This window comes from Falco cherrug, chromosome 4, assembly GCF_023634085.1.
Source record: "Falco cherrug isolate bFalChe1 chromosome 4, bFalChe1.pri, whole genome shotgun sequence".
Lineage (NCBI taxonomy): Eukaryota > Metazoa > Chordata > Aves > Falconiformes > Falconidae > Falco > Falco cherrug.
In genome coordinates this window covers 77,239,035-77,299,982 of record NC_073700.1, presented here as the reverse complement: position 1 = coordinate 77,299,982, position 60,948 = coordinate 77,239,035, and the positions used below count along the sequence as shown (strand labels likewise).

The 60,948-nt window shown below is 41.0% G+C and overlaps 1 protein-coding gene across 1 annotated transcript; it reads right to left on the bottom strand.

Annotated features, from left to right (window-relative positions):
* Positions 1-275: 275 nt before the first annotated feature.
* Positions 276-40,489, bottom strand: COL1A2 (collagen type I alpha 2 chain). The gene is made up of 52 exons (XM_005432123.4): positions 40,274-40,489; positions 38,275-38,285; positions 37,633-37,650; positions 36,917-36,952; positions 35,180-35,263; positions 33,762-33,818; positions 31,605-31,649; positions 31,447-31,500; positions 31,096-31,149; positions 30,655-30,708; positions 30,078-30,131; positions 29,746-29,799; positions 28,355-28,399; positions 28,063-28,116; positions 27,912-27,956; positions 25,914-25,967; positions 24,512-24,610; positions 24,384-24,428; positions 24,178-24,276; positions 23,576-23,629; positions 23,368-23,475; positions 22,443-22,496; positions 22,183-22,281; positions 21,260-21,313; positions 20,774-20,872; positions 19,929-19,982; positions 19,230-19,283; positions 19,054-19,107; positions 18,900-18,953; positions 18,041-18,085; positions 16,004-16,102; positions 15,206-15,313; positions 13,807-13,860; positions 13,191-13,244; positions 12,566-12,619; positions 12,403-12,456; positions 12,192-12,299; positions 11,152-11,205; positions 11,006-11,059; positions 9,197-9,358; positions 7,678-7,785; positions 7,161-7,268; positions 5,716-5,769; positions 5,504-5,611; positions 5,273-5,326; positions 4,818-4,925; positions 4,110-4,163; positions 3,871-3,978; positions 3,209-3,455; positions 2,595-2,785; positions 1,256-1,498; positions 276-691 (listed from the first exon to the last, which is right to left on the bottom strand). Exons 1-52 carry the CDS (start codon positions 40,341-40,343, stop codon positions 545-547), a joined length of 4,092 nt encoding a protein of 1,363 aa, XP_005432180.1. The 5' UTR covers positions 40,344-40,489; the 3' UTR covers positions 276-544.
* Between the last annotated feature and the right edge of the window lie 20,459 nt (positions 40,490-60,948).

Below are 60,948 nucleotides of genomic sequence, written 5' to 3'. Positions count from 1 at the left end.
GGTCATTCTAAGTTTTGAGACAGATTTCAAAGAAACAGAGAAGTGATTTAAATGCTACTAGCACCATCGAAGTTCAAGTATTGGAGATATACTCTGTAATAAAGCAATTAGCACCACTGTATTTTGAGTGGAACTGAAAGTACCTCAGATCACATGGCAAAGTACCTACAAAAGATGTGGATCACACTTGATTTAGTGTATGAGGTAGTTTAAACCTTTGGAAGTTGTGGTTTTAAACTTCCTCTGTGGAAGATATTCAAAGACCACAAGTGGTGCAAACTTTCATGATTTTTTATTTTGTTTTTTTTTCTTTACAAAGGTTGACATTTCCCAAAGCAAGGTGTTAAATCTTGAAAGACTTCCAAGTCCTTTTGGGGCTGTATTAAATTTCATTGCACAATGCTCCAATCAATTCTTCTCCTTCTCTTTCGCCCAGAGTTTAAGCAAGTAGATGAACAGAAGAAATGGAAGGAGTCAGCTTTCATTATAAAAAGAAATGACAAGAGAATAATTTGGGAGAGGCTTTAAGTTAATTTTAGTTCATTCATTTGAAACAGACTGGGCCAATGTCCAAAGCGAATTCTTGGTTAGCGCCGCCAATATCCAAAGGTGCAATGTCAAGGATGGGCAAGCGAGATGGCTTATTTGTTCTGTATTCAATGATCGTTTTGCCCCATTCATTGTTCTTTCTCTGCAAGAAAAGATTCATTACAATTATCGCATTGTTCATAGTATTGAGAATTGTTTCACCTGAACAAATAATTTCTGAAGGAATTTCATACTAATTTTGCTGCCATTGTTTGCAAATCAGATACACATATCCAGCTATTTAGATTCCTGATACAGAGAAAATATTTACTTTAATCTTCTGAAGTCTTATGTGTGATGCTCTACATAAACCATCATATTATTCACACTGATGTTAAATCCTCAGTTTTTCAGGACTTAAAGATCCTGGCCTTCCTACAGCTTTGTAATATTTTCTCATCAACCTTCAGCTTACATGGAATTTGGATTTGGTCCCTCTGAAAAGCTTTTCCTTTTTTGCAACACTGCAGGGTACAAGGTAGAATTTGTTTGTAAACTAGTCCTTCCCACTTGCTAAAGATCTGGTATAGCTGGTTTTGTAGGCTATTTATCTTCACTGGGTGAAATTTTGCTGGTCTAAATAATTCTGAATCAAAGCACAACTCTGTCCCTAATCATGTGCCTAAGCATGGGCAATCATGGTGCCCATGGTTTCTGCGTTACTTACAGAGCATCCATCCTCAAGAACACTGAAAGTGAATCTGCTGTTGCCTTCAGCTCGTAGTTCAACATCGTTGGATCCCTGCAGTATAACAGCCTTTTTAAGGTTGCCGGTTTCCTCATCCAAATAGGCAATGCTGTTCTTGCAGTGGTAGGTGATGTTCTGGGAGGCATGGTTGGCCAGCAGACGCATGAAGGCAAGCTGGGTGGCCATATCCTTTGAGGTCACTCCTTCATGATTGTATTCAAACTGAAAAACAGAAAGGAACCCACTCAGTTGTATTGCTGGGGAAAGGTGGATGCTTGTAATGGAAGTATGTGATACTTGCTCTAGGAACATTAAAGAAAAATAATCACACAAGTCTGCGATCACTTGTCTTGCAACTCCAGAGCTAAAGAGCATCAAATAAAACTAGTAGGGGGTAGATTGAAAACCAGACATGAGTGGATATAGTTAAATTGTAAAACTCTGTTCCAAGATAGGGTGTTAACAGTTTAGGTGGATTCAAAGACAAGATCACACAAGTTCAAGATAGAGAAAACTATTGTTTCCATAGATGAATTGAAACAATACCTGTCTCAAGAAAACCCTGAACTTTTTTTGAGTGTGACAGAATAGTGTCTGTGGATATTACAAATGCTTACTTCATTCTTACGCTCTTTTACAGCATCTACTTTTAGCCACTGTATGTGGCTAAGAAACAGGACCCTAGACTGTTCTGACCCAGTGTGATCAATCTTATCTTCTTTTATTAAAGATCTTGGACACTGTAATTTCATTGTAAGATCAATTCAATTTCATTTAAGAATTATGTAACTAGATCTCCTTAGCTGTACAAAACTTCATTTATTTACAGTTGGCTGGTACAGTGTCTAATGTGCAAGGAGACATAGTTCTTGTTTTTACTTACACTGGCAATTCTGAACATTACATCTGTGATGGGTAACAAATATCTTTCTGGGAACAGTGTTACATGTAAAAAAATCTCAATTAAAAGAATAAGCAAAGATGTTTTTCTTAACTTTTTCAGACAGTTTCTAGATTGTCTTTATGCTAACGTACCATATTCTAGCCCATGCTTCCCTTAGCAATAGCGTTTAGTCGTGCTGAATTGATCACTTGCAGACACCAAGAAAAGTTAGAACACTAAGAAATCCTTTTAGCAAACTGTGATCCAAACCAGAACTGCAGCATTGTTCTCTTGAGATAAAAAGTAGTTCCCTTTTTCATACTTATTCTCTAAAAGAGTTTAATTTCTGTGTTTGTGTGCTGAGAGCTGGTGAAGTGGGAATTCTTCATACAGTACTGTAGGAAACAATCATCCTCCCATACATCACTTACTTACCTGGGTGCCACCATTGATAGTTTCACCAAACCATACGTGCTTCTTGTCCTTGGGATTCTTGTTCACATACCAGTTCTTGGCAGGAATATTGTCAGGGTTGGCACTGATGCAAGTCTCACCAGTGGCAAAGTCACAGTATACTCTAATGGCATCTGCAGAGCAGCCTTGGTTAGGATCAATCCAGTAGAAGCCTGCCATTGAGGAAAGAAATGCAAACAATAGTTCACTCAGCCTAACATTTGCATTCAGTTTATATTCACTTGTTTAATATAAAAACTCAGGGAGAGTTCGTAAGTATCACAACTAGGTACAATATTAAGGTGATAACAGGATAAATACATATTTTAGATTGTTAACATATAAGAAAGTGTATTTGAAAGGTAGGGTTAAATATTTTTGTATTATTTTGAAAAATTATTGCAATAATTGTTCAACAATAGCTATTAAAGAGCTTTTCAGAATGTCCATGTATCTACTTTCAGTGGAGGCAGAGAGAACATCTTCATTGGTCATTTAGTATTTTCACTGGGTGGCCAAAGATACCATTCAAAGAAAGCTCATACGCTGGAAGTACTCCCTGAGCCAGAAATGACAAATGTCTCACACTAACATACCGCTGCTCCATTCTGGGTGGCTGAGTCTTAGGTCACGGCAGGTGCGAGCTGGGTTCTTTTTGGAGCCTTCTGGGGTCAGCAGGGTCTCAATTTGGTTGTTCAATGTTTTCAAAGTGGCATCAACTTCATAATCCTTGGGTCTGAGAGAAGGCTGATCAGCCCGGTAGTATTCTGCATCATAGCCAACTTCATATCCACCACCATTGGGACCAGGGGGACCAGGGGGACCAGGAGGACCAGGAGGACCCTTAAGGTTTTCGAAAGTAAAAGACAAGAAGCATTTGTTAGACATATGATTCTCTCGGTTAAATGCTTCCACACATGCATAGTCTGCTTAAGTCCTAGTACCCTTAGCTTGAATCTGTGGCTGCACATACGGACTTGTCCTGTGGTGACTACTATGGGCTCAAGCAGAAGATGCACCGTGTAGGACTACCACATCTTCTTTGTGTGTTTGCTGTCTGGCTATAGGGAATGAACAAGGACTTCAAGTTTAGGCCTACTGGGCAAATGTTTAATGTTAAGTAACAACAGACATTTGGAAGTCTCTATGTTTTTTAATAAATAAACCCTCATCTTTTCACAAACTGCTAGGCTTTTGAAGTTACTTTCTTGTAACTATAAAATATATGTGTTAAATCAACAAAAAATGTTATACTCACAGCAGGGCCTTGGCTACCGTGAGAGCCACGCACACCAGCAGGGCCAATAGGTCCAGGGAGACCATTTCGACCATCTTTACCAGGAGGACCAGAAGGACCAGGTGGACCCTAAAAAGAAATTCAAACTGTTTAATGACAGTAGAAAATACTAGAAATAGTTTCATGTAAATGGGAGTGTACATATATATTGCACAAAGGAAATGGGAGAGTTACTTGAATATGCTATTAAATTCACATACCCTTGGGCCAGCAGGGCCATTGTTACCAGGAGGACCTTGATCACCATGTTGGCCCTGTTGGGAAAGATACACACATAGTCATTTAAAACATGCAGTGGCACACATTTGTATTTGCATAGTTCAAGAGGGAACTATAGTCATGGGCTCAGAGAATGGGAACCTAGCGCTAATGGCATTTATTAGTGCAGCTGGGGTATAAAATGCCTGTTCTGGGGGTGAAGAGAGAGAGCATAAAGAGGTATTTAAGGGCATAACCTATAAAAATCTGTATTATTTCTTCAGATTTTCGGAGAAGGCTTTAAAATAAAGTCATAGTTCCTAAAGGGCATAGAATTTAAGGGGGAGAAAAATCTATAAATTACTTCTGCTTCTCTATAATACAAAGGATTTAACATTTCTGGCCAGAATAAGAAATAATATCATAACAAAGGCAGAGCTTTTTGAATCTATTCCAGCCAAATGACGTCAAAGTTTCAGGGCAACCAATGGTACTCACAGTTCTAAAGCCAATTTATCAATGGCAATATCAAAACTTGCCAATTTATGTGAAAAGCGTTGACTGTTAGAGAATCTTATGGACTTTGAAAGATGATGCAGAGTGGAGTAAGTAGTATCAACCTGCTGAGTTATGCATATGTAATTCCACACTAGGGTGACCTTATTTCCTTTTTCTCTTCACAGTTAAAATCCTGGAAATCATTTACTTACAGCAAGACCAGGAAGACCCTGCAATCCATTGTGTCCCTTCAAGCCAGGCAGACCTCTATGCCCCTTATCACCAGGTTCACCCTTCTCACCACGTGGACCTTGTGGGCCCTAGGAAGGGATATAGGTGTCAGAGGAATAAAAGAGAAGGTTACAAGTATGTACAACCATCAAAGCAAAAATTAGGCACGAACACATTCTGCATTGTGCCATAGATTTCCCCTGATACATATATGTACATCCTGTTAACACACCCAGGAAGTGTGTCAATCCCAAAAGCTTCAGGATCAGCCCATTAAGAGAGAATGCTGATTGAGATTCTAGGTCTACAAATGTTTACAGCTCCCTGAGTGCTACTTTTTGGGCTCATATCTTGAGCATAGCCATGAGTCCTTATTAATAAAGCACGTTTTCTCTTCTTGCATCAGTGCAGTAATGTATTTAGAAGTGAGACTTACAGCAAGACCTCTTGGACCAAAAGCACCAGCAGGACCGACAGCACCAACAGGACCCTGAAATAGGAACAGAAGCAGCACGTCACTGCTGTATACTATACTGAATAAAGGTTCCGTGCTCAACACATTTCAGCAGAAAGCAAAATAATTATCCAGTGCACATACTGTAGAGGTTTGATGCATACAAATGTTAGTCCTGTGTCAATCAGAACACCTGAGGTCTTGTCAACTTACAGGATCACCACGGTTTCCAGGCTTTCCAGAGGGACCAACTTGGCCGTGAGGACCAGGAGCACCCAGGGCACCACTGGGACCAGGGCTACCAGGAGCACCACGCTCACCCTGGCAACAAAGGAATGCAAAAGAAGAGACAGTGTGTTACTTCTGTCTTACACATACTGGAATATTTCTTCCATGACTATGAAATAAAAGAAAAGAACAGTTACCTTGAAACCAGGAGCACCATCACGGCCTGGAGGACCATCGTTTCCAGGATTGCCCTGTTAAAATACCATGACAAAATGTTAAATTCCATCAACCTTCATCTCACATGGAACTGTTAGTCTAATTGCTCCCAATGAGAATAAGAAGATGCTAGGATGGGATAGCATGAAGGTAACAAATTGTTCCTTATAGATGCCACTCTCAAATCCCTTAAATATATTAATGTTCTCAGAAAAAGAGGATGGTCTTCAAATATTTTAGATTTTCCAAGTTCAGTATAGAAAATAACTACCGAGTTCTGCTATATTTCTCACAACGGTGGTCTTCATCTAGCTTGCACTCTCGTAAAACTGAGATCTACTTTTTAGATGAAAAATGCTAGGGGTGAGAAAAGAACTTGGAACAGTAGTCACAGCTAAATTACTTTGTTGTGGTACTTCAAGATTAAATGGCTTCCTTTGTGAATGTATAGCCACTGTATGGACAACCTTCTTCAAGATAAACTACTAACTTGGATGGTTAAATTTGATGGGTAAGTTTATTTGCTGCTCTGTGAAGAGCTGCGCACAGTGCCCTGGCCTCCAAGTAATCACCCATGAGGCAGGGCATTAGAGGGAGCAACTTGTTCCACTGGAGTGTTCCCACATTCCCCCTTCTGCACAGGACTCAGGTCCTGCATTGTGTCTTAACCTATGTCAATCTCTCCAGAAGTACCTGCCACACAGGCCAGAGTTTGTTCTGTCATGCTTTTTGCCTACAAACCTTAGGTTTTGTGGTGAGGGAATGCACATTGGGAAACATTAGGTAGCTCAGCCACAATGTTGAAGTGTATCTGTTCTGTTAGGACTCCAAAACAGCGTTGAGTGTTGCACAAGTCCAATAACTGAATTCCAGTATTTTATGTAATGTGCTTCATATGCCTTCTGAGTGGACCTTAAGTTAAAAAACACTTTTATCTTTAATATCATGAATCATTAGATCCTTTAAATAAAAGGGACTGCACAATTTTTATCCTTCCCTGAAAGACATGTATATTGCATCTCACACGATTAAGAAAATTTGCTGATAACAAGCTTTCCTGATAGCTCTTCTATAGCCAAAACCTTATCCCCTGGGATGTACTACTTTTCACAGCTCCAACAATGAAGTAATCTTTTCCCTACTCTGTCTTTCTTGGCAATTAAGTAAAAAGTCAAAAGATTCTGACAGTGACTCCAGAATCTAATTGCCAGATACAATCTGTGCCTTGAAGAATTTGTCACCTAGTTGGGGATGGGGAGGGAAATCCATGTCTATTAGAATCCTCCTGTAATTTTTCTTGAAGACACCAGAAGTTACAGGTTTGCTAGCAGAACAGTCTCCAGTTGCATCCATTTTTTCTGTGTATTTGTCTTTGGCTCAGAATAAAAGAAAAGCAATCTTCAAGAGGAAATAAGACATAGCTTACATCACGACCAGCTTCACCAGGAGCACCATTTGGACCAGGAGAACCCACAGGACCAGAGGGACCACGGGCACCAGGAGGACCAGAAACACCCAGGGGACCAGGTTCACCCTAATACAGGAACAGTGGTAACAAAATGTGACATTATAATACAACACAAACCAGTCTTGCAGAACTTCTGACATACAACTAAGAGAAACATTTCTGTGCAATCAATTCTGGAAATGAAAAAGAACCAGGACACAAGAAACATATCTAACTATACCATATATTATCTTAATTCTGTATTTTCTACCTCTTCTACCAGAAAACTCTGATGCCATTCTAAAATATGCTCATCTGCAGACAGAAGTTTGTCTGCAGCAAACAATAATTTCTTCTGCTGCTCTGTTAGGTCCAGATCCTCTGCAGCAGCAACAGCAGAATCTACTTCTCCTTTTCCCTGGTTTCCTGTAAGAGGAGACCTCAACTCTTTTTTTACATGTACCTGTTAAAAGCAGTTAACTAGTCATATACTCACTGTTGCTCCAGAGATGCCTGGAAGACCACGTTCTCCCCGAGAGCCAGGCAGACCAAGGATACCAGGGGCACCAAGAATACCCTGAGGACCTGGGCTACCAGGTGGACCCTATGATATGAAAGGAATATTATTTATATTAATAGAGAAAAATCAGTAAATATGGCCCTCCATATTTCTCATTTGTTTTGCTCTGTAACAGTATGAACTGCTTTCCAAGGATCTCAATGTGTGTCAGTGCTAGCTCCTGCATAGAAGAAGGCACAACCAAGCCACAAGACTTTAAACTCCAAAGCTATAGGCCTGTGAGAATGTAATGCTCGTTATAGTCCCCTCACTACTGTTTTCCAGTGAAAATGCTGTTTCTGACAACACTAGACACATGCTTTTTCCTTTCCCATTCACTAACAGTCAGTGATGCATGAAAACTGGAGAGTATCCGGTAAGAGAAGACGACTAGGTGAGGGGATTCCATAGTGAAGAGACTGATCATCTGAGACCGATCATGAGACAGTCTTAGAAGACATCTAGGTGGTATCTGACCTCTCCAAGCAACCCTTAAGAGTTCTCTACTGATCATTTGAAAAGTAAAAAGTTTGTTTAATTAAGTGACTTTTCCATTTTCTTGAAATTTGAGCATATATGGTGCTAAACTTGGCATTAGTAATCAACCTGACAGATTACCCTAAATTATTACCCTAACTTACAGTCACGCCTACTAGTTAAATGTTTTTCATAACTGAAATTAAATGAGAACATAACAATTAGAAAATGTATTGCTTTATACTGGACATTGAAGGGCAAATTTTCAATTATCACCTACAAAATTTTAACATACACGTCTGACAGTGACACTGAAGTTTTCCTTCTTAGCTGCAACTTCTGCAGATCACAGAAGAAATTTCTGTAATTTTTTTATTGAGAAACAATAGGGTGGTAATTCACACAGGTGTACTTCCATAAGACCAAAATGTGTCTGACTTTTAAAAAGTCAGTGATTTTGGATGTGGAAGCTTAAAGATCCTTAAAATTGATTTATTTATTTATGTCATTCTAAGCCAATCTAGGATCAGACAACTTTAACCTTGTGAACCCCGCAAATTAAGAGTTTCTGATGCAGTAAATGAATTGAGCTTGTTCTAAATGGATGTTCATGTGTTCCTCCTTTTTCCACCCATGATGCTCAATTTCAGAGCAGGAGACCCTGATTCCCTTTCTCAGGCTAAGCAGCAATTTCTTCTGTAGTTAGCCTTGTTGCTTTCATTTGATCTACTTGCAGAGACATATGCAACTCACCACAAGAGTAAAGAGAAAAACCTGACCCTGAGATCAGGTTCATTTTTTATGGCATGCTTGTCAAACATGTCTGCAGTTTCTTGGGTGTCAGTGGAGCTTCTACTTAAAAGCTTTACTAAACTTGTGGATAAAAGAGAAAAGCCCTTCACAAATCCCAAAAATATCTTAGAAGCCCTAACATTTACATGAAGAGAAACATTTTTAATGAGATGTGATAGTAACTTACAGCAGCACCAGCCTCTCCAGATGGACCTTTCTCACCAGCAAAACCAGGTGGGCCAGCAATACCTTGTTCACCAGTACGGCCAACTGGACCAACATCACCACGTAGACCTCTAGGACCATCTTTGCCAGCTGGGCCAGGAGGACCAGGGGGACCAGTGATGCCCTAGGATTGAGTATGAATATGATAACGTTACAATATAGACCCATTAACTGGGGAGAACAGAGGTAAGTATAATTTTATGTCCCTGTACTAAAATTGTGCTTTGCAATAAACAGGTTATCAACTATTCTAAAGCAGCGACTTGTACTGGTTTTGTTAGCAATGGATATCAGAAGAATGTTAGCTGGAATCAGAAGACTTACTGAACAGAGAGATTTATTTCTTTTACTCAGTGCAGGTGAAAGTGGCAAAATTTGGCAGGAACATACCAATTTGGAGCTGGAGACACTAATTGCAACTATAGCATCTGTGGTGAAAGTCTATTAAATAGTGATTGGTTACTGCTTATGAAGAAGTTTTTGATCATATATTTAATTCAGAATTGTTTAACTTGGACAGTGAGCTTAAGGAGCTCAAGGACAACTATAAATCGCTTTTAATGAATCCAACAGGTGGTGCTTGTTCTGCGCCCCCTGAACAGGCAGGATGTGAGCAGGACCATCCCGACAATAAAAATTGTGTGCAGCTGTGTCATGACAGTAACTCAACCATGCTCGGATGTCTGGCCAATGTCCCTGGCACGTGTGGACCTTATGGATCATAAGACAGTGCACATCTGCACTTGGCACAACTTCAGAGCTTGCATACACTAGGTATGTAAGCCAGTTTTGTTTTCGCTGCGTATAAAGGTGGGCAAGCTCTGGGACTGGGTCAGAAGCCTCACCTACAGGTGGACCCACTACGCAGGAACTTCCCAGTTACCAAAAGACTCCTGGCACTGGCTGCAGTGGGGCTTCCCAGCCCAAGTATGGGTCTGGATGATATTATTAAGGTGGCAGTTGGTGATGTATCCTTTTCTTAATCACTATAACGCTTTGCAGTAATGATTTTATGCATCGCTCCTATTGCTCTTTTATTGTATTGTGCATAATAACTAGTATTAATCCCTTTTCTCATATTGCATGCTATTTTCCTTTATTATGTTGTAAGATCATGATCTAGATTCATTTTTGTATTTTATTTGGAGTCCGTTTTTCTTGGTATCCAGTCAGTCAGCAAAACAACACCTATGAGAAAAAAACCTCCTCCAATTCAACAGGTTTATTTGCTTTGGATACTGAGATTTACAATTTATTTAAATGCAGGGTATTAAGGAAAGAAGTGCCTTTTGGTAAAGGTTGGAAACACCTCTGAATAGAAAAAATGCAAATGTCAATTTGACATGAGAATTTTTGGCTGGGAAATAAAGCAGCAGGGATTCACATTCTTAAACACAATGAGAGGTTGCCCTGCTTGAGACAGGAGGTTGAACTGCCAATACTTTAGAGGACACAAGATAACCTTAGTATTCTTTTTCAGATAGGACATGACCTTATTCCACTCAAACAAAAGCAAAATAATGGTTTGGCATCTCAAGATGGAGAGGGATGCTTGATGGATTGTAAAAAATCCCACAAATTAAATGCCTAAATCCCACTCCGGGAGTTTAAACATTTAAGAGACTTTTTCTTATCTCATCCAGTCCTATAAGGATCTGAGGTGATTGCAGTGCAATTAGAATTTGTGTCAATGTAACAAAAATGAGGATTATCCCTAACCAATGCAATTTCTGACTTATCTCCCATTACAATTTCTTCATTAGTTACTTACAGCAGGGCCAGGAGGACCAACTCTTCCAGCAGCACCAGGGAAACCAGTCATGCCCTAAAAACAAAAGTGAAAAGGAAGACTCGTTTAAAGGAAACAATGACTTAATGAAAAGCAACGATATTAGTGCCAAAAGCCTGAAGACTTACAGGAGGACCAGCATCACCACGAGGGCCAGCAGGACCAGCAGCACCAGCAGGACCCTATGTATAAAGAATTGAAAAAGACAGATGAATCAAGCAAAAACTGTTAATGTTCCCTAGTTAAAGTAAGGGCTCTGTCTCACTCATGAAAGCTGAGGGCAATTTTGCTTTTCACTTTAACAGGAGGAGGACTGGGCACAAAATCACAATTCCTGTCTTGGTACTAGGGTAGTAAACACTCACAGAAATTTTAAATCAGTATCATAAGGACTGGTAAGAGCTGCATAAGGCATTTATGATTCAAAAGAATTTGCCTTGCAAACATTAAGTGCATTTAGGCAAATCTGTAAGTCAAAACGTGAAAGACATAGGAAGGCAAAGAACAGCATGTCCTCTGTTAGCACTGTATGACTAATACAACCACATAGTGCAAGGGCCTGGTATTTCTCTATTAGAATCATACAGTAAGAACCCCAAGCCATGTCATCCTGCAACACTTTCAGTACTTGAAACAGCAGGGCCTGACTTTCTGCATCATTTCAGCCAGCTCCCCAATAACAGGCTACACACGTGAAGTAATATACACCTTTGGGCTATAAAGGTGTTAGCACATGAAAAGCCTGTGTGCAAGTGGGTGGACAGACAAATTTGCACATAAGCTTCTGGATGACTGGGTCTGAAATCAGACTGTGACAGCACATCCTGTCTTAGAGAGGAAGATATCAACATCCTCAGCTCAGAACTTACCCATAATCACCCCCTGAATGGTCCAAGATAGACTGACTTTGCTGATCTTCAGAGCAAGTTGAAAATTAATTTTTTTTCTCTTCCTTTCAGTTCCAGACTCATGATCTGAGCCCATATAAATAGATTGATAAAGTGTATAAAATGTGTGAAAATCAGTATGGTGATTCTCCTCACAGCCTAGTTTGAAATTATGTTTCTTTTTTTAATTACCTTTTCAAAATTCAAGGCTTTCAGGCTAGCATATTGCTTGCATAGTACAGTTAAGAACCATGTATTTTACAAAGACACAGTTCACTTACTGGTGGTCCAGAAGCACCAATTGGGCCGATAGCACCTGTTGGTCCAACTTCACCCTTAGGTCCTTTAGGCCCACGCTCGCCTTTAGCACCAGGCTGACCAGCTGCACCCTACAGGCAGAAAAACACAGAGAATGAGGAGTTGGAAAAGCATGTAAAGGAAATAAGAGGAATGGCATGGCATCAGTAACAGGAAAGCGCAAACAATACTCACAGGAGGTCCAGCAAATCCACTAGGACCTACGGGACCAGGCTCACCACGTTCACCCTAAAGAGAGGACAAAGAAGAGAAAACTGGTTGGAATGGGCTTTAAAAAGAACCTTTTTTTGAACATCCCATCTTTAGCACAGGAACAGTGGTAGGAATTGCTACTTACAGGGATGCCACGGGCACCAGCAGGACCAGCAGGACCAGCAGGACCTCCTTCACCCTAAAACAGATGGTAGAAAACATTATGACACTGAGGGAAAGGCCTCACAGAACTGGGGTGATCATGTGGTACAGATGCATGTAGTAGGTCTCCTCAAGCCTCTGATGGAGAGGGTGTTACTGAAAACGCTTCTGTTCTGACCTGCCCTGTATCAATAACTTCTAATGATACTCAGACAGGATAAAGAATCATTCTGAGCTAATGTGTGGTATGTTAATCACGGTATCAAAACCTCTTCTCATAGTGTGAGGAGGATTGTGGCATTTAGCCTCAGCTGGGAAGAATTCAGACAAAGCCTAAATCAGAATCTTCTCCCCATATAACCCACTGCCATGCAGATGTGCATCCCCTCCCTGCCCTTTTACTAAAAGGTTTGGGGTGCTATGGCAAACTTCACTGAATAGTTCTACAGTCCCAATAACCCTTGCCTCTCAAATCTGAAACACTTGCAGAACTCATGCACACTAGAAAGATGGAATTGCTTTTTATGGAACTCCTTATCTTACATATTCATGTGTGGGTAAACTGTATAAACAAGCAAGACAATTTTTCATTCAAAGAGTAGACTTACCCGATCACCAGCACCACCAGCAGGGCCAGGAGCACCAATAGCACCAGGGAGACCCTACAGGTCAAGAGACAGGACACCATTTCTAACAAAATGTAAGCAGGAGTGACTACTTTTAGTATTTTTTCTTTCCTTCTGAAGACAGGTGTGTGACTTTCTTCTGGCTGTTTTCAATATAAAGGACACGTGATTTATAAAATAAAATCAGCTATTTTTCTTCCAAAGTATGAATACAAGGATGGGCAGACAAAATCTCAAATTAATGATAACTTTGTGTGGCTTTGCAGGCTGAATTTAGAATTAGAATCAGCTGTCTGGGATGAGCTGGTGAAATTAGAGGATAATGTCACAATGAACAACTGTCTATCAAATACAAGGTTCTCTGCTGATGTCATTGCTCTGCTTGCGTGTATGAGAAGTCATCACTTTACTCTCTCCCCCCAGAAATTCAAAGATCCCTGGACAAGAGGTAACAGAATCACATTGATTTGTATCAAAAGCGAGCAGATATAAGCCGAAATGCCATGCAGTGGGAAACGTGAGTCCTGAACATCCTTTTTAGTCACTTAAGTTTGGAGGTGTTGCAAGATAGACTCAAGTAGAACCAAAAGATACTTACACGAGCACCATCTCTTCCAGTTGCACCAGTATCACCTCTCAGACCTGGGGCACCCTAGAATACACAGAGGGGAAAAAAGCATTATATTGGTAATGAGCACAATAGTTTGTATGAAAGAAGTCTTGAACAGTTCACTGAGTATCCATCTATCCATCTATACAAGATGCTTATGCTAGTTTTTGGGGGGAATGGACTTTGATTATTTTTTCATCCTTGTTGCTATGCATGTACTGATTTGCAAAGCGAGAATTTGCAGACAAAGGGGACTGACATGCTTTTCAGAATTATGAGCCTGCCTCTTTCATGGGAAACCTACTTAGTTTCCCCCAGGTGGCAAGAATTTTGAATGGAATTAAATATTCAAAACCAAGTTAATGCATATTCCAAATAATGAATGTAAATTCCCCCTCAAAATCCCTTCTCTTTTAGTGAAGAAATAAACATATGTAAAAATTCTTTTGGGTATTCATGTTATGCTTTCTATTTGAAGTGGGAAAACAACTGTTAAAAACATTGATGTGATATGAGTGGTCACATAAAATACCTTATGTTTCGTGTAACAAAAAGTTGTACACAAATAATCAATAGTGTCAAGAAATCAAACCAGCACTCTGTTCTACCTCTTTTTTAAACACATGCTGCTTTGCTGCTCCTCTGCATTAATCCACATGTCAGTACATAGTGTTTTATAAAACTTGCCAGGAATTTTCATCTTAATTTCCTTACAACTCCATTTATGCTAAATGACTATGGATTTTTTCAGTCAAAACAAATAAAGCAGTTCTAGAAATGGCAGTTGAGAGTTTATTAAATAATGAACAGAAGGGAATATGAAATGAGATGTACATAACAAGATAAAAATAAATGCTATAGGTAATGATAAGGATAAAGCAGAGCTAGCAACAGGACCAGCAACCAGACTTCACAGCTCTATATAAGGACATGCACTGGCCAAAATGTTCTCCGATTTTATAGAAAACTGATATAAACACAAAATTTTTTTAACTGATTTACATATATCATAGTCACGGCACTCTGAGCAGTCAAGAATTTGATCAGAGACTCAGTCTTTTGAGATCAGTAGGCCCATTCCTGCTATGAAGCCTGTACTCAAGGACAGATTTAGTATTTCTTCAGTAAAGATAAGCTCATCGTTAACCAATCCTGTGAAGAACTAACTGTCTCTTAAACCAATTCCAAATGCTGAGCAAAAATCAAAATACAACGTTAGAGAAAACTGTCAGTCTGTTAGACCAACAAAATCTCTACGTATTAAGTAATACAGTTTTACTGTAAATAAGAGTCACATTGGGGTAACCTGCAGGTTTATTTAAGTAAATGAAATTCAAGCATCTCCCAAACCTGTGCATGCACTAACAAAGTAGGTTGCCCAGCTTACCTTTTCACCCTTGCCTCCTGGAACACCAGCAACACCTCTCTCTCCTGGAATTCCACCAGGGCCAGCAGGACCAGGACCACCAGCAGCACCAACATTGCCAGGCTCACCCTAGCAGCAACAGCATATCATTTAAGAGAAAGTCAAATCATTCACAGAATTTGGAACAAAATTCTGTCGTCACTACTTTGTCCATCATTCTGCTTGCTTGTAAACAGCATGAGTTGTAGCATTTTGTCTTAAATTATTGTTCTTATTTTACTTTTACAGCTAGTGAAGATGCCAGACATCAACGCTTTCTCTGATTGTGTGGGCTCCTGAGGTTTTAGAGTGTCCCATATTCCAAGCTAAACTTCTGTAGAAAGACTACTCATGAAAATCTTGAAAAGTGTGACCGCTTATTCCTGCGCCGATGTTTTGGGGAAAATATTGCTTACTAGACACAAGAACTTCATGTGTATAAGTAGAGGTGAGTACAAATAGAAGTCAGCATTAATTCTGGCCGAAATCTTGGACCCTATCTCAAAACTGAATAATAGTACGCCCAGCTGACAAGCTGCATTCAAACTGAGTCCAAACGGGAGTTTCCCTCCTATCATCTATAGTGCTAAACATAAATGCCTTTAATATTAGTGTGGACTAGCTAGGATGGAGCTTTACCACTTGAAAAAATGACCCAAGGCTATGGTGTATAGGTAACTACCTATTACCTGTAATCACTTATGCTCTTAGGAACGAAGGTTTTGAATTGCCTTCATCAGGAATTCAACAGCAAGGCAATGGCAGCTGAAAAAGGCATACCTTGTTACCATCAGGGCCTGGTGGACCAGATGGACCACGGCTTCCAATGGGACCAGCAGGACCAACAGCACCACTTTCACCAGGAGGACCACGTTCACCCTGCAGGAGACAGTCCAATTTGAGTTTTTCCTTGAATTGTTCTGTAGCTTAGAGGTTTAAAAGCACTGACTAGTAGCAACAACAATGTGATGCATTTTTATCTGAACAAACCATTAAGAGCTGCATTAGAACTGCCCAGATATTAACTAAACTGGCCACATGAATTGGCTCTAGCTTTTGATACAAATGTAGCAAAATTAAGTACTGAAGTCTTGCATCATGGTAACAGCTGACAGTACAGGTACTTCTTGAACACAGATTTTGGCTACTGTGCTCATTCTGGTAACAGTCTTGCATTCTACTGTCAAAAGGAGCTTCTGATAGAAATTTGAGGACAGAGAATGGATTCTAGTGAAATTTGAGCCGTACTAACTTGCAAACAATTATTTTTGCAGTGGCAAGTGCCTGGTGAATACTGGACAATAAAAGTGACAGCTAAAGCACAGTAACGTGACCTGTACATTATAACAGGTATACAGATAAATTCTGAAACAGAAGTCATCTGGAAACATGGAATTAGAAACATAGAAACTGGGCTTAAATGCACAGTAGATCTATCAAAGATGGAAATACTAGTTTTACTAAATTGCAGTGTGATCAAGCTGGAACCTCAGTGAATAATCTGAGGCAGAGGAGGAAGAAAGGTATTTATGAAATATGCAGATATCACAAAGGTGGAAGCTCTTGTCAACAGGAAGAAGAGTTGGCATACTACACAGGAAGAAGAGAATAACCTGCTGGATAGCTGTCACAGTAGAAGTGCAACAAAATTCAAGAATGCAAAGGACCATGCCATTTATTTAGGCAACAAAAATGAGCATTTGTGCTGTAAATGGGAGTTTCACCTGGTGAAAGTGACAGAAAGGGAAAGGTGATAGCCAATAGTCACAAAATGATGTGAACATGACAAAGGCAAATGTGGTCTGGCATAAGCAGTGAGGTATTTTTAGGAAACATTAATTTTGTAGTACAAAGCATCAGCAAGACCCAGTTTGGAATACTGAATGAAATACACTCTGACTGGGTACAAGATGCTGAAGGCAAACTAGAGCAGAGACAGGTAACTGCTACTACAATGATACAGGGAACTCAGCTTGGATATATTGGCAAAACGAAAGTTTAAAGAGGACATGGTTACTAATACAGCCTCAGGTAACTAAATATAGGGAGGAAAAGCACTGTTTAAACTGATTGATATGACTGCTAAGAGTGAATGGGAATATTTGTCATGAATACATTTAGCCTGGAAGTCAGAAGAAAAGAGGAAGCAACAGAAGCAGTTTAAATATCAACCTCTTTATAGGTCAATTTGGAAAGCAAATAATTAACCGAGCATTTCATAAACTACTCACTGCTCTGCATAAATGGGACCTTCCTGCCATGCAGGAAGGCCTCCACACAAAGCTCTTTACAGATGTTTATTCACAGTGCAGGAATAAAGGGAAGCGGGGGGCAGTATCTTCCAATGACTATTCCAGGCTCTGGATTCAGCCCACCATTTGTTCCAAGACATTACATGGGAGGCAGGAGCTGGCTAGCAAGGGATACTATCACTGAAATGGTCAGGCTAAGAAGGTCTGTGCACAGGCACTGGAGGTGAAAATTCTCATATGCCCGAAGCCTCAGTGTAATGCTGCAGGACCAGTCTTCTGCCACCCGCAATCTCATTGTGAGGTTCATTAATACAGGAAATCGTTACCTGGGTAATATTCATATTGCTTATCTAGAAGTTTACTAACACTGACAACCATTGTGTTCTATAATCATACAACCTGACACCTGCATAGAGCAGAGAAAATTCTCCCTCCTTCCTGGGAGTCTACTGCAATACACTATTCTGTAACTGAGAAGGGCCGCTTGTCTTCAGAAACATAGCTACTATTATTACTGAACACATTATTAAACCAATCTGTGTTAGATGTCAAATGAGTTACTCACTCTTGGGCCAGCAGGACCAGGGACGCCAAACTCACCATGAAGACCCTAGAATAGAGTAGATGCATTGGTAAAGTTTATTTCTGAAGCAAAATTATTAGCTTAAGTTTTGTTTCTTAGCAGTAAATAGAAAGGCTTCTCGAACTGCAGCAGCATATTGAAAATCTTCAGACTAAAACCAGTCTTTAAAATACACAGAAATAAACCCTTTTCATATAGCTGCACAGTATCTCAAAGCACACCTGAGAGAATTTCTCATCTGAAGAAAGAGTTAGCTATTAAATTCCAAGCTCATTTTTCAGGTACATACAACGTAAACTCTTTTACAGAGACACAGAGAAATGTAAATATACATGTTAAAGGTGGTTTTGACACACAGGATGCACAATTGGCAGATTACATCACACGCTGTAACTGAGCAGAACCTAGAGCCCGAATTACCACTGAGCTACCTCAGTTGTATGCCCTTGTAAATTCACTGAAAGCAACTGAGGTGCAGCAAAAGCATATAATTGGAGTAATGCAGGTTAGATTGAACCTTGAAGATTTCAAAAGAAATTCAAAGTAAAATATTTTTCATGTACTGTCTTGTCTTTTGGGTGAGGGGGCATGCATTATTGCTGCTTAAGGCCTGAAAAGCAAAAGGACTGGCTTTGCTCAGTTTCAAACCAAAACTTTGAAACAAGAACTATGTTGCAAGTTCCAATGGACCTTCTTAATTTGTGGCTAGCTTTAACAAAAGGAACTATTAAAATTTGCATATAACACAGATTGCTTTGTTTTGTCACCACATGTGCAATTGTAAACATAATGCTTATGCAATGCCTGCCCCTACTTGTGGAGTACTGTATCTGTCACTCACCCTTTCGCCTGGTTTACCAGCTTCACCAGCTGGACCCGAGGGACCTGGCAGACCCTAAGGGTAAAGAAACAAGAATACAAATAACGTTAGGTCAGAAGCACTTCCTGCTTTTGTAAACCATAGATAAAATCGAGCAGATCACGTAGTTACTTACCTGGAAGCCAGGAGGGCCAGCAGGACCTTGTTCACCCTTTCCACCTTGGTTACCCTAGATGGAATGAAAAACAGGTGATTAACTTGGAAGAAGAAATAAAGGAAAATGGATTTTAAAAAGGGAAATCCCATTAATGAAAAGTCACAAATTGGATTTGTATGGAAGCTGTTACTTACAGTGACTCCAGGAGGACCTTGAGCACCGTTGTTTCCCTCTGGACCAGGAGCACCCTAAATGTGTTCAAGTAGAAATCTGCTATCAAAGTTTTGATTTGTTATGAACAACAGGTCTCTAAAGTGATTCTGTGCCAAAACAAAGGTCTCCAGCTATGTATTTTGAAATTAACTACTTGTAGGAGCTTCACTGACAAAGGGTACTAAAGACATTTACAATTTTAAATCCTGGTGATTGTTTTAGTTATTGCAGCACGTTCATCTTTAAGGGAACTTCTTTTGGAAATACAGATTACAGGAACCTTGTGGATAGCATTTTTCCCATAACAGACCAATTACTTGGTCCCTTAAATGGAAGAATTAGTAAGTTCCAACTATCAATAAGAAGCTGGACATTTACAGCATAAATTAGAAACTATACACTGTCCTCAAAAATTTTCATGAGGAGTGCTATTTTTTCCTCTTCATAGGAGGCTAATAACCCATAATTAATTACCCAATTAATACTCAAGAAGGGTAGTTTTAATTTATTCCTTAAGCAATTGTCACCACTGACATGAGGCTAGATGAATGCACTCCCAAGTGCTTTTCTATTTCTTCATCTATTCACGCTTGCACAAGATTCATGCTATCTTATTACAGAGGTTTTGAAAATCTACATTTTTCTTTCTGGAGGCTGATAAAGAAAACATATCCACATACCCGTGGGCCAGCAAGACCAACATTGCCTTTTTCACCAGGTTTGCCAGGTTCACCCTGAAGTTGAAAGAAAAAGATACAAAAGTTAACCAAGACTTCAGAATAGATTCAGTTTAAACTACTGAACAGAGACTGATAGTCTCCTTGCCAGAAGATTTATTGTAATATTTCTTTAATCCTGATTAAAACACCCACAAGCTCCATCTGCCCTGTTGAACCACTTTGCAATAATAGCTCAAAAAGAGATGTTCTTCTTTTCAGAATTCTATTCCTTTATTTTTTGAGATTATAATTCATGACACTCTGCATAGCAGCCTATGCAATACACTATATATATATGTATCTGCATGTGTATGTACAGCCATGCCACAAATTCAGGAGATGATTATCGTTATTTCTGGCCTCTGTGTGACAAGTCAAGAGCGCCACTGATCACTGGTAGCTCTTCTTCTAAATTGAATGAGCTTTGGAATATGCTCCATAAATAACAATACTATGGAAATAAAACTTAGGCTTGCTTGGTAACCATCCTTAACAGAACTTTTACTGAACTGTACATACAGAAATGTTAAAATGAACATGCAGAAATTATAATACAAACATATATTATCATAATCACTTCAATGTCCAAATATTCCTAAACTAATTAAATTGTTTTGCATTTGTTTAATCATACTTTATATAACTGGAAATGATTTAAAACTGAACTCTTGGAAGTAAGTGGATGACATCCAATAAGCAGTACTGGAGAATACAGGGAAATGTGTTTGATTGTTAGTTAGTTGGGTACCTACAGATTAGTCTCAAAGTATCTTCATAGTAATAGAAAGTTCCTGTAGTGTACTTACAGTGGGACCTTTTGGTCCAGGGAATCCAATGTTGCCAGGCTCACCTCTATTACCAGCTGGACCGATTGGCCCAACCCTACCATCTGCTCCAGGGAAACCCTAGAAAAAGAAATCATACTATTAGATGGCTGGGGTAATTTATAACTAGAGTTCAGTTTTAGGAGAAGTGTGTACTGAGAGGAAGAAAATGCCATTTAACTTTTAAATGTTGTTTATACATTGTGTGCTCATGCATTCCTCCATTTTTCTCCTTTTTGTACAAGTGTATTTATTCTTCCCCTTTGAGAACACAGACCTGATCTGAGACCCACAGAAATGTGTGGGAAGTTTCTCATTGATCTTCTGAGTAACATGGTAGTAAAATTTTGCTGGTTTTACACTGAGTTGTGATAGAGCTCAGTAGAGAGATCTCTCCTTTTTAAAATCTCATTTTATGTCTATGTTTCACGTGCAATGGGGAAACAGAATGAAAAGCAAGGTACTTACAACAGGACCTTCCTTGCCAGCAGGGCCTGGGCTTCCAGGCTGACCTGGGAGACCCTGAGAAAGGAAAGGATTCATGTTTTTGGAAGGAAACCGAGTCACCCAAGAGTTAACCAAAATGTTTTTTCTACATATGCGCATACACACACAGAGATGCCAAATTATCAATACACACTGTGGAAACAGGACTGTATGTCCTATCAAGTTTACATCTAAAACACACTAAAGTTTAATTTGGTGGTGCATGCCCCCATGCCAGTTGAAAATCAGTATAGGTAAGTACCTGTTCCAATCAGATAAACTCATTTAGCTCTAATTTAGCAGAGAAGGTGCTCAAATGGTTGCAGATGCTTAACAGTTCACATGTGCATTGAAAACTTTCACTTCATGGGGTGGGGTAGGAAGAGAAAATGTAGATTAAAGAGGATAAACGACAATGACATGGACATAAGCTGGCTGCAGCCAGTACCACTAAAAGTGGATGGCTGTTCTCAGTGAAATACTTTGCAAAATAAAATTGAAATAACTGAGATCAGCCATCTCACATCATTTTAGTAGGGTTTGCTTTTCTTTTAGTTAAAGGGGACACACACATTTCAACTGTGACGTTAATGATCACATTCTATAAATTTTTGCAAGTGGAACCCTCTTTCAGAAGTCAATGCAGCACCCAGTACAAGGGGGAACTGCTCCATGACAAGGCAATCAAATGCTACCACATACAAAGTAACTGATTTCAATAAACATTTTGATGCTTCTTAATCATTTCCTCATGGATGTTTTTTCAACAGAACGGTGGAAGTACCCTAATTGTGGTTAGCACAGGCTGAATTTTTGCAGTTGGATTTCTGAGTAACTTTGTCCCTAAATTTTAAATAATTTTCTTTTTGCATAGTTCAAACTTACACCACAGAGTTCAAACTTACTCTTGGACCCATAAGACCAGGCTCACCAGGACGGCCACCATCACCACTAGGACCTTTAGCACCAACAGGACCACTAGGACCACGGTTACCAGCAGGTCCCTACCAAAATAAATAAATAAGTTTATTTAAAATATTTAAATATAAAATATATTTTTAATTTAAATATTTAAATTAAAATGTAAACAATGTATTTAAAAAAAGCATCACACATCCTTATATAAAAGATGTTTTAGAGATAGTGACCCAGACAAAAGTCTTACCATGACACCAGCTCTGCCATCAGCTCCAGGGAGACCACGAGATCCAGGCACACCCTGCAAGTGACCACAACATAAATCAAGAAAAGGAAAGAAATAAATCTGTTCCTGTAAGGTGTATAGTGCTTGCTAAATTTCAGCCTTCCAAGCAGGCTTGCTGAATTCGAGGTAAGTGCAGCTCTACACACACCTCTGTGCAAATACATGTTGTGAAAGAAATCTCTCTCATTTCCTTTAGATTTCTTTAAGTTCCACTCTGCTTGTATGAGAGCATTTTCAGTGTTCACTGAAATCTAATAGTGGGCTCTAGCCAGCAGCTAGGATCCCACAGCCTGGTCCACACAGTTTCACCTTCACTTCTCTGTAGAGAGTTACTGGCTTCTCTATGACTCTGTACACCCTTCCCAAGGTGCAATACTGAATCTTTACCTCTACCAAAAAAATCTAGTGGAAGCATTTCTATTTTCCCTATTATTTTCCTGTGAATTATCTTCCTGCATGAAGCCACATGTCTCCTGAAGTTTAGAGTGGTTTCCTCCCCCAGTGAAAAGGGTACTAGGCACCCTTGAAGACACTGAATTAAAACCTTTTGCCCCACATTATGTGTGAGCCAATTATTTGTTTTAAGCAGTTAAATCCCATCACAAAGCTTTAAGAGTAATCAAAGATAATTCACTAAGTATTACACAATGGATAAATCAAAGCAACCTGTAATTACTTCAGGGATAAGATAGTAAACAGCATTAATACAAAGCAAATGTAGGTGTGGTCCCAACTAATCAAAAGGCTCAGAATTGCAAATGATCTTTGCTTAGCAGAATTAATGTAAATTTAATTACTCATAATTACTTAATTTGCCTTTGTGACTGTAGCTTTATTTCCTCTTTCCTTTTTGCTTCTACTTCTGGAACATGAAAAGAAAACCTACTCTTAGACCAGCAGGGCCCGGGGGACCAGCAGAGCCAGGTTCACCAGTGCTGCCTCTCTTGCCTTCCTCACCACTAGGACCAGGAGGGCCAGCGGGTCCAGCAGCACCCTATTTCAGGAAAACAGAGAAAATGAAGAAATAAGATACTGCGTTGCAGATACTACCAGACTTTTTCATTGAAGAAACCTTCACATGTTGTCATACTTACAGGCTCACCCTTGTTACCACTTTCTCCCTTGGCACCAGCTGGGCCTGGTTCACCCTAGAGTCCAAAACAAAAAGACACCATAGAATTAAGCATCATTTAAAAAAAAGTCTCTCTTCTACCTGGACAACTTTTTCATGAATAAAAAACCTTTTTAATCATGCAATGCCATGCCTGCCTCTGTTGCAATAAATGGTCAATTAACATAACTGTATTTTTGACTTAACAGGCATGAAAACAAAGATGCTTATTAAAGATGCTTAAGAATGACAGTAATTGAACTATGACACATTCAGGGTTGGTTCCTCTACTGAGGATACACACTGATGGCCAGATCATGAGACTGCTGCCACATCTCTCCACACTATCAACATGGACAGAGCTTAACAGTCCTTGCACTCAAAGGGAGCGCAAAGTAAACCTCTTCAGCCTCAGCATCTGAAGCAAGCAGTGAGACACAGAAATTAACTACAATGTTAAAATATAGTGGAGCAAGAAAAAGTGGCTGCATTAAATACAAAAACATATCCAGAGGAAACCTTTTACAACTGTGCACACTGTGTCCAATTTTCAAATGAATACACGCAATATAAAGGGACACTTACAACAAGACCTCTAGCACCACTAGGACCAGCAGGGCCAGGAGGACCAGGAATACCACGGGGACCGGGCAGACCAGGAGCACCAGCAACACCAGGAAGACCCTGTCCAACAGAGGGGAAAAAAGGTATTATGAGCCCATTACCTTCTCTGTTGCATTAATTGAATTGGTATTTTTAGAGCAAACAAGTGTGAGTATGGCTGTACTTACAGCTGCACCTTTAGCCCCTGGAAGACCATTGGCACCAGGATTGCCCTGTTAAGAAAGAGAACAATACTGGTTAATTCAGTCTCACATTCACTCATCTGACAACAGATAAAGTCTGGCAAGCTACTCACTGGAGGGCCAACAGGACCACTAGAACCGGGAAGTCCAATCTCTCCTCTTGGACCAGCAGGACCACTGGGACCAACGTTACCAGCAGGTCCAATTTCACCCTGTTTGAGAGAAAGACAAATCCCTCTATCAGTGTACACAGCATTAGGGCAATAGCAGAGCAATCCTCTATCAGCCTGACATTAAGACAATCTGAGATAGATATATATTCCCACTTCAGAGGCCAAAAGATCAAGGAGCTGAGAGTTTTATTGGATTTTAAAGGCACTGAAAAAAATCACGTCTAGCAAGGCTCCATTGAAGCTGATGGCTAGCACGGGTGCAACAGATGCTTAGTATATCTAAGAAGCTACATTACCGCTGAGGATTACACAGAACATTGATCAAGAAAAATCAGAATTACAACTCCCGTCTTATCTGCAGCCATGTGCCTCCAGCATTGGCCTGAGATGCCTCGCTGTATGAATCCTAACTGACTATTATCTTGCAACTTAAGATGACATTTGCACTGATGCAAAATGATGCCTGAACAGAGCGCTGTAGGATAGTGTTCACAGCGAAGTAAATGACAGGAATAAGGTTCTTGGTTTTACTCTCAGAAACTTGTATTCACTAAGACTACTACAAAAAACTTAATATAATGACAACTTCAGCAATTCTCTAAGTACTCAGAGTTCACCCTGGACACACAGGCAGTCTTCTTGTGAAATTACATGCTGTAACATTCTCATCTGCATCAGAGAAGACTTCATGGTTTCCAAATGTCTTGCGTTTTGATAAGACTAACCAGAATGGGATATCAATTTTTTCCCATCCTCCCTGCAGTTAATATTAAGAGGGCTAGCAAGCAATGCTCTATTTTCTTCTAAAGGTAGATCAAGGTAAGACCAGGTAAAAATGCTAAGATTGAGCAATAAACTGAATCATCTAAGTTATAGTCTGAAAGAGCAAAATGGTACTGCCCTAAACCTGAAAAGTTACCATTTCTCCATTGTAGTTTCAAGAACATAGGTTGGAAGGATCCTGATACTCAACTGCAGCTTCTTGGTCCTCTACTACTTCTGTAGTGATATAACCTGCTACTTTGCTTATTTACCATGATTCATGTCACTCTTTGAAGGTGTATACCACTGTACCACATAGGAAGCAGTAAAAAAAAAAAAAGTTATGTGTCTTCCTGAACCTGACTAACATCAATCTTCAGCTGTGAAATAACTGCTGTATTTTAATTTAGCATTCATATATGATGTTTTCCAAATACTGTAGGCATTAATCTTCATCCTATCTGTAACTGGTAAGAAAGCACTTCCATTTCAGAGAGGGTGTTTTTTTGCTGCTTAGCAATACTAGTTACTATATTTCATTTTCACTGTCAAATGTACCAGTAGAAACAGATGTTCGTACCTTAGCACCAGGAGCACCTGGGAAGCCTGGAGGACCAGCAGCACCAATAGGGCCCTAGGAAATGAAAGGGAAGCAGATGTCTAAAGGTATTCAGTGATGACACAAACATCTTGCTTACTGAAAAGAACAGATTAAAAAAAATAATGCACATTTACTTAGATGCTTCTGCACATTACTATCTCAGAATATTGGTTGCCTTTTGCAACTCCAAACTGACAGAGCTGGTTCACTACAAAGAGTTAAAAGCAAGGTCAATGCTGAAAAACATGTGCAGAGCAGCTACAAAATTGTGAATTTACCAGCAACAACTGGTAAAACCTTGCCTTGAGGTCAAACACCTGAGAAAGAATAAACAAGAGGATGGGCAGAGGCAGGGATCTGCAAAGCAAGATGCCTTGCTGTACAGTCCCACAATGAATGAAGGGGAGCACTACATCCTGCAAATGCAAGTCTTGGGTGGCTATTTCCGACACATTTACTGTGCAGGTGTAACTGCATATGCTTTCACACCAGTAGTCCTTCTGAACTACTACCACACACAAAAATCCTGTGTTAATGATAGCATTTGTCCTTTACACATGGGAAGGTGGTTAAAAAGATACCTGCAACCACCTATTGTTATAAACTGGGTACCTGGAATTCTCACTGGTTTTGCATAAGCTAAGAAAAAAAAGACCAAATGTCCTTTGAGATATGTATGAAAATATAAACTTCAGAATTTCCATTGCAGTGACTCTTTTTATGCTTTAAATTCTCAGTGGCAAAGAGAATAAAGTATTTATTTCTGGTTTAGTTTTAAAAAGTACATTAGTAAGTGCTATGCAGAATGCTTGCAGCATCATAACCTAAGTATGTCTAAAATAATTTTAGCCTGGCATAGACACTCAGACTCAATGCAACTCCCTGCTGCTGACCATTCAGAGTAACACCTTCGCAAGCTCCAGCTCCAGAATAATTTTGTTACAGCAAGTCAGTTTCCTTTAGGATAGCTAAAATGTTTTGGTTCTATTATGAAGTATGACATCAGATCTCAGCTATAAGGTCTTTATTTACCTGCAATTTAAATGCCCAATCACATATATTTTTAAATATCCCATATGGAAGAGCTGAAGTGAAATTCACACCTATGCTAATGTTCTACTCTGTTGAAGTATGACAGATGTTTGAAGTGACAAGGAGTATTAAAATCAAACCTAACAAATTTAACAAACCCAAATATGACTTCACCACTGACTCAAATTCTGAAGGCAGGAAGGAAAAACTATTCTGGGCTATGGCTGATTTTTTTACAGCTTCAAAACTATACCCTTGTACACACGTTTATTTCACTGAAATAAATGGGGTTTATTGAAGTCAGTGGTATGCTATAGCAACGCTTAACTCCTTTTAAACTGACAGATCTGCACTGGATCAGCACTTATTAGAGCAGTTGTTGTTTACCAGCCTGATCAGGACAGTTGGATCTTTATTGGCCTTTCATGCTAGATCACGTAACTCAGGTATCAGTGGTGAATGAAAAAGGTTAGCCTCTCAGTCAGACAGGACAATGTTGCAGGTGCAAAGCTGTGTCCTGGAGTGCATATAACAGTTTCAGGATGTATATAATTACAGTAATCTGCAATGTGTGCATGGTATGTATCTGTTAAAAAGTGTAAAGTCTCTTTTGTTTTGGTATGGGAACTGTTCTGTTACACTGCTGGAAATGAGAATTCTGTTCACTGGGTGTTTTCCTATGAACTAACCAGTGCAAATGAGAGAATATTTGGTTCCTTTGATACAGGTGTGTTTAATACAAATTCTGAGACTCTCAGAATATTTTCTACAAAGGGTTTATGTTTTGTTAATTCTTTTTTTTGATGGTATGATAAGCAACAAAGAACTGTTTTAAAAATGCCTACACAATGAACTTCTTGGAAACCCAAGAAATCCTCTATAAACAGAAAGAGGGACACAAAGCCTAACTGAACCACATTGTCAAAGATCAAGACTGAAACTTACAGCAGGTCCAGTGGGGCCAGCACTGCCATCACTTCCACGAGCACCCTGTGAGGAGAGAACACGATAAATAAGTTTGAAAAGAAATGTGAAGGTCAGAGAAAGCCACAGTAAGTGGCTGGTCATGGTGACAGATAGATGGGAAGCTACTTACAGCTGGTCCAGGGGCACCTACTCTTCCTCTCTCACCAGGGAGACCACGAGCACCCTGAAAGAAAAATTAAATTAACTTGTTTATATCTATTCACTGAACAAAGACACGCAGGGGTTTTTTTTCTTCTACTAAGTCCCCATAGGAAGTGTGTTGCAGCCAGGCAAATATTCACATACTATTACATTACAGTATCTAGCTATCTTGAGCGTTACTGATGACAAAAATTGACCAAACCGCTGGCTGAACCATATCTATCAGATTATCATTCTTCACAGCAGCAGTAAATACTTACAGGTTGTCCTGGGGTACCATTTTCACCAGGGGCGCCAGGTTCTCCCTATGAAAAAGAAAGTTTGCAAGCTTTAATTACTGAGAGGATGCTTTGGACAGGTAGCAAAACTGCTGGATCCTACTGTCTTTTGTCTTCTGTAGCACGTGCACCACAGTAACAGCACATCAGGTCCTGAGGGTGTAGAGACTGTGACTGTCCCTGTATATACTGGAACGCAGCCAGTTGGAATCCTCTTAGAAGAGGAGGGCCAGAGCAGGTAGCTTCACTTACCCATCTCAGATTTCTTGACTCTCTTTCTTTATTCTGATATTAACTTTGTAGCACACACTTAAGAGATAGGGCCTAAATAGTCAGCTCCCCATTCAGATCAATCAGCAGCTGTTTTTCAGTTTGAGCAGAAGCAGAATGATGCTTTCTTTTGCCTCAGGTTAAGGTAACAAAGTTTCTGACAAATGGCTGGAAATAAAGATCTGCCTCAGGTATTGTTAATTTAAGACCAATAAGACTGATACGAGTGACAGCCATTAAAACATGACTCCTCTCCCTTAGGTATTAAGTGTTCTCAGCAAGCCTATAGTTGGTCTAGGCTGGTTTATAGTGACAGGATTTGTCCTAGAGCACTTGTATGCTGAATGTGCCTGAATGTACCTAGTCTCAGGTGCTGCAAACAGCACAGATGTTTGCCTTCATCACTGCTTTCAGCACAGTTATATCATGAGTAACCTTAGATTATTATGCTTGTGTTTTTCAGTCAGATTAGCACTCTTACCAATAATTGTTCTTTCCTTTACTTAATTGCTTTGTCTGCTCCTAATTGCCAATGACTGGACAGACTGAGCGGTTGCTATCTTTTTCCCAAACTTTTTCTGAAGGTTAACAACTTGCAGTGATAATGGAGAATGCAGTGTTACAACTAGTAACTCTGTAAGGAAATAATGCTAAGCTCTTAGAAACAAGCAAGAGGGAGAATTAGTATTTGAGCTTTTCATTATTATAGTAAAAGTTCTTGAATACAAATCTCCTGTGAATAAGCCAGCAGCATTAAAATTTCCTACAACCATATATTGCAGTAGTGTAATTTTAAGAACACTCCTGTTAGGCACTGAGGTGGAATGGGAGAAGAAGCTAAGACAGGAAGAGTTTGCTTGAGATGTTTCTAGACCGTATTTTAAAACATTTTTTAAGGATAGTGTTCAAAAGTGCACTAATCTGAAGGTAAAAAGGAAAAAGACTGTGAAGATCAAATAGCCTTAAGTCAGAAGAGTACTGCATCCATGCAAATTTTTAGCAGAAAGCCTTACACTATAGCATGTCTCACACAGTAGAATAATGAGAGAACTTTGCTAGAAAGAGCTACAAATGCATCCTACATTTTCAGATTTCATCTTTACCTTGTTGCCAGGAGTACCGGGTTGTCCCTTTTGACCATCCAGACCATTGTGCCCCTATATTGAGTAGGAAAACAAATATTTTTATATATATATGTTCCCACAATGGCTATACACAAACTCTTAGTCTTGTAAGGTAAATCCTTCTTTCCATACAAAATTATTTCCTAATATAATCTTAAAATTAAAAATATTTCTTTTACAAAATGTCTTTCAGATCAGGAGATATTAAAAACTTCATGTACTCCTAACTTTGAGGGGATTTCCAGGGGTTTCCAGTATGCTGAAGTGTTGACAGTCTTAACTATTTAGGGAAAAAGCATGTATATACTCACCCTAATTCCCTTAAAGCCAGGCAGACCAGGAGTTCCAGGGAAACCACGAGCACCCTAAAAACACACAGTGCATGAATGATTGTTTCTCGTATTATATACTGTAGTTAAAAAGAATGAAAAAGAGTAAGTCTTTCAATAAAATTAATGAGTAGATTTGGGCCGTGAATTCAAGTGATGAACACAGTCCATTCCCTAACCTCCCAGGACCAGACCTGCTCAAAGACTAAATGTAATCAACCTGATCTTCCAGTTCTGAATCTCAGAAATGTCATGCATTAACATGGGATAGCACAGCCATTTTAGCTTTCTGTGCCAAGGTGCCTGCTCACCTGCTCCTGTGTATCTCCCCACTATGTCACTTCTGTTAATAATTACAGTAGGTTTACTGCAGGGGGGAGCAGGACAGAGTGGACACAATAAACATAACTATATGATAACTCTGAAGGGCAAAACTGAAATTGGATTAATCCATAGAGGGGCTAGTAATAGACTGCTAATGTGTCGCAATTCAGAAATGTTGTTAGGTTTCATTGATAAGAGAACTGTTTTGTATTATATACAGTAGATCACTACATACCTGAGGGCCAGCAACACCCCTCTCACCAGGTCTTCCAGGTTTGCCAGGGTGACCCTAAAAAACGCAGTAAAAATGCACTAAGAAGGAAAGCTAATTTTATAAAATAACAAGATAAACCATTCAAAAAAAGAAAAGACATTGGCAAAGTTTCTATTTTTCAATAAATACAGAGAGTTTGTTAGCTTTTGTATTTTCTTCTCCCTGTATTCAGGAAGCTGTATAATGTATTTGGAGAAGTTTTGAAGTTATCCATTTTTCTGTACATTTCCAACACAGCAACTCCTGTATAGTAAAATAATTATTTTAGGGGTTTATTTATGATATCCAGCATTATAGAAAAATGTAAAAATTACAACCGATAGAACACTTAGCTTAATAATAACTTAATATTAGAGTTGAATTGCAGCCTTAAGAGATGAGAAGCATTTAATAATCACTTACGTCTTCACCAGCCTTTCCTGGAGGACCAGGGGGACCACGAGGACCCTGGGGACCCTGTTGAAAATAGATTGAGGATTACTTAAAGCATCATTTCCCAGATAAGTCTTTTCACTGGTTTCTGACTTGAGTTGGGGCACAGCTGGAGCCCCATTGACTTTGCACTTTATGATTTCAATCTGAAGGAGTCTGAATCTGAGCGTTCAGCTGTTTCTGTAACAGGATCAAGCAGGAATATCCAATTAAACATTCAGGGATGTGCATACGGGTAGGAGAAATCGGTGAAGCATTACAAGCCTACTTTGGGTCCTATTTCTAATGGTAACAGTGTCTGGATGTGAAACCTGTACTTACTGTTTGACCAGGTTCACCAGGTTCACCAGGAACACCTTGAAAACCAGGAGGTCCCTAGAAGATGAGGGAGATTTTGTTAGTGTTTGAACAAGGTATTTTGTAATTTTACAGGTATGTCAATGTTAATTAGTCACTAGGAGAGGTGAGACTGTACTTACAGGGGGTCCAGATGCTCCAGGTGGTCCTCTGGGTCCCATTAAACCCTAGGGGAGAAAAAGTACAATATCTTTTAAGAAAAATACCACTATATAAACTTGTCTGTAACAGCAGTTCCTGGGATTCCTAAAATATTGGTAAGTATTACAGTTTCCAGTGTGCAACGTCCAAATGCAGGAGGAGGAAGTTAGGAGATCTGCACAAATTTGCACAGGCTGTCCAAGTGCAAACTGATCTTCTAATGGCAATGACCCAGCACAGAACTCAGTGAGATGATTAGGAATGTACCATTATGGCTGGGAACTTTGTGATTAGGCTTCTTAATCTATTCTGGCTTGTTAGCAAGTGCACTGGTTCGTTCTTCTATGTACTCTCTCCCTTCCTGTGTGTGAACTTCCAGAGTTTAAAGACAAGGGCCATAACATCACATTAAGAAAGGTGGTATTTTGGGGCCTGTCAATTTTATCATGATTTTCCAGAAGAAATGTTGGAGGAAAAGATCATTAAAACGGTAAAAGGGAAAATAAAGGTATATAAATGGCAGTATTGCCATGAACTGGGAGGTTCACACATAATTTTGGAAAGAAATCAAACAGCTATTGCACAGATTGTATATACATCTATTTCTAATAATGATCAACTTCTATTTGAATATTTCATTGGTTTTTGTTTTTGATTAAATTCTCTTCATTTCACCTTCAAATTAGGTCATTAACATACTCTCCTTGAGTGAATTTAGAATTTACACACATCTTGGAAAAAAAGGGTCAAAAATCACTTTTAAGAAGGAAATTTCCATAGATTACTGCACTTTCTTAACAGCTGTCTTAAGTTTTACTAAGCAAGCAAACAACCTTGAACTGAAATTTAATTTAGGCTTCTATTGTCTAAATGAATGTTTTATGAGATGTTTCAATAGAAATCATTATAGTTTTAATTGGTTTTAAAACTTCCTTGGGAACTCTTTTAGATTTTCTCTTTACAAGATTAAAATCATATGCCAACTTTTCAATGGCTTCTGTAGCTTTCCCATAAGACTGAATACTTTTTATTAAGGGAAATAAATGCGTGTTAAATACAGGCATTTACTTATGGAAGCTAAAGCAACCTCATGGCTATAAAAATATGCAATAATTCTAGGAAAAATGTTTCTGGACAGTCTGAATCATATGTGCTGCATAAGCCCCGTGAATCTCTTCACAAATTATATTCCAGAATTGTTCTTCCCTCCTTTTGTATCTTTCCAATGTCTCACATTTTCTTTATGAAACTTAAAAATTCCTCACAGTTGGCAGATTCTACTGCTGCTGCTGTCAGATAAACTCCAAGTGAGTCAAAAATTGAAACACAGAAGTTGTGACACCCCAAATCAATCCCCCTCTCCATTTTATGATTTCTTGTCAGACAGAGGGCAGAACTTGACTGAAGATACTCCTAATTTTCATATTGTGCTATCTATGTACACTGAAAATATCTGCTAACATCAGGAAGGGTTAGAAATTAATGTGGAGAAGCAATAGACTGTTTAAATGTCCATTTGGACATAGTATACAGTAACTGATAAAGATTCCTCCTCAGAATAGCCTTGTAGTAGCAAATACTAACATTCAGTTGTTGAGAACCAAGTGTGGTGGCCAATTTCCTACCAAACCTGTGCATTCTAAGGATATCAAAAGGGTTATACAGCCATGGGAGAAAAATGGTCACCAACTGGAGCTGAGATACTGAGTTACTTTCTAGACCTATGTCTGCTTTAGAAAGCAGCTTTATAATTGATCTTATTCCTGAAACGCAATCTTCTGTCTCAATATGGGTAAAGTAATACTACATCAAAGTACATGTGTTATCTGACATCAGATGATGAGATTCTTTGATTCATAAAACTATGGAAAACAGAATTCAGGCACAGGACCCAGCAGTGCTATATCCAAATTAAATATATAGTCAGTCCCAAGACCACATCTCAAGTCCTAAGACCGTGTTCCAAACACTTCACGTTGTCCTACATCAAAGGATCAATTTAATAGTCTGACTCAAAATATGATCAGAACACTTAATTTTAACACTATACTTTGCATTAATACAGCTGGATTAGACTCAAAGGAAAATACTGAACACATTATCTATGCAAGTTATCAAGTGCTAAATTATATACCTACCATAGGTCCTGGGCCAAAATCAGCTGCTTTAGATGGATCATATTGAGCAGCGAAGTTCTGTAGGTGATAAAAAGTTGGAAATTAAAATACTAAAAACATTATTTTAGAAAGCATTGATAATTACCATTCTACATCTGTCCTCTGACTTGTGATATGGTATGTTAAGGCAGCATATGTAGAACTCAGTAAACATGGCCCTATACATTTCCATTCACTTGTTTCCAGAAAGACTTGATTTTACTAGCAAGGCCCTTTCACACAATGGCCTCAAACAGCTATGCTGTAAAGGTAATAGAGACATAGCAGCAGTGTGAACTGAAAATTAAGAAAGTCAACTCAGTGTTCATTTAAAATTGAAAACTTTCTGAAAACCCTCAAATTGTTCTAATTTCCAATGAGGGAAGTTATGCATGTTTTTTCACTGCATTGCTTAAGTAAAATTAATGTACCAGCCCTGACTATCTGATGAGGTGGGCCCTTCACCTTCAAAAAGATCTGAGGAGCATACAGCCTCAAACACTGCATTGGATTTTTTATCTTTTATCAATATAAGTTTTGTAGGCAAATATACATCTGGTTTTGTTGAGTATATTTTCCCTCTTCACTAAAATGGGAAAAAATTCTACACAACACAATCAAAAATCCTTTTCTTGCTTATTTTGTTTTATTAGCACATTAAAATAATAGAAATGAATGAAAGCAGTTTGGAGCTCGCTAATAAGAAAATTAATTACTGCTATTCATATTGAAGGCAAAAGAGTATTCTTCCATGCAGGAGGATTTGCTGAAGTTGATCAATACAACACGGTTTCTGTCTTCAGGCTCCCTGTGCAAGCTAATGTCAAGCAAAGAGTTAAAGCCAGAATTCTGCAGAGAACACATGATGGACACTTCTGCAGAAAGTGTGCATGCGACACAGTCTACTTATGTTCTGCTGCATGAACACAGATAGAAATGAAAAATTCTAAAGGAAGATATTCTAAAATTCTAAAGGACTTTTAAAGTATGGACTTTTAGCTTAAGGATAGCCTTCTTCAGTTTATTCCAATACAGTTGCTGTCTCTTGAGCCCAACCACAAAGTGCTGCTTCTTTTCCCCATCTGCATAACAACACAGGTTTCATTTAGTTGATTACTAATCCATATACATTATGGCTGTATAATTTAATGGTAATTAACAGGGTTGATTTGCTCCTGTGCATAAATCCCTGTTGAATACAGAATCCAAATTTGCCACAGAAAACACATATCCCAAGGACAGTTTCAATGGAACTGAGATCATCAGTTTCTTGCAGATCACAAGAGAATGTTTCCTCTACTCTATAATGCCACATCAGTGTTTTCGAGCAGGTATGCATTTAGTCTTAGTCACAAAGCACAGATTATCATTTTCAGTAATATAAAGTGAGGATGCCTTACTCCGCCAAGACCTGGAGGACCAGGAGGGCCTGGAGGACCTGGTAGACCATCTTCACCATCTCTGCCTGGTGGACCTGGTGGACCCTAGAGTCAAAAAGAGGATTATAAAGTGAACATTGGAAGTGGCTAAAGAAATCTCTGAAGTGTTAAATTCATTAACAACCCAGCACACGCTACAGCAGTGCTATATATGCAGTTTCAATGAATTGCTAACTTTAGAAAATGAGCATAGCCTGAATTTACATTGCCTTGCCACACCTTGTATCAGATATTTACTGTACTTTTCTATTTGAGAAGATCTATGAAAGCAATATTGGATCTATGCTACCAAAGCGTAATCTCCAAATTGGGAAGTTTCATTTCAAGCGACCAAATTTTGCATCCGTGAACCCCAAGTGACCCATGTGGACCCACACAGCCTGTCAGATTCTGTTAGTGAAAGCCTAAAGTTTGACCAGCTGAGGACTGGTAGGGGTCAGCCCTACTGGTATGAACTAATGTAGATTCAGAGTAAGTCAAAGGGCAGTTTTTAATTAGTCTAGACTATTTGCTGGTATAATTGCAAATTCAATGACAATAAAGCAGTGCTCTTCTACAGATTTTTGATACCGTCACTCAGCTACCACCACCAGAACTTCTTTTACAACAGCTTGAAATTACATGTGTTCAGTCCTGTAACAGTGCTTATATTCTTTCACCCTCAACGCGCAAAGCTGGTCAAGTTTTGCCATGTGGCAACTGAGGTGAGGTATTTCATTTGGAGTGCATTTTGGACCCAGTTTAGTGCTAAATGAAATCCATAATAAAAGTATTACGGATTTCCAAAGGAGAAGGATTAGGCTTGCTGCCTTCAGGACAAAGCGTGTCTCTCACTTCATCAAACAAATTTAGTTAGTGGTAGCCTAAAGCAAATACCCAGTTAACCACACTGTTACACTCTTCCTAATAGTTCCCTTTACATTTCTCAGCATACTACGATCTAACAGATCTTCAAGAGCTACCTATCAGTACTACGGCATTTTCATTTTCAGAAGATACAAGGAAGATACATGATAGCTACACGCTGCCCAGATAAGGATGTGAATTTCAGAATACCACTTTACAAAAAGCAGCGATGCAAAAGCAAATCAGAAAAGCAGGTATCAGCAATATGAATTAACATTACAATTAAATTATTCAGATGTCCTTATTGATAGTTACTTTTACAGCAGCCTTTAACAGTACAATATCTGCTTTTACTAACTGAAGGTAGATGACAAATGCCTAGCTGTCAAGAAGAGAGCTTTTTCAAGCCATCTTCGGAGGCACAGATAATGAATGATCCTCAAAGCTAGCTTTGCCTATTCAGGTTTGATGTAGAGAGCCTACCCATACACCATACTGTTCACAGACTACATCTTCAATGTGTCAACTTTCCCTTCTGCATTTTCATGCACTATTTCCACTGCGAGCAGTTAAAAAAAAGTTTTTCAAACAATCACTTGGAGTGCCAGGCTGTCATCTGAACTCAGCCGCATCTGCTCAGGCACAATGGCTATAATTAGGTTGGTAAGGTATCGCTGGAGCAGAATTTGGTACACAGATAGCTTGGTTTCTTTTTAATGGGATTGTGCATGTAAGCTTCTACAGGTACATTCATTTAATCTCACACCAATGCTTAAATTTATTTTTTTCCTGCTGGTCTTCCAACAGCTGTTCAAAGATCTCAAACAAATGAACGTCAGTCTAATTCCTTACCCTTTCTCCCTGTGGCCCTTTGTCTCCTCTAGGGCCCTGCCAGAAGAAAATAAAACTTAATGAGGTACCATGGAAATTTTCCAGGATGATGCAAGGAAACATATACATTAAAAATAATTAGTGTACATGAAAAAGGGAGAGAAGACTGCACATACAGGTCCGATAGCTATTTTCCACAGACAGCATATTCTTTTTTTGCAATAAGCTACTGGAAACAGATCAGTCACTGTCATTACTACGTCAGTTAAAATATCACTACGCAGTCCACAGAAGTATTTGCAAAGTTGATTCTAATCTCTACTGAATAACTGGGTCTAATTTAGCAGTAGTGACTCTTAGAAACAAAATAGAATCTATTTAGCCTTTTAGACCTGTATGGATATTGCTATACTGTTCAACTTATGTAAATCTTTCCAAAGGAACTCTGGTTGAACAAGAATGCTTTAACGCAGTTTAGTTCTTGGAAGGGTTAGTTCTGCTCTTGGGTAAAGCAGCTTAAATCCAATATCTGAATTTACCATGATGTTAAGATGCTGCACCCACTGTTCCCTCATTTTTACTTCCTACTCATCGCAGGCTACTGCTATTCTCAGGGAACACTGGAAATAATGGATGTAGTCTGTTTTCCTTTCATCCAATTTCCAACAAAATATTAATCTGCCTAAGATTATCTGATATCATCTCCATTACCACACAAAAGAAATAAAACCGCTTACCTTCCGCCCTGCAGGTGCCTGGAAAAAATAAAGAAGAGAATTTAAAAAGATATAATTTCTCCCAATATTTCCAACTAAAATAATGTACAAACTTAGACTCATATTCTTACATAACTATAATTTTTCTCAGTACAATATGTTTAAGTATGGTGTATGGTTTTAAATTACTATGAATGCTAAGAGTTTATTATATAAGCAAAGATACATTTAACTACATTAGAGCATTCTGTGGAACACTCTGAATTTTATACCTATTACAGCCTATAAAACTGGCATAAAAATGTCACACCTGAGTTCTTTCATAATCCTTCTGTGCAATGAAATTTAGACTGTAAGACTGGCTTTAAAGCAGAGTCATCTCCAATCCAAACTGGCAGGTATAACATCCAAACACCACTGCTCCGTTACTTTCTCCTCATAGTCTTTACACCTATGAAGGCAGTCTCTCTCTTAAAAAGGCCGTCCCACTTGAGAAATTGGGGTGGGTACCTTTCCAGGCAGTCCCTTCAGGATTTAGTCGGTATCTTTCCATGACCATCTTGGAAATCAACATTAGTAAATAATACTGCCACAAAAAAGAAGTCTAGCCTGTTAATTGAAGTTGCGTGTTATGTATTAGAAAAAAAAAATCATTATACTGACCTCACTTACATCTGGAAAAAAAAGGGAAAGAAAAAAAAAAGAAATAATTAGAGTGTGGATTCAGTTATTTTACAAGTTCTACATTTCAATGCTTTTAAATCAAAATGCAATTTTGTTTATTTTCTTAACCCCAAAAAAACATTTTCTGAATGTAATTTCTTACTTTTAAGGTGATTATCTTAAACTGTGAAGACTCACAGGTGAGATTGCTATGTATTTCAAATTCCAAAGGCTTGCTAATGAAATTAAAACAACAGAGTTGATACAGTAAGAAGGCAGGTACCTTCTATATGCCTGCTCTAAATATGCTTAAACATATCTCCACGGAAAAATGCATGTATGTGTTTTCACATATGTGTGCACACAACAGATGAATAAACCCAGACAGGCTGACACATGTGAAGATTTTTTATGCAGAAGGGTCCTACCCAAACTTGCCTATTTCCACAATTTCCTGTACAATGTCATAGTACCTAACAGAGAACTGTCTGAAGCTATTAACACCAAAGAGCAAATAATGTTCTCTCTGCGTGTTACTTACTACTAAGTGTGCTCTCGTTAATTAGCTGGGGATACTAATTTTCAAAAATCTGTTTTCTGAGTTTCAAGCAATTAAAAAAATCTATGTTGGCTGAAACTTACCATGGTGAAAACGTCTCCCATCACACTCTAATGCCAGCAATTACACATTATTACTAACTAACAGGTTGTTGGGTGCTTTTTCCACGAAGTGTCACCTCGGCAGTGCGTGGTCACACCGAACGCAGCCGGCTCAGCCAGCCCAGCCAAAAGGGAGCGGTACTGAAGTGCCAAACACTGGATCACCCCGGCACGGCACCGCCTGCCTGCGCCGGAACGCCACACGGCATGAAAACCGTTACCGTTACCGCCCCCAGGTGACGGGGACACTGGCCACCACACCCCCTACCTGCGGCAAGGCCACGGCCACAGTGCCGCCCACCGCCACCGCCGGCTGCCCCAACGCCCCGCGCAGGCGGGGGGGGCGCGGGGGACACCGCAGCGCACGGCTGCTGCCGCCCTCCGCCGCCTCGGAACGCGGCCAAACCCCAGGGCAGAGCCGGTGCCGCAGAGGCACGGCCGGGGGGCCCTCCCCGGGATGCCGCCCAGCAGGGAGGCGGGGGGAAGGCTCCGCTTCTCCCGCAGCGCAGTGCGTGGGGCGCCTTTCCCTCCCGCCGCGGGGGGCCCGCGCTTCTCCGCCCGCGACGGGGGACACTAAACCCTCTTCCCAGCGAGTGGCGGGAGCCGCGTCGCACCCTCGGGGAGCCCCATCCCCTTTCCGCACCGGAGCTAAGCAATAGTCCCTCCCTGCCTCCCTCCTCCTGCTTCGTACGGGCTCCCCCCGGAGACCCCCCGGGGGGCGGGCTCACTGTGCGGGGCGCCGCGAACAGCTTTGCCCGCCGGGCAGGCTCGGGGGGCGCCGTAGCGGTCCCGCTCCGCCTCCAGGGGGCGCCGCTGTGCGCGGCGGAGCGGCGGGCCCCGCACCGAGCTGCCCGGTCGCCCCCCTCGCAGGGAAGCGGTGAGCCGCCGCTCCCGCACCTCCCCCGGCTCCCCGCTGCGGGAAGCGCGCCTCAAGTCTCCCAGAAGTACGGTCTCGGTGCAGCCTGGATTCTCCCGCTCGCCGTAGACAGTCTCCTCCTAGCCTTTAAGCATCTGCGCTTGAATCAGGGCTTTGCATTCTCCTTTGGATACGAGCCCGTCTTTTTCCTTTTTTTTTTTTTTTTTTTTTTTTTTTTTTTTTTTGGGGGGGGTGTCTCGTTGGCCTTTTGCCATCCTTTCCTATTTCTGAAGGGGGAAAAAAAAGAAGCCAGATTCTGATCGGAGACGGAGGTGGCAGTTTTGCGAGATGGTCTCTATAGCTTGGGAAGCTGCAGCTCCCGGCAGACGACCGTCCGTTGGGAAAACGCCTGGATAGAGCGCAGCGAGTCGGACAGCCACCCCCTGACACCACCCATGCCACAAACAAGCTAAAATCACTTACGTTGGCCTGTTGCTAGGTATGAAGTTACTGCAAGCAGCAACAAAATCCGTGTATCCACAAAGCTGAGCATGTCTAGTTGCAAGACATGCAGACTCCTTGTGGTGCAGAGTCCCTGGTCGGTGGTTAGCTATTACCTATGGGACGCAGGCATACAGTCTTGCGGAGTAACTCCAACCTTAGCAGAAACCTGCTGCCCGGGATGCTAAATTAATCAAGCCCCGGTCCGCCCTATTTATACCGCAGGAGGGTCCCGGGCCCGCGAGTCACCGGCGGTGGCGCAGCCAATGGGCGCGCGGCGGCCGCGGGGCCCGCGCGGCTCCCAGGCCGTCACGTGCCCGCTGTCTCCGGCCGCCGCGGCAGCCTCGGCCGTGGGGCGGAGGGGGCGCGGGGTCGGAGGGGGAGGGGGCGGCGGGGGGAGCGAGGGAGGCGGCGACGTTAAATTGGTTCCATGCTTTGAGGACGTGGACACTTTGAGGCTTTCGGAAGGAAAATCTGACTCGTCGTCCGATTTTTTTTTTTTTTTTTTTGTCAGACGTCCCCCACCCCTCGCTCCGCTTCCATGCGCTGCGCGGCCGGGAGCCCCGCCGGGGAGCGGCTGGCAGCGGCCGGGAGGGCGCTCCGACGGCTTTCAAAGCAGGAGCTGTCCAGGGCCTGCGGAGCCTCCCGCGCCGCTCGCGTCGCGGCGGGGCAGCGGCCAGGGGAGCCGGGAGGAGGCTGGATCCTCTGCTTAAGCCGTCCCTGCCGTCCCACCGCAACCGAAGGCAAAATGCGACGCTCCCCCTCACCAGAGGTCCCGGGTCGCCCGGCCCCTCCAGCACGGGGTGCGGGCAGCCTGTCACTCCCGTACCTCGCCCCTCGCATTGCCCCCTTTACCCGCCCCAAGCCAGCCGGCGTGGGTGCGTGCCGGCGGTTTGCTCTCCCCAGGGAGGTGTCTCTCCGGCCAGGGCGCGGGCCGGCGGCCGCCAGTTTCTGCTCCCGGCTCCGCTCGGGCAGTGTGCTTGTGTGAGGGGGGAGCCTGGGGTGCCCCGCAGCCGGCCGTCCCGAGCACTCCCCGCCTGCCGGCCCGTTAAACGGAGCCCCACGGCGGCTCGCCGGCGCAGGAGGGAGGGTGGGCGCTCGCGGTAGCTGCCCTTCCCGCCGGCCACCCGCGCACCCAGCTGAGGGGACAGCTGGCGGGGTCGCTTGCCACGTCTGTCAAGCAGCCGGTTTGTACCTTCTCGGGGGGGGGGGGGGGCGCCGGCCGCCCCACGGCGCTCAGGGAGGCCGAGGGGGGTGCGCGGAGCTGCCTGCGCCGTGCCCCTGAAGGGCCGGCACGGACAGGCCGCCCCTCGCGGCGGGCAGCGGGGCCCCATCTGTCCTGCTGGGGCGCCCTGCCCCAGGGACTGGGGTCGGGGGCTGCAGTCACTTGGGGTCGCCCATGCCGGCCTCTGGCCCGCGGCGGCTGAGGGGAGCTGACGTGTGCCCGCCGGCCGGGCCAAGCGGCGGCCGCAGCCAGCCCGCCTCCCCGCCCAGGGGCGCCTCCAAGGCAGGCAGCCGGCCCCCTCCCGGGCCCCCTCTGCTCGCTGAAGGGAGTCCCGGGCAGAGGTAACGGCGAAGGCGCAAGGCAGCCCCGCCTCGGAACGGGGCCCGCTCTCCGGCGCGGAAGGGCGAGGGGGGCGCCGCGGGACGCGGTGCTCGCTCCCCTTCCCTCCCCCGGCGCCTCGGCGCGAGTCGCCGAGCGGGCGGGTCCCGCTCAGGCACCGGCGAGCCGCAGCGAGCCTCCGCGCTGGCGGGGGAGCCGCACCGCCTCCTGCCCACCCCTGAGCGAAGGGGGTCGTCTCTCCCGCAGCATGTCTTCGGGGAGACGCAGGGGGTGTAGCCAGTCCTTACTTAGAAGCTGCCTGCGGGGTACGGGTGTGGAAAGCGTGGGAAAGATGGGACGGGGGTGCCCACCTGAGGGGGGAACCCACCGAGGTTGTGCCCTAGGGGCACCGGCGGCAGCGGGCACCGCCGAGGGCAGCAGCCCTGTGCCACGCTTGCAGGCGTGTCAGGCGGGGCCAGCCGTCCCCAGGCTGAGCAGCCCGCCCGGAGCCGCCCCACGGAGCGGGGTGCCGATGGAGCGGGTAACCGGCGTGACACACGCACGGCGTTACACCGCCCGTGGAATTAAACCTGCAGTCTGGATTTAAAAAAAAAAAAGCAAACAAAAAACAACAGCGTGAGGAAAAGGTGGTCCGACAAGGTATGCCTGGCCACAACATAGGAGCCCAACAGATGATGTCAGATTGAAACATTGTAATAAAAGTATATGGCCTGAACAGTACATAACTATTCTTTCAGATTCTCTTTCATGTGAACGGTATCAATTTAAATCAAGTAGGATTTAAAATTAATCTGGGCAGCAAAGTTAACTACTTCAAAGTTTATTCCGCTGTAAGCCTAAAACAGCTTGATGAGCTTCAAACAAGTTGAAATAACAATACAAATGAGATCCAAGGCACTGAGGCTCAAATCCGAGTATTTCCTGACACCTCCGCTTCCAGGGAATAGTGTGGGGGTTTTTTTTAACTTGTCCCTTGAAATTAATCATTTGGCTCTATAGCCAGAGATTTTCTTCATTTCATCAAATGATTTTTAACTCTGCTGCATCAGCAGAACATTTATTATTGATTACAATAATAATTACACCTTTTTGACACAAAATCTATTCTAATTGCATATATATAATGTCAGACAACTGTTGCTTGCCTACTTCTGTGCACATTTTCAAGAAATGATAGCCCTTTTCTTCTAATGGAATACTCTGATGGTGCAAAAATGTGGACATGTGTATGAGGAACACCTTTTTTACTTCGAGGGTGTCAGAGCACTGGGAGAGGCTGCCCAGAGAGGCTGTGGAGTCTCCTTCTCTGGAGACACTCAGAACCCAGCTGGATGCGAACCTGTGCAACCTGCTCTGGGTGCACCTGCGTTAGCAGGGGGTTGGGCTAGATGATCTCCATAGGTCCCTTCCAATGCCAACCGTTCTGTGATTCTGTAATTCTGTGATCCTGGCCAAACTTTATTAAGCCACCATTCCCTTCTATCCTACCCATGAAGTTTCATACTCGAAAATCAAGCCCTTACCCCAAAGAAGGGAAACCTCTCTTCAAAGATGTGGATTTTGAACTATCTCTACCATAGCTGAGGGAGACACATAGCCAGAAGCTTAGCAACACACAAAAGCTGTTGAGATCATATGAAATGACAGTTCCTAGGTTTCAAAAGAGATATATTATTGGTATGTGCCAGCCATTTCAGGGTTGGTGCATATGGGTAGAAAAAAAGAGAAGAGATACATCATCATCATCATCATCATCATCATTCATTGGTATGGCTCTTCCCATGTCTACTGGTCTCTTTTCAACAAACCACCATGCTAAAAACCACATAACTGAAGTTGTCTGAGACTGGCAGCTTTGACATACCAGTCTCAGATGTCTATCTGACCTTTGGAACCTGTGGAGCCCTTGGCCATTTTCTTCACTAACACTCATCTGGTAGTCTTTATATTTTGAGGAAAGATGAGGAAGAAAAAAGAAGAATCTCTTTACCTTCTAACCTCAGCACTAACTGAAGCAACACCAAATGATTTTAGGGTAAGTGGCAAAGGCCTATTAAGTTGATCTTCCTGCAAAGGTACCTTTATCATAGAGATACTGTCACACCTTCTGTTGTGAAGGTAGGCTACATTGCTCCTCTACTCTACCTAAGCATGTAAGAGTAATCTTAGAAACCGTGTGTGTGTGTGTATTTCCAAAAAAGAGAGGGCTCAGTGAATTTGGTTCTATAGTGTGAACTCAGAAAATATTTTTTTACTTAGAACACAGTTATTGCAAATAATTTTTATTACACAAATACCCTTAACTAGTACAGGGACTCCTAAATTAACAGAAGTAACATGACAACTTTTGAAGCCAATAGCATACCAGAAGTTATTTGATCAGCCAGCTTTAACAAGGAAACATCGAAGAACCCATTTTCCCTTTGGATCATATCTGTTTAAAGGAACTATTTCACACCGAAGCCAGTAATGCTTATGGCCCAATTTAAACTGAAACTGATGATAATAAAAAATAAGTTCTGGAAAATTTACTGTTAGGGCAAGCTTTGAAAGAGATGAGTTTCCAGGTGATGTCAAAGCAGATTTATTTCTTGTTGCTTTAAAGAATTCATTAGAATGCAGACTTAGAATTCTGAAAACTATAACTGTTGTTAATACATACATTGGAAAGCATTTGTCCTGCCTACTCCTTCAGAACTTAGCAGCCAACCATTCAGCCATTATCCAGCCAAACAATTTAATACTGTCTGGTCAGTACCATATTACAAGAAACCACAGAACAAAGCCAGGGTTTGGAGAAAGATTTGCATCCTTTTAGGCTGTCCCGAAACCTCATACCCCACAGTGGATAACTGGGTTTGGTGTGCTCTCAGACCCTCGTTTCCCTCAGGCTGATATGAATGGGAGAGCCACAGTATTTGTGGTTGGTGCAAACAGTTATTAATTTCTTTACATGTATTCCAACACAAAGCTTCACACATTTGTTCAGATAATGGATGCATGCCCAACCATATAGCAGTAAAGGATAAGCAATGAAGCTGCATAAGGGAGGTAGTGGGACTCCTTCAAGGGCCTATTTAAGTGACATGAATCTGGCTTTAGTCTTTCTTTTGTAGGACACAGATATATGAGGGTCTATACAATTTAATGCAGCGCTAAGCTGAACCTTGATAGATTTTTTATTTGATGTCTCCTGTGTAGACATACCAGCTTGACTAGAGTTAGCTTTACTTGACTAGAGTTAGCTTTAATTAAACTGCTTATGATTCTGCACTTCAGGCCTTAGCTTGGCTGTAGTTAGTATCTTGCTCTGAATAGTAAGGAGACTAGTACGTTGTCAGTGGAGAAGATATAGAAACAGTATGGCATATCACCCTCACTGCAATTCATTGTTTCATGTTTGCTGTTTTCTTCCTGACTGCTTAGGTTAGAAAAACTAACAAAAAAGTTGTTCTATACTCTTATAGGAAAATCCTGAGGAGAGATGAGATAGTGCAAGGAGCTTCCACCAGTTCTCTGCACCCTGTGTTGAAGGGACAGGTATGCTAAGCTTCTGTGGCCAGGACACTGTTCCCATGTAGGCCTAAAGGTATACAGAGATCTAATGACATGGCACAGGTACATAAAGAGAGTCATGACTTGGCTGATTCATGGATCATCATTTAGAGGGAGTCTGTAAAGCACCAGTAAATAATATGGAAACCGGAACATTGATTTCTAATACTTATTTGATATTTTAAGCCAGTTCTTTCAGAATCATGTAAAGTGGCCTTTGGCAAGTAGTCCAGTAAATTGACTTTTAACGACAAACAAACAGGTTCTATGTGAATCAGCTATGACAGCTGCTTCCTTTAGTTCCTGTTCCCCGGTGGCTGTCTACACTTGAAATAAATCATCATTTGTTATTCTCGGCAGGACTAATGGTCATGGATTCTCAAAAAAGAACAACTGATAGGCAGAGAGAAGCTCAGAAGCCCATGGGGGAGTGCTGTAGAAGGGGTCAGTATTAAAAATTAATGGAAAATTGTCCTTGATTGTACTTAAGTAAAGAAAAAAAAGAGGATGGCTTCAAGGCTGCTTCACTGAAACTGAAGTATCTAGTTTTCCTCAAAAGTGGTAAACTTCTGCAGTCAGTGAACTTTGTAGGTGGTGTTTACTTATTTAAAGTATATACAGTTTTTCCTCTTTTCTTTTCTTTTTTTTTTCTTTCCTTTTTTGTTCCTCTAAGGTTACATATTTAGGAGCTGAGGAGGTCAAAACAAAGGTTTAGTCCACACACTGATAGAAGGCTCTGTTGGTTGTTACTGGATCCAAACCAATTTATCAAGCTTAAGTAAATTCAGGACACGTAGACTACTTTTCAGGTCGTTATCAGCTCAAATCTATTTCTCTATGACACTGAAAGTCATCCAATAATGCAATTATTATGGTAGCTTACTTTACATCTGAAAGCTAATCTTAAAACTCATTTTTTAAGACCATTCGGACTTCACCTCCATTTAATTTAATACTGTTATAAACAGCCCTTTACCCTGACTCTGATCCTGTTCTTACTCAGAAAACAGAATGGAAACTCAGACTGACTTCAGTAATAGCAAAGCCAGACCAGTATTCACTATAGTTGTATATCTGGCAAGTATTTAAGCCATATCACAGATTTTTTAAAGCTTTTTCAACTTTAACTATCTAATTAGTTTTTCTGGCCTGTCCTATTCGCCAGCCTTAGAATTTTAATTTAAGGCATACAAGATTCTCAACACAAACAGAAGGGAAGATAAAATTAAGGCAGTTGGTCCTTTTACAATGATTGCAGTCTCATTAAATTCTAGTAAAAGCATATTAAAGTAATGGTGGTGAGAATACATTATATGAATACACATATTGATATGCGTAGACAGACTCTAAATAAGTTGGTAAGTCTCTGATGTGGCAGTGAGTTCCGGTATACCAAGCTTGTACCACTGTTTGTTAGCATATTGCTGAAATAGAGAAAATAATAACAGTATTAAAAAGGTTACATTGCACCTTTATGGCGTAGCACTGCGAAGCAACAGCTACAGAGCCTCAGCCTCTGGGTACTTTCAGAATTTTCTTTATGAGAAAATAAAAAATAAAAAATACAGTGAACATCACTTGTAGTGGATCTGTATAGATCTATTCCTTCATTCTCAACAGTCTTGGGACTGATAAGGTCAGGGACTCAGAAGCACATGAATCAAATAAGCACTGGAAAATGTAAGAGGTAGAGATCAGTGGAGTAATTGAAAATAAGCAAACATGATCACAGTTGTATTTGCTTTGTGTGAAAACGTATTTGCACAGAAAGTTGTGGAGGGTACCATATAAAGCTCTAGTTATTACTTTATTACAACTATTATAGCAATCAAGATCACAGAGGAAACTGCCAAATGCCTTGAAATTAACTACTGAAAAGGTTTGCTGCACAGTTAGAATAATAAAAATCCAAAACCAAACCACCAAAAGAACACACAACTGGAATTATTTATAGCAGGTAGGAAAACAATTAGTCTTTTTGTTATCTTCAGGCACTGATTTTCAATAAGTGTAACAATAAAGGGTAGGTTTCCATATTAAGCAGTAATTTCCAGCTACAACAAAGAGTACATAACTGATTATTTAATGGAAAGAAATATGTCTTAAGGAAGGAAGCACCTTCAACCTGATCCTCGATTGTATGGATACCACTTGGTATGCACACTGACAGTTGAAAATGAGCAGGAGTGCAAGTAAAGGCTTGTTTCAGACAGTGCACACCACTGAAGTTATCTTCTGAAGCAGCTAAATTCCCACAGGCAGTGGGTGTAGTTTTCAAATGTGTTTAAATCCTACTTTGAAAAATGAGGCAGCATGCAGATATAAGTAAGATTAAGAAACAACATTATCCTGTCAGTTCAGGCTTTAAAACTTTTCACCCCTTGTCATCCCGCAGAGAAAAAACCCCTTCTGCACAGGCCTGAAATGCTTTCATCTCCTACAGCAGCTATGGACAGATGTCTGGTCTGCTTCATGTGTAGTTAGAACCCCTCATTCTGGAGGGAGGATGCAGAGGAAATCATCTACGTACTGATTACTTTCGGATGTCCTTCCCACAACTTTCCACTCCCTATTCACTGAAAAGACAAACAACATCTCCTGCTGCAAACTAGGCAAAAATCTTAGAGCGTCTGAGTACAAGGCCTCATGGCACACGCTCGTGTCACACAGAGGCAAATGTGAAATCTCCATGGATGCAATCACTCATGTAAGGCTTGGCTGAGTGCAACGCCTTGCTGTGTCCCAGAATTACTTGTATACCACAGTGTTACCATTTCTAAATGGTAAAATCAAAGAATGGCATACAGTATGGTGTTGTTTCTCCCTGCACGCATTTTTAAAGCTGATTGTGCTTTGCTGAAAGCATTTACTACAGTTTAATAGGTCATTGTTCATTGTAATAGCATGTAGTTTTGTAAAAAAAGGCCAGGTGATTACATGAGTGGTGGAACCAATAGACCTTACAGATAGACGTGGCATACATCCTAAAGACTTCAGCTCTTCGCTTCTCCCAGATTACCCTCTCACATCTTCTATACCTGCTTCCTCTCACTAGGCTCAGCTCCCTCCTGTCGACTATCAGCTGGGCAAAAAGCAGCCCATGCTGCAGCTAGCCCCAAGCAGGCCAGCATATTTATACTGATTAGCCAGCTGGTAAGCCAAACTGGACAGGCTCTGACTCACACTGCGGCCTTTCTTTCTTGGAGTTGCTGATTTTAGACTTTTCCCTCTACCTGCCCATCAATTTCATTAAATGTGCAGATTCTTAGTACCTTTGTGGGTTCTTCCATCCGTTCCACTGAAGTGGGCTACGAGGTTAGGAGTTACAAGGGGTGCAATGGGCAGGCAAATAGAGAGAATGCAAGTGTCCCCTTACTGAGGTCTGTTGTGCCTTCAGACCAAAAATATGTTTTGCTAAATGTTATTGGCACTCTTCAACACAAAATACCTTCTTAGTATCCCCTTTCCTTGTTAGTAAATACCACTAATGGATAAAGAACGGTAACTCTCCATCCTCTTTCCTACAGTTTTCCATTCTTTGAAAATTGTTGCTAATCCTTGACTTGGCATGTTCCTACATAGTCTTTTGAGATGATAAGCACCCTTTGATGTAATGGTGTGCTCCACTTTTTTCACAGGATGATGTTTTCACACATCAAATTTTGATAAGGTATTTGAAGTATCAAGCAATAAATCAGTGGACTCCTTGAAACTCTGCAAAGGGCAATTGGCAGGTGAGAGTGGAGGCTTGTAGCTGCAGAAGCTAAAGGCAGTGAGAATATTTTAATGGAATATCACCTCATATTTGTTTGTTCCTACATGTCTGTTATTGGTCACTGTCAGCAACAAAACACTGCATGACATGTACTTTGATCTGACCTGATAGGGCAACTGTTAGGTTCCAAAGAACTTGTGAAAGAAAAACCCACAACACTGGAAGAATGCTGTGTTCTTTAAACATATAAGTCAATCATATCCATTTATTTTCTGTAACTGGTATCAGTACTGAGCCTGTGTATTTAAAATTGCTTTTATTTCCTATACAGTTTGCAGATTCAGAAAGTTTATTTTTTCCTTCCGGATCTTCCTTAGGAAAAGTCTGTAGTTTAGAGTATGCCTTGAACTGCCATTGAAAAATTTAGTGGAAAACTAATGTACTTGACAGGTACTACCCATGGGACTCTGAGAAAGGTGCAGAAACTTTATTACTGAGGAGGTGATAACATGGAGTAGTTAAACTATATGAGCTTAATCTGATTTTGCTGAAGAGACATGGGGCAGAAGATTTTCACTTGTAAATTGCTTTTTATTTTGTGACATGGAACAAGATAGTCAGTAGGGTGTATAGGTAAAATTTGGACAGAAGGCCTCCAGATGCAAAGTGCATGTGCAAATTCCTGCTGTCTTACAAATTATACTATATTTTTATAGCTACTCCATTTTTTATCATTTTAGAAAAAATATTGAAAGAATGAACAAGAAGTAGGATGTATTGGTGAAATTTCTGTGTGTATGCAGGCCCCAGTCCTGAAATACTGGGGTATCTCAGTGGATTCATCACAGGAAACCAACAGGTTTTGTCTGAGGAATGGTGTTGGGAATTTAACATCTTTGACAGTGGAGCTGATGTTATGCTGCACTGTAAGAAAGCTAGTGATGTAGAGTGGAGCTATGTTATGAGTGAACAGGTTGCCCTGCTCTGAAGTGATCACAGCTAGTGTACATTAAAAGGAAATGCTATGGTGCAAGGCTCAAGGGCATGAGCTGCGCAGATTCTGCGGAGTGCAATGACCTCTCAGGATAATTTGGAGCTGCAACCTAAGTAGCCTGGATGGCCTCAGGAGGTGTGATTCAGCAGCTGCTCAGTCTCTCCTGCAGCAGCCACAGGACTGGGACCACAGGCTGCAATCACCTCGGAGATCATCCAAGCTGAAACCAATAATGTTTTCTTAAATTATTTGTACCAAAAAAAGTCTCATAGAATGGAAAAGGAGCAAGCCAACAAGGGGTTAAAGTGCTTCCAAACCAAACCAGACTGGCTAATTAAGGGAGTAATTACAATCTAACAGGTCTTTGGCTTCTGGAAGGCTACTCTGAATGGTTTTAAACCAGGGAGGCTGGTGCCCCTGTGTTACAGAATTGCTATAGAAAAGAGGAGTTTTCCTGCCTACTATGGTCCCCTCAAAGGCATGAGAGCAAAGCAACCTACCTACAAGCCTGATTCAAGCTGCCCTTCCACTTGGCTAAAATGAGAAGATCACCCTTTATGAGAGAACACATAGCAATAGCCACTCCTCTGCCAGATCCCTAGCAGATTTAGACTGTGGATTATACAGCCCGCTGAAGCCAAACTCTCGCTTAGCCACCAGATAACACTATTTTCATGAAATGAAGCAAATATTTTTGCTGCAAGTGAAATGTGCTTCCCTCCATATCCTTGTCATGAAACTGAAACATTCAAATGGAGGCAGCTTTCAGCTGCTTTGTACTTGTGCTACAGTCTGTGTGTGTCTGTCCTCCAGAATTGGTTTATAAACTTCATCTCAGTCTAAATGCTCTTAGGAATTATTGCTTGAAGCTATTTGCATTCAAATAGAGAATGTGCAAGAGTTACATGAGCCTTAGTTCATTATTTTCTGTAGTAAATACTCATGCTTTTATCTCTTAGTTTTACCTGTTGAGACATTTTGTGTTCTCATTGGTGCTCAAACTCTACTTCTCCATTGGCAGCATCAGCTGTGTCCAAGCTCCCAAGACCTTTGCCATCTTTGTGCTTATACAGACATGTCTGTGTACTCAGTCTTGCAATTTCTAATTGTCTAATTTTCTAAACCCTTAATATTCCAAGAATTTAGTGCATTTTAGCTTAGGTAGATGTGTGGTTCAAAATCCAAGCCTCATTGTATATTCTCCATCATTGGCCCAGGACAAGATTTGCTTGTTCATCCCACGCAAACTCCAACCTTACTGTACAGATACAGAGAAGCCCGACTGGTAACAAATAGAAAAGCAAACTGCAGCAGATAATGCATATCTTGGCTTGTACATGAGTACTCTTTTTTTTCTTTGCTTTGGGTTAATTTCATTTTCCTTAGCTTCTTCCAAATCCATAACTTACCCTGCAACTCAGTGTTGCCACATTCCAGATGATTTCTGACTGGAGTTGCCCAGCTTTTATTGCTTTCTTTCCAGACTCATATTTCTCAGCTTTTCCCAAGTTGCTGGAACTGCTGCCCCTATTGCAGGGGAGAGCTCTACTGAAGGGAAACACAAAAGCTTGCTGTCCCTTTGTCCTGCACAAACACAAATTTGGGATAAGAGGAATGACATTCTTGATGTTTGTGCAGCATTAACTGCAAAGGCTGTGTTCGAACAGTGAGTTTTGTCATACAACTCACAGTATCCTAGGATTTCCTTAAACAGCAGTAGGGAAACAGTGGGCTTGCTTCTGTTTTACATCAACAGGAAAACTGTGTGGAAACTGAACTATTCTGCCTCATGAGCAAGGGTTAATTTGCTCATGGGTTAACTTCACTTATGAGAAATTCTCATGATTCACAAATTTAACTTAAAAAAATCAGATAACCTAAGAACAGCGTAGAGTTTCCTTTCATCCCCATTTGAGGAAATACAGAAGGAAAGGGATCAACAGAAATAGAAGACACCTCACAATTAGAAAAAAAAATTTAGCCAGAAGAAATATGATTATTTTACCCTAGGAGATGGATCTTGATTAGTGTTTGCTGATCATATCGCAACAATAGTATTTCTCATCTGCTATAGGAGATATGCTGAATTATAGAAAGACTTTATGTAATACATAGATAACAAATCCATCACACATCAGGTATCTGATCTGCTGCTGCATTTATGGGAATCAGGGCTAGAAAAGACAAGTTTGAGTCTCTGCAGCCTTGGTACATTGGATCGACTTCTGCCAAGAACAACTAGGGAAGTGAAGAGACAAAAGAATCAGAGGGGTTTGAGGGCAATGCTTCAGGCCTTCACAAGGAAACCTTACTCAGTAACTAGCATGGAAGAGCTGACATCATAATTTAAGCAGCTAGATTTTCTCATTCTAACCCAAAATGCAAGGGGAATTCCTGGGAAGTATTAAGACTTTAGGGTTTCATTTGGTAAGGAAGAAAACCTGTTGTAAATTCATTCCTACACTGTTACACTTCAGTCCTGAGAATTTAAGTTTGCTCTCTTTCTTTCAGCTAAGGTTTTTATCAAGACCAGTATCTAAAGAATAGGGGAAAAAATATACTTTGACTTCAAACATTCCAGGTTCCCATGAGTTCACCATCAAAAACTTCAAAGCAAACTTCTCATCATTGAAAGGCTGCCAAAAAGTAGAGCACCTTTCAAGGTATGTCCCATATTCAACGGGTGCAATTCTGTCTTGTAATTGCTGGCCTTTGTTCCTGGACTGACTGATGGGGGTATCTGAAGGATGGTGAGGTGGGAAACCCTTTCTTCCAGGACTAGCAGTGAAGATGCCAGACAGGCATCTGCCTGCCTATGAAAACTGTCAGGACACTAAAAGGAGGTAGCAAGTATCTGTGGTAAAAACAGGAATACGTGAAAACAAACCACCATCTCCAACTACATCCTAGTCTAATTTCCTTCTCTAAACTGATGACTGAAAATTATATTTACTTAAAAATACTTACCCCTAATATCTTCATGGTTTCCCCACAATTAGACTCTTTTCCTACACCTACAATCCTCCAATCCTCTTTCTACCAATATTATTTTCTCAGTTCTTCTTTCTCTAAGTAAAAAAAAAAAAAAAAAAAAAATAAAATTTCTAGCTTCTACATTGCTTGCATACAGAACTGCATTTGACAGTTGCAAAGTTGTTCATTAAAAATAAAACCATACAAATCTTTACATGGATTTCAGGTTGTCAGTTCTTATTCCACCAAAATAATGATTGCTCCTAAAGTAAGGTTAAAGCAGGAGCTCACTTATTAGAGACCCAGAACCAAATAATGATCACATTTACACCTGGGGGAATCTATCACAGTATGCTAGAAAATTTAAATGGTGCAAGAATGACACTACTAAAAATGACAGCACTTTGGCTCTCATTCTCAATATCCTTGCTAAAATTAGACTGAGAAAAGCAAAGAATACCTTTACCTCCACTCCTGCAGTAAAAGATCCATAGTTTTCTTCACCTGGTTTTTAACTTATTTTGCTGTTTTCCCTCCCATGCCCTGGCTTGCCAGTTAAAGCACATTTAATTCAGAAATGTAACTAATGAGTTACATGATAAACATGTTGTATACACCAATATTCAGTTTTCAGGTCATTAATATAGTCAACAGACTCAAACAGGTTAATTAGAGCCCCTATTTGCCAATTTAACAGAGCTTACAATCTCACAATATCAAGGGGTCATTAAGCTTCCAGATAATTTCTTAACTTCCTGCAACAAGTGGACCATTTGCATACAAGTTATATAAAAAGGCTGAATGATGGTATTTGCCATAAGGCCAGCAGTCAAGCATTTATCGTCACCTGAAGCCACTGATTTACCAGTTAACCTTTGACGATTTACCTCCTGGGTCCTTGTTTCTCCCCCAGCATAATGTGTGTAAGACCCTTCATTTACATGATTTACAAATGTGTGATGCATGATAATAGTTTCATGCTGGCACAGGTCTTTGAAGATAGAAGCTTGACCATGGTGCTAAATATTTTGCTTTTACTCAGCCCTGCCTTAATTTCAGCTGACATGGATATGTTAATGTTTTGGCACAAGCAGACCCTGTGGCTGAGCTCTCCTGCCAGTCTGAACCTTTCATGTTGTGCCTGTGCACTCAGCTCTACTACACCTGGTCATTATGTCTCTCCAAGCAATTAGTACTTCAGGAGCTATCTCCCAGTCATCACCTGTACACTTCTGTTAGACTGCTTACTGCTGATTTATGTGATCCTTGAATATTCATACTTCCACCAGGCAGAATGTCAGGCCTTGTTTATTACTGAGTTGGCATAATGATAAGTAAGGTTGGGACATGCCACTACCTGAATTCAATAGCAGATGTAATTCAGATTTTTCAGTCTTCTTCACGTTAGAAAGCTGTCTGCAGAGGCTGTCTGGCCATTAAAATGGTACTTGGAAGAAGCTGTCTTGATGACCAGCTCTATGTTAGTCAGTCCTAAAGGAATTTTGAAGGGAAATTTGTGGCTGATTATGGTTCTGGGGGCCTCAGACACTAGCTTTGAACCACTGCAAGGTGGCTGTGCTCTAGCTATTCTTTTTATTTCATATATATATTTCTTAATGAGTTTACCAGAAATCGATTATATTGCCACTTGCAGAGACTTTACCCATCAAGTAAGGCTGTAAAAGAATCAGAGCAAACAGGAAGCCTGTGTCTTCAAGTCCTAATTCGAACAATATGTGTGTTTACAGGGAGCCAGCTAACAGCTATTTCACTATGTGACCACACTGATCAGAGATTAACAGAAGTCTCTTGGGTAGGCAGAATGTAAACACATCTTGCATTTCAATGCAGGGATAGAAGACAAAGCATGGGAGAAAGATGCAGAAAGGGACCTAGAGAGGTTGAGGCCGAGGTCAGGAGATGGCTTAAGGCAACATTTCTGACTTCCAATTATGCCTCTATGTATTTATATGTGTTATAATATGTTCTTGAAGTTTAGCCCTACTCACATTACCACCTTTCAAATTAAGTAGCACTTTAGAAGTGCCCGTAGTGTCTGTATTTGCCCCATAATAAATAAATGTTCCAGAACTTGTCCCATGATTAGCTGACCTGGGTTCTTGCCTGCTTTCTGCATTGCACGTGAACGTCTAATAAGCTAAGTGCTGTGTGGTAGCTAGGTTTACTCAGGTAGTGCTCAAGTAGCAGGGAGAAGACAGAGAGGAAGGTGAGGTGCTTTGTGAAGTGGCTGCTGTTCACCTGGCACTGAACATCTGCTTCACTCCTGATGGGCTGGCAGTATGTGCCAGCTGTGAGAGAAGCAGGAGCAATGTGCTGTGTGGGAAAGGCTGCAGCAGGGCATGAGAGGAGCTGTGCTAGCAGGCAGAGCTGGCTTTGCAGGGAGTGGGTGCAAACATGGTACTGAAATGGACATCACTTTCCACTTGATTTCTGGATTGTTCTCTATAAGCTACTAAAAGCAACTGGGTTTAAACAGCTAATAATGGGGAGCTACAGGTCCTGGACGTGAAGTGGGTTGACTTGCTCGAACCTGTACAGAAGATTCTTTACTCTGTTTTCTCTAAACTCTTGTGTCTCACTGCTATGAGGTATTAGAATAATTTCTTTACCATACTGTGTGCCCTTTGATGGCAGATGAAGCATACACCATTTCTTGGAATAAAATACTCCAGTCATGTTAATTAGTAAAAGAAACAAAGTCATATCAGTCTCCACAAGTCTCTGTATACAATGTAAGCACAAAGATGCGAACTACTGTGTACAGGTGGTTTTACAGATGATCTGGCACTAGCTGAGCTGTGATTCAGTGTCGCTGAACATGATAAAGAGATCTGTGACAAACATGAGAAAACGAGATTACTTAATATCTGTTTCCTTAAGGGTTAAGGCAAATTGTATTAGCTTGCAATTTAGGTGAACTGAATGAGTACACATAGGCAATAACACAAACAATTGATATGTGAACATACCTTAAACCACTAATTCAACTGTGTGTATGGGTCTATACCTGTTTCCATCTAGAACTGTGTAACTGTGGGAGTTCTCTGTGCTCTTTATGAGAGGGAGGACCTGAATCTGTAGTTCATGGAACTGTTTGGTAGGTAAACCTAAGTTAATCTTAATGAAAATATGTTTTTGCTGTGGTATCAATACCAGGAAAACTCTTCCTGTTACACTGTAAGTTTTCTGTTGGTGTTTATATGGAGTGGTCAGCCTTTTTTTTGGAACTGATTGAAGGCTACTTTTTGATGGATTGGTCCCAAAATCTGTTTTAAAAATAGGAAAAAAAACCCTGGAATGCAGAAGTAGGAGTTCTTCATAGCCAGTACTGCATCAGCCCATGTCCCTCTGAGAGTGTAATTAGGAAATCTAGGAAAGAGCCCATGTTCCTTCCTCATGTGTCATGCAACAGCCATCACCCAAAGTGGTGACTTTGGACTGAGCTGCTTGTGCTCAAGGAACTGAGGAGCTGCCTTTTTTCCCCCAGCAGATTAGATAGATTAAAACCTTTGACAAGCTGCCTGGTGTTTTAAAGATTCTAAAGCAAGAGAGAAATCATGAGTCAGAATAGACCTAAGGAATGTTTTCCAACCCAAATAGTTTATTTAAGTGCAGCCTGAAGAATGGGGGCAGGGAGGGAGACAGGACTTCAGCTCAGACATTCTTCCGATTTCAGCTGAAGCTTTTTAGGTCCTGGGGAGGAGTTATTTTTTTTAACCCTCTCATTAGAAGTTAAGGATCTGAATAGACACAGGCAGTGCCACAGACAATCAATGCATCTTTTTCTTACTACAACAAGAAAGTCTGAATTTTTGTGAAGAGTTGGAGGAGCAGAATAACTGTCAGTTTTCTGAAAGGGAACAGAAAAATTTCTCTCATTTATACTACTTTTAATCTGATGTAACTCATAAATTAAATGAAATTTCTTCAGAATACCACTAGTTTGAGGATCAAAATTGTCTATATCTTTAGATATTCCTTTACATTTGCAGCTGTATTAGTAGATTAATACTGTAACTGACTACTCCACGAATTATATCCTAAAAACTCCACAAGTAAATGGGTAACATCTGATGATGTGCACTACTGTCAGCTACCTATGGTACATTGGCATGGGGGGGAGGCGGGGGGGAAACTTGGGCAGCAGTGGGTTTGGATTTCTGTCCCCTTCTCTCTCCTATCCTCCACCATTAAAAAGAAACCAAACCAAACACCCAAAACAGCCATGTCTGGCTTTTGTTTCCACTGTGCTCTAGGGAGCTGCTGCAAAACTATTTTGTGGTTTGCCTTGATGCAGTGCAGCTGTTGGGAAGTACAGTATCTCTCCAGCCCTCTGAATGCTCTTTATAGCTGCAGCAGCCACTTCCCTCTCTTTCCTCTTACTAAAACTGCTTGCAACTGCTTGATTTCAGTATCCAGGCAGAGAAAGTTCATGCTGAGTATTCTTATTCTGAAGTGCAGTAAGAGAGGAGGGGAAGAGAAGCTACTATGAACCTCATCGCTGACTGCAGATAATTGTATTTAAACCACTCTTTTCTCTTATGCAGCCCTTCAGAAGAAGAGAAGGGGTGGTAGTCTCAGGGGAATTCTGAGCAGAAATGGTCAGCGGTATGCTTGGGCTTATGTGAAAAGTTACCTGCTTGGTTAGAACCCACCTTTGAGAATAAAACCTCTTAGTTTTCCTGCTCCTCTAATTCTCATCACTGCTGTGCAGCATTTCACAGGCAGTTAGCTCGCAGCATATGAGCATGGACCCCAAAGCTGAAAGCTCAGGGAAGGGCACACCCTTTGGTCAGTATAATAACCATTTATATTTCAGCAAAATCCACATGACTCATAGTTTTTTAACCAGACACATTAAAGAACTAAATATATCTGTTACTCTAAGATATGTATGAAGGGCAGCTGGGAAGGACTGGTTCAACCATAGTCTCTATCTGGCTCTGGCATCTAGCAGTCCTCTTATTTAAACACAATGTCCAGTGAAAGTCTTGTTTTAGCCTTCAGTGGCAATTTATTGAAATTGCATTGTGTGCACTGCACTTCTTGGTTTTTAAATCACCTGACTCCAGGACCTGCAACTAAAGAAAAACACAACATTTAAAAAAAATATAATTAAATTATGTAATTGTGAAGTGCCTTGGTGTATGTGTACTGACAGCAATCAGCCTGACTGAAACTCACTGGCGGTTCATGCTGCTTTGTTAGATTGGGGTAGGGTCACTCCTAGAGAGGTTGTGTTTCAAGACTTTAAGCCTTTTAACTTCCCTGCCTTGCTGTTCTCAGAAAGCTCTTACCTCTGTGTGCCAGTCAGCCATAGCCCAAATGACCTTCGTTGATAACAAAGTCTTAAAAGCATATATACCATTTTTGACCACCTCGATTGTCTTGTGCATGTGAAGAAAACCCCATCTATTTTATACACTAAAATTTCAGAAACAATTCTCCAGAATGTTGGGTTCAGCACTTTGATAAGACTGGGTATAGCTGTATTTCATGAAGACTGCCTTTTAATACAGCTGAGGGTTTATTGCTGAGATGTGAATTGTTGGAAATTGCTTTGGAAAACTGCTTGAATGGGCCTCCGCTTCTAAGTGCATTGCATATCAACCAATGCTGGTTCCTCTTCACTCCTTATTAGTCTGGAGTAAATACAGTTACATCATAACTACCACCAAACAGGCTGAAAAACTTACTAAGAGTGCTTAAATTTCTAAAGAAGAGCATGGTCAGAAACACCTATCTGTGGCCCATGGACCTGGTGGTACAGATGCTGAAGAGAAATAAGCCTTGAAAAGATTGTTCTGATTCCTGTCAGTATGATCTTGGAGTGCTTTGGCAGGCAGCCCCTCAGAAAAGGGACCTGGAAGTATAAAAATGGGGGAGAAAAGAAGACGAGGAAATACTTGCATAAGAAAGCCTAGCAATCCTAAAACGACTGTGGCAAAGTTTCCTTGAAATTCCTCCATCTGAGAACTGGAGCCCTGGTTTGGAGAACTTAGTGCTGAGCCACGTTTGCTTGTGTCTTAAGGAGGGGGCTGGAAAGCAATAGCGTGATTTGTTCCAGCTAGTTAGCCATGTGGCAGTGCTGCTGTTGCTGCAACAGGATTCCTTCATCATTACGTTTCTTCTCTTGGGCTCCACGGGCAGTTCAGCTCTCAGAATCTATGCTTAAAATTATGAGGTCTCAGAAAAAAAGCTTCATTCTGCCCCGCCTGCCCCCCCGCCCCCCATCCCCCGTAGTCTGAATATGAAATACTTGCAGTAGCTACACAGTTCCCATTGAGCAGGCAGGAGACTGTTGCATTAAATTAAGCACAAAGCAGTCTCTGCCTACCCCCACAACGGGCTGCAAGCACTGTGATGCTGTGTATGTAATACCTAAAAGGCACATAGCCAGCTCTGTGGGTTGGTTTGACCTGGGAAGTGGTGTTCCCTCAGGGCCTGGGAAGAGCTGGCTTCTGGGGAAGATTCACAGTTCACAACATGATGAATGGGGGTATCCTGCTCTGGCTAATGGGTGAAAAGCTTGCCTGATTTTTTTTTTTTTTTTCCTGGTCCATGTGGTAGTAGGATCAATGGACTTCAATCACATCCTGGACTTAGCCTCCTGGGGCTGTCTCCTTGGGACTGAGTAGCTGACTTGTCCTTTTCTTTTCTGACATGGGAGTTGCTGATGGATGTGCAGACTGACCCTAGCCACTCCTGCTTATTCCTGGGGCAGTGGTAATCCCTGAGAAGGGTCAGCTTATGTTTTATCACGTGTCATACATGTGTACAAGCAAGACTGTGTTTTAATCAGTGTAGGAAATAAACACAAAAAATAAATATGTGAAAAATGTATTGTTTCTCTTTATAATATAGTTTGTTAAAAAGCTTTAAATGAACATATACTGAGCTAGCTATACCATAAATGTGCAGGAGCAGAATTGTGACATACTTCTAGAGAAATCATCAAGATTTTTTTTCAAAAGGGAGGAAGAAAATTTTTTTTTCTCTGCAAATCCTGTTGTCTGGCAGGACTGAATGAAAGAGCAGTGTATTATTCCTCTCAGCCTACTGAATATTTAAAATTTAATTCATTAATGACTCATGGTAATGTGCTTGCTTTGTACTTAGCTGCTTCCACACAATTGTAGGATTCTGAGAAAACATAAAAATACACTGCAGAAAGTCTTTACAGATGACCAAATGAAAAATTTTAAGTTATGAAACCAACTAAGATCTAAAGTTTATTCACTTAATTAAAAAAAAAAAAGAAAAGGATTTTTTGTCATTTTTTCAAAATGTCTTGTTTGATTTACAGATGATACCAGGAATAACTGATACAACATGTTACTACTTTCATCTGTAGGTGCCCATATGAGCTATCTGGGTAAGTGGTATGAGCTTTACTGCTTTTAGCGAGCCAGCTTTTACAGAGTTTCTCTGTTATGAGGAATGGATGAAACAGTTCAAATAAATGACAATCTTGGGCTAAAACCCAAGTGCCTTACTGTTTTTGTAGTACCTATATATTCTTCTCTTTATGTGATCCGGCTCCTTTTCATGTTGTATCTGTATCTGTGTATTTACAGTGTGAAGTATGGTAGGTTTAGTGGATTTTAAAGACAAACTATTTTAAGTACTCGGTGCTGTTCCTATTTATGGTACAGTTGCATCAGGTGGACTAAGCTGGTCTGACATCTCAACAGGTGCCAAAAAAGATAGCTCCATTCCCAGGTGGTCCTGCCTGTGCAGTCCCTCTTTTGCCAGGTTGAGTTCTCATCTAACTCTTCGCTGAACCAGCTCTGTTCACTAAACCAGCTGAAAACTACTGATTTTTATTTTTGTAC

Coding starts and splice junctions, on each gene's coding strand:
- COL1A2 (XM_005432123.4), bottom strand. CDS start 40,343: ATGCTCAGCTTTGTGGATACACGGATTTTGTTGCTGCTTGCAGTAACT. Junction 18,954..19,053: donor CTGGCCCTCCTGGCTTCCAG/GTAAGTAACTAC, acceptor CTTTACCCTTAG/GGTCTGCCAGGTCCCTCGGG. Junction 9,359..11,005: donor TTGGTCCTCCTGGCCCTGCT/GTAAGTAACTAA, acceptor ACTCAATCCTAG/GGCATCACTGGTCCCCCTGG.